Genomic DNA, 72,089 nt, shown 5'->3' with positions numbered 1-72,089 from the left:
TCTCTCTCTCACCATCTCTCCCTCTCTCGCCCTCACTCGCCCTCTCCCCCTCTCGTCCTCTCGCCATCACGCCCTCTCTCCCTCTCTCGCCCTCTCTCCTCACGCCTTCTCTCCCTCTCTCGCCCTCTCTCCCTCTCTCACCCTCTCTCCCTCTCCCGCCCTTTCCCTCTCTCTCTCTCGCCCTCTCTCATCCACTCTCCCCCTCTTTCTCCCTGTCTCCCTCTCTCGCCCTCTCTCCCTCTCTCTCTCTTGCCCTCTCTCCCTCTCTACTTCTCTCGCCCCCTCTCTCTCTCTCGCCCTCTCTCCCTCTTTCGCCCTCTCTCCCTCTTTCGCCCTCTTGCCTTCTCAGGCTCTCTCGCCCTCTCTCGCCCTCTATCCCCTCCCTCGCCCTCTAGCCCCGTTTCTCTCCCTCTCTCTCTCTCTCGCCCTCTCTCCCTCTCTCTCCCTCTCTTGTGGCCGCCTCTCTCCCTCTCTCTTCCTCTCTCCCTCTTTCACCCTCTCTCCCTCTCTCGCCATCTGTCTCTCGCCCTCACTCCCTCTTTCGCCCGCTCAGCCTCTCTCCCTCTCTCCTTCTCTCGCCCTCTCTCCCTTTCTCGCCCTCTCTCCCTCTCCCTCCCTATCTCCCTCTTTCCCTCTCTCCCTCTCTCGCCCTCTCTCCCTTTCTTGCCCTCTCTCCCTCTCTCCCTCTCTCTCCCTCTCTCCCTCTCTCGCCCTGTCTTCCTTTCTCGCCCTCTCTCCCTCTCTCTCCCTCTCTCCCACTCTCGCCCTCTCTCCCTTTCTCGCCATCTCTCCCTCTTCATGCCTCTCTCCCTCTCGCCCTCTCTCCCTGTCACGCCCTCTATCCCTTTCTCGCCCTCTCTCCCTCTCTCCCCCTCTCTCCCTCCCTTTCCCTCTCTCGCCCTCTCTCTTTCTCTCGCCCTCTATCCCTCTTTCGCCCTCTCGGCCTCTCTCGCCCTCTCTCCCTCGCTAGCCCTCTCACTCTCTCTCACCCTCTCTCCCTCTCTTGCCCTCCCCCTTCTCTCGCTCGCACTCTCTCCCTCTCTCGTCCGCCCACCCCTCCTCTCGCTCTCTCTCTCTCCTCACCTTCTTGCGTTTCTCTTTGACTGAATCTCTCTCCCCCCACCATCCCTCCCACTCTGTCTGATGCACTCTGTCTCCCTGGTTCTTCCCTTCCCCCTGAGGTGGTGAGAGAGGAAGTGTTTGCAGTGAGAGAGAGGGAGAGAAATGAGGAGAAAGAGTAGGGGAGAGGAAATGGGAGGCCAGGTTAGAGTGGGGGCACAGAGGGATTTAAACCCAGCTCCTGAGTTCAGGGCGCGGTGCCCTCCCCTTCCCTGAGGACCAGGACTTGGGGCTGAGTCTGTCTCTCTCCAGCTCAGCTTCTTCAACACAAAGACACACAAAAACATCGGTCACTCTGCTGCTCGGCACGCTTTAATCAACATTTTTATTCTTTACAAATGGAAGTGATGGATACAGTCAGTGGGATGGTACCTTTTCTCACTGGCCCCTGAGTTGTGAGAAGCATTGAAATGTTTCCCTGTATCCCCCCTGTGGGATAAGTATGGACAAACCAGCGCTACCCTCAGTCTGTTACCATAGCGACAGGCTGCTCCATCGCTGAAAAACTGAACTGAAATGAGAAAATCCCAGATGGATTGATTAATGCGGGAACTTGAGTGATGGATGGATTTGGGTGAAGGGATATTTCAGCACATTCTTCAGCTGCTGCCTGAACTTAGTCTGGGTCACTGCATAAATCGCGGTGTTTGTGCAGCAACTGAGGAGCTGCAGCATGAAGCCCAATTCCTGCACAAAGAAATGGAGATACACAGGACTATACACAATCCTCCTCATCCGGTTCCATATAGAATACAGCATGAACGTTGACCATAACAGGATGAAATTGGCCGAGATCACAAACAGCAAAATGATGGATTTTTTTCGGTTTCTCATTTCAGTGTCAGACTGAGCGTCTTCATTGGTGTGAGCGCGGAGTCTCCTGCGGGCTCTGCTGGTCACTAAAATGTATCTGACGGTGAGAACATTGAGCAGCAGAATCAGGAGAAATGGGACACACGGGGTTAGAATGTTGTGGAGGAACTCGATTGTGACCCAGACAATGGAGACTACAACAGTAATTGTTACATCACAAAACCAGGGGCCGTTCTCCAGCCAATACCGAGCCTTGAGCATAAAATACCAGAAAATGTTCTTTAAACAGCTCAGCACAGTCACTGCTCCCAGAACCACAGCCGCCGTTTTCTCACTGCAATATTTACTTTTCAGCTTCTGGCAACAAATGGCCACAAACCGATCAAAGGTGAAAGTGACAGTGAACCAGACAGAGCAGTCAGTGGCTGCATAAAGCAGGACAGCGTGGATATTACACACGGGGACGGAGTACACCAGGAAATAAAACTGTTCCCGATAAACAATGGGAATGTGTCTCAGTATCAGGTCGAGGATAATGACCAGGAGATCCGCAGTTGCCATGGCCCCCAGGTAACGTCTGACACATGGAGACAATCCACAATCTTTATAAAGCAGGACGTAGATGGTCACTACGTTAACTGTGAGGAAGGAAAACAAACCCATTATCCATCAGCCTGGAGGCAAAGGGACTCGTTTGATTGGGGACCCAGTGAGATTTTCAAATGTATCCCTGTATTCAGGGATTTATTAAAATAATTGGAGTTGGAATAACATTTAGGAAGGTCTGAATTACTGACAAAAATGTGACATAAATCACAAGAAACCCTCCCTCCCCAAACACACAGAGACACATCCATAAGGACAGATTGTTTCTAGAACATTCCCACACACTCGATCACTCGAGAGCAGACACAGGTCACTCCTTCCCAGTTCCTAATACGGAGGGTGGGAACGTTGCTGTCCTGAAGGATTCTCTCCCAGTTCCCTGAAGACAAACAGAGTTTGGGAATTTCTGTATTTTGGTCTAAATTGTAGTCGATCCTGTGTCGGGAAGAAATGTAAATGCAGGGAAAATGTATTCACCCCTTTAACTGCCTGAGGGGCCTTCGGAACAGTGTCTCCTTCTCCCTGGAAAGGGATCTCTTCCCTCGGGACCTTATCATTTGTTTAATTCTGACGTCCAGCCGTTCACAAACAATGTCGGGGACAGAACGTTCCGGGGAATGTCAGTTATAGAATATCGGGGACAGAACGTTCCGGGGAATGTCAGTTATAGAATGTCGGGGACAGAACGTTCCGGGCAATAGCAGTTATAGAATGTTGGAGACAGAAGATTCCGGGGAATGGCAGTTATAGAATCTCAGGGACAGAACGTTCCAGGGAATGGCAGTTATAAAATGTCGGGGACAGAAAGTTCTGGGGAATGGCAGTTATAGAATGTCAGGGACAGAACGTTCCGGGAAACCCCTTGACCTGTCCATCACCTTTCCCCTCTACCCACCTCACCAACATGATGTACTGTGCCTGGGCACTCTGTAACATTAATGGGGTCAGAGACGGAGGGTCCAATCACAGGAATGGGAGCTAAAGGCATTGCCAGATCAGCTGAAATGGTAAGATATACCACATTCTCAATCCACCTCACAGAACCAGCCCAGACACCATCACCCCAGAGGAGATATCTGTTCACCATGGAACACTGTGCAGACCAGGCCAATGTCCTGCTCAGTACAACCCAGCAATCTGTCCAGATTCATCCATTACACTGGTCAATATAATCCAGCAATCTGTCCAGAGTGGAACACTGCGCAGATCAGATCAGGGTATTGATCTATAAACCCAGACCATATATCTGTCCAGCGCGGTGAGAAGTGCAGACCACAGCAGTGCATTGATCTGTAAACCCGGACTAGATATCTGTCCAGCACGGGGAGCTGTGCAGACCACAGCAGGGCACTAATGTGTGAACCTGAAACTATGATTCACTGGGCTGAATCTAACAATAATTTATCTCAGTGACATTTTCAGTGAGTGTGACAGAGGGATTGTCTGTACGAGGCTGAGCGAGTTTCCTGGTGCTATCTTATCGTACTCACCTCATTTACTACCCAGCCTACGCCATGGTGTTCCTGTCATTCAAAACCAGGCCGATTCTCCCACCCATCATGGTTGGAGGTACTCACCATCGCCCGGATGCCCCTGGATATTCCGTGATCCCTGGCAGTGCTGCCATCTTTAAAAGGTCAATGGGCACACGGTTGAGCTTTCTCCGTTAGGAGCTGCCCTGCACAGTTTACCCCGAGAATGGCAGATAAGGGGCAATTACACCACAGTTTGTCGACAGGGGCACGGAGGTCCTGGTGGATGGGCTAGTTCAGAGGGGGACTATTCTCTTCCCAGAGGGGGCGACACCACCAGACCCACCGAGCATGGTCTGAGCTCACCACACAGCTCAGTGCAGTATCCGCGGTCTGAGGAAATGTCCAGCAATACAGGACAAGCATCAATAACCTTCCCCACTCTGTCAGGATAAGGGTCACTGTATTCTCTCTGTTCCCTCACACTCACGGTATATCTGTTATAGCACCAGCCCCTAGATTCCTGTTCCACCACTCTCACCGCTGCATGCAGCACCTTCTGTCTCTATCTCTGTCTCTGTCTCTCTCTCTCACTGTCTCTCTCTCTCTGTCTCTCCCTCTCTCTCTCCCTCCCCCTCCCTCCCTGTCTCCGTCCACTTTACCCCCCTACACTAATAACACTGCCTGGAATACAACACTGTGGACTCCGGACCCCTCAGCATGACTCCGTCCCCCACCTCCACCGGCACTAACAGCAGGGCCACCCACTCCCACCCACCCTCTCTCCCTCCCCTTCTCCCATTCCAGAAGAAACAGCATTGAAAAGGACAGAAAGGACCAAGCTGGGTGGTGCAGTGCCCGATATCCCTCCCACCCCGCCCCCGCCATGTGGGGAGGACTCTGGTATGAGCCGGAGAGGAGAGGGAGACCTCGTGTGGAGATTCTTCACACTGACCGAATAAGGAGCAATGTTCAGTGAAGGGCAATTCTCACTTTAAACCCATCGGCATCTCCGTTTCCCCCCGCCACAACTTAGAAGCTGTGGCCCTGATGCCATCTCCCTTTTGTGTCGAGCTGGTACAAATGGAATCTCCACGGCAGGAGGGTGGGCTCACAACATATCGTCACCACCACCTCCCAAGAAGGGAGCAAGGAGGCTCCCTCCAACGTCTCCCTCCTACGTCTCCCCCGTAACGAGCTCAGATACTGAAACTAATCTGTGATAATAACTGCTCTCCACACTTGTCCTGACATCTTCAACAAGCTGTGCTCATATTCACCCAGCGCTCTCTGTTCCAGCACCCCCTTGATAATGGCACAGCCTGTTTTAAACTGTCTTTCCATGTCCTTCCTACCAAATTGCATCACCTCACACTGCTCTGCATTGATCCCCATCTGCCCGAAAACTACAAAAATGTGTCACTGTCCTGTTTGAGTTCCACACTGTCCTCCATAGACTTCAGAGTTCTTCCAGGTTTGGTGCCATTTACAAACATTGAGATTTTCATAGCGTGACAGTCTCAAAGAAACAACTGAAATCCTGCCCCCCACACACGAGTGTGAGCAAGTGAAATACTGCTATATTCCCACGATGGAGTCGAAGAATGACATGCTGTCAACAGACCAACAAAAATCCTGACACATACCAGACACAGTGAGTGAAATACTGACAAACCATGGAGCAAGAGAAATCCGGATATGCTCTGCTTATCTTCAGTGACATCATCGTATTAATGTTATGAAGTTGAAAGTGTGCACTGTACCTTTAAGAGAGAGGGAATACTGTTCTAAACAGAGAGCTTCCAAGCTCCTGTGTATATGAGAGGATGGCAGATCCAGAGTGTCAAGGACAACTGAAAATATGTCACAATTGGCTGTGAAATAGATCCCCGAGTTGGTTGCTCTTTCAACAACAATTCGAATTTTACCAATTAGTTTCAATTATGCCCCAGGATACTAAAACCAAATCAAGTTTGTATTTATTGGTTTTAGATAAATGATCTGATGCTGTGGATATTAAGAATGCAGGCATTTTGAAAATTGCAAACAGAGCAAATGCCATCAACACAGATGCAAGAAGTTGGAAAACAATCTCTATAAAAGGTACCTTTTCATATGAAACATATTCACAGTAAAAAGAAATAAAATAACCCAGGGAGATCCACAGCTGAACGAAAACACCGAAAACAACAGCTATTGAGTGTTTTTGAAATTAAATGATGTAATTTTAACAAGTGTCTTATTGAAATAGTATATTGCTATAGAGTTGGAGTGGGGTAATAGCAAGTGAAGAGATTGGGGATCTCAGAGTTGTGAATAGTTGATGTAAAATGTTCACTTTCAGAGTTATAAAATAAATTGGTGTTTTTATTTAAACAGTGGAGTTTGGGTGTTCTCTGTCCCTCTTACTTCAACAGTTTACGAGACGAATTGAGCATTTCTTTATGTTTCATTTAAGTTAGCAGATGAGCTAGACGCCGTGCCCTAACCATCCCCGTGTGTGTATCTGTGTGGAGAAAGTGAGGTCTGCAGATGCTGGAGATTAGAGCTGAGAATGTGTTGCTGGAATAGCGCAGCAGGTCAGGCAGCATCCAGGGAACAGGAGAATCGACGTTTCGGGCATAAGCCCTTCTTCAGGAATGAGGAAAGTTTGTCCAGCAGGCTAAGATAAAAGGTAGGGAGGAGGAACTTGGGGGAGGGGCGTCGGAAATGCGATAGGTGGAAAGAGGTCAAGGTGAGGGTGATAGGTCAGACTGGGGTGGGGGCGGAGAGGTCAGGAAGAAGATTGCAGGTTAGGAAGGAGGTGCTGAGTTCGATGGATTTGACTGAGACAAGGTGGGGGGAGGGGAAATGAGGAAACTGGTGAAATCCGAGTTCATCCCTTGTGGTTGGAGGGTTCCTAGCCGGAAGATGAGGCGCTCTTCCTCCAACCGTCGTGTTGTTGTGGTCTGGCGATGGAGGAGTCCAAAGACCTGCATATCCTTGGTGGAGTGGGCGGGGGAGTTGAAGTGTTGAGCCACAGGGTGGTTGGGTTGGTTGGTCCGGGTGTCCCAGGGGTGTTCTCTGAAACGCTCCGCAAGTAGGCGTTATAGAGGAGGCCACATCGGGTGCAGTGGATGCAATTCACTTTGATATTACTGACCTTAATATTATTAAGCTGGAGAGGGTTCAGAAGAGATTAACCTGGATCTGGCTGGGAAAGGAGGGATTGAGCTATAAGGAGAAGCTGGATAGGCTGGAACATTTTTCACTGGAGAGTATGAGGTTAAGGGGTAACTTTACAGGGGTTTATAAAATAATGCAGGGTACAGATAAGCTGAAGGGCTGATGTCTTTTCCTTCGAGGTGGGGATCCTAAAACTGACCCTGATCCAGTCTAAGACCAATATCATCGGCCATATCACCGACCTAGTTACATTTAACATTTGTTGTGAGCAGTGGAGGAGTGGGACGAGAAAAGGAAACAGTGACCCAAAAAGCCGGGGAACGATAGACCGTTGAGCCTGATGCCAGTGGTGGGTAAGTTGTTGGAGGGGATTCTGAGGGACACGATTTACATACATTTGGGAAGGCAAGGGCTGATCGGGATAGACAACGTGGCTTTCTGCATGTGAAATCATGTCTCATTAATTTAGTTGAGCTTTATGAAAAAGATTGATGATGGCAGTTTGGTAGACATTGTCTATATGGACTTCAGCAAGGTGTTCATTTGAAGAACAAAGAACAAAGAAAATTTACAGCCGAGGAACAGGCCCTTCGCCCTCCAAGCCTGAGCTGATCTCCAAATGTCCTGTCTAAATCTGTCGGTCAATTCCTAAACATCCGTATCCCTCTGCTCCCCACTTACTCATGCATCTGTCCAGACGCATCTTAAATGAATCTGCCGTGCCTGCCTCGACCACCTCTGCTAGCAACGCGTTCCAATCGCCCACCACCATCTGTGCGAAGTACTTACCACGTGTATCCCCCTTAAACATTCCACCTCTCACTTTGAAAGCACCACTTCTCGTTATTGAATCCCTCACCCTGGGAAAACGCTTGTCTCTCTCCATCCAATCTATACCCTTCATAATTTTGTCAACCTCAATCAAGTCCCTTTTTTTCTAGTGAAAATAAACTTAACCTACCCAGCCTCTCTTCATAGACAGCATTTCATTCTAATTGGTAGACAGATTAGTAAGTTTCAGTCACATGGGATACAGGAGAAGCTAGTCACAATTGGCTTGAAGGAAGAGGGATATTTTTCAGACTGGAGGTTTGTGAGCAGCAGTATGCTGTAAGAATCAGTCCTGAGTTCACTGCATTTCATCATTTATGTAAAGGATTTCGATGTGAATATTGGGGCCATTGTTAGTAAGTTTACAGATGACATCAGAAAGGTGGTGTAGTAGATTATCTCAGAGAACAATTAGATGGGACAAAGCGGCAAGGCGTGACAGAAGAAGTTTAATTTAGATAAATACGAGGTTTTGCAGTTTGGGAAGGCAAATCAGGGCAGAAATTATACACTCAATGGTCAGGTCCTGGGGCGTGTTGTGAAACAAAGGGACATAGGGCTGCAGTTGCATTGTTCCTTGAAAGTGGAGTCGCAGGTAGACAGAGTGGGACAGAACACATTTGGCACATTTGCCATAATTGAGTATAGGAGTTGTGGTGGTATGTTGTGTCTGTACAGGATGTTGGTGAGGTCACTTTAAGAATACTGCGTACAACTTGGTTTTCTGCAGAAATGTCTTACACACAGATGTTCCAGGACTGGTAGTTTGAGCTTTAGGGAGAGGTTAATTAGGTTGAGGCGATTTCCCCTGGAGTGTCAGAGGTTGAGGGATGACATTATAGAGGTTTATAAAACAGCAGGGGCATGGATATTCTGAACAGCCTCTCTCTGCTCCCCAGGATACTGGAGTCCAGAACAAGAGGGCATAGGCTGAAGGCGGGAGGGCGAATGATTTAGAATGGACCTGAAGATAAATGTTTCACACAGAGAGTGGTGTGTGTACAAAAAGTGCTGTCAGAGGAAGTGCTGAAGGCGTTACAATCGCACATTTAAAAAGTATCTGAAAGAGGAGGGATATTGGCCAAATGCTGGCAAATGGGATTGGATCTGATCGGAGTGAACAGATTGGACGAACGGGTCTGTTTCCGTTCTGCATGATTCTCTGATTCTATAAGAGGGATGACGAATAATTCTGAAAGGACCTTTCAATTGGGAATTATCTTCACTGGAAGTTTATCGTGCCTCTATTTCCACATTGATTGAAAGCTGCACTCGTTAAATATTTGTCAGAGAAGTGAGTCATGCAAAATGGGATACAGACAGGAAAGTGGGGCTGAGACCACAACCTGATCAGCCACAATCTTAGTTCCTGGTGGAGAAGGTTCAAAGTGTCTAATGACCCACTCCTGCTCCTCAGTCCCATGTTTCTGGATTACATACAGCCCCTCAAACCTGCTAGACAGGAGCAGTTGGAGGACAATTACTCCTATAACCTGGTGCACAGATGCAGAGGAGACCATTCAGCCTCTCAAGACTGTCCCACACGCTTTGAAGTGATTTGCGAAATGTAATTGGAAAACCTAGGCTGGGTATGAAAGAGGCCCCTCATCTCTCTTCAGAGAGCTTCCCCTCTCTGCAACTTGTACTTCATTTGTTGGTCATGCTGTAGACCCAGATTCACTGTGAATAAAGCCCATATACATCACCTAGAGATGTCTCACAAAAGCATCTGTTCTTCCTGACTTCAATATTCAATAACACAACATTAATGAAATTGACACCCACTAACTTTCCAATAACAGAATGTGAGAACATCAGAAACAGAGGCATGCCGTTCATTCCCCAAGCCTGCCTTGCCCTTCACTAAGATCATGACTGATCTGCTCTTGGTCTCAAATCCTCTTTCATACCCAATTCTTCATAGCTCTCAACTCTCTGACAGGTCAATATCCATCTACCTCCTCTTCAAATACTTTCAGTCATCTAGCTCCCCAATACTCTTGAGAACTGATATCCTGACATTCAATACTACCTGTTGGAAGAAAACACTTACTGCGCCTTTACCATGGCCTATTGATATGAATAAATGAGGTTGACACAAGGGTTCAGGTATAAATGACTGGCCCTGATATCAAGGCTGTGGTTGCCTTCTATTGACATCAAGGAGCTGAACAAAACTGGACTTAATGGGAATCAGAGTAAACTCTCCAGTGTTTGGAATCAAACATGGCACAAAGAAAGATGTTCATCATCTCTGTCCTGGGTCAGCTCTGTGGGAGATCCTCAGGGTAGCTTCCGCTTCACAAACAGCTTCAGCTGCTTCATCAATGTCTCCCACCCTTACCCTCCCCACAAAAAGATCAGAAGTGGGGATAGTCACTGAAGATTCCACAATGTTCAGAACTTCTTGTCCCCGTCAGCTCCTGAACTGGTCTGTGTCCATGTGCCTCAAGACCCGGACTCCATTGAGGCTTGTGCTGTTAAAAGGTCCGTAACAGTAACGTAAAAGCACTGCCTGACACTGCACATAGCCACAATAAAATAAGAGTTCATTCAGCTCCTCACTCTAATTTCACAGAAAAAAAAGGAAGTCATTCAGCCCATTGATATTATTGGAGAAGAACAGGGACAGCCATTCAGTGCCTCCAGCCTATTACTCAGGAAGAGAGGGAGTCTAGTGTGATGGACCATACCAGAGCCCCTCGAAAATATTTGAAGGCGGTCGCCTTGACTCTAATGTTTTCTTATATTAAAGGAAATGTAAAGTGTCTGTTCCAGATGCAATGTGACTGGTCAAACTTCTCGGTGTGAAGCAAAACACTATCTACTTAAACAGGAAAGAGAAAATGAAACCAAAGAAAGAGGAATTTAGAATAACGTAATTCTATTGGACAAGTTAACAGAATAATAGATCTAGGAACTATTACTAATGAAGTGTTCCAATACAGGGAAATCCCATAAACACAGCCCTTGGCAAAAAGAAATATTTAGACACAGATTGTCACAAACATTTCTCCAATCCAGGAATTAAAAACAGCATCAAGAGAAATTTCAGAGAGGGTAAGCAACCAGGAAACATTCACTGAAGCTTCCAACTCTGTGGAGACCCCAATAGTTTCTGATGTTGCCGAGAAACCAAAACCCAGAGATCCTAATCTGTGAGAGCTGGCCACACCCATTCAGGCTGCATTAAAATAAACACAAGGCCTCCCTAGCTGTTACTCAAGTGGTCTTAACTAGAAAGCTTGGTAACGATCGTTCAATCTCTCTCTTTAAAAATATAACCTCTTAAAGCTGCAGCATTGTCAAATTGGTCAGTACAATGAGCTGTCAAACAGGAACCAGGGGTAACCAGTCAGGCCCTTGGCCCTGTTCAATCGGACGAGGTCGAAGCCAATCACTCCCTTGAGTCACTAACACAGGAAGAGCAGGAGTCCATTCCCACCTCAATGCACTTACACGGGGGCAGAATGAGGAAATTTTTGGTGATTCCTGATGAATGTCTAATGCCAAAAACGCCGATTCTCCTGGTCCTGACCCGCTGCCTGACCCGCTGTGCTTTTCCAGCAATTGATGCTCTACTCTGATCTCCAGCATCGGCAGTCTTAAATGTCTCCTAAATGATGCTCTAACATGATGAACAAGTGGAGCAGAAGCTGCACAGACAGACTGTTCCACGTTGTTCCTCTTGGCTCTGTTGCTTATGATACACATTCATGTGAGACTTTAACGTGGTTTTCTAATGGTGAGCAGGGAAGCCATATGTTTTGTGCGAAGTCTCAAGAAGGCATCTTTCATCTCCACGAAGACAGCCTGGTGTTTTCTATGTAGGGCGGAAGCTGGTGGGAATGGCTATCTGCTTCAGACGGAAGGTATTGTGGCTGCTGTTGGGGATTGTGAGCAACCTGACGTTCAGTACAGGGTTCACTCGCCGACTGCACAATAACATGGGCATAGTTAATTTAGGCATATAAACTATTAGGAAAGTCAAGTTAGACTTATGAATGGACTTTCTAAGTTCAACTAATGCTCATCTTGTTCATGTTGATCTTGTCTAGTGCACGTCCTGTTCAGTGTAACCTGTATGCCTTACTCTGTCCAAGTCTATTTCCACCCTATGATCTGTCTGGCCATGCTTACTATGATCTGCCTCCACTGCTCATAAACAAAGTGTTTCCCTGTACTGAGATACGCGTGACAATAAATCAAACCAATCAATCCTGGTTAAAGTATGAAATTTCTCTCCCTGTCAATGTCTGTTTTGGAGATAAGAGACCGCTGCCACTCCTCGTGTTTCAGCATCACCATTTCTTCGTCTCTTACAACTCTACAGATTAAACACTCAGTTTATTCACTCTATCCTCATGTTACCATCACCAGTGTCTGTGGTAAGGGAATCATTCCTTACAAAGGACATCAAATCTGTACAGAGTGCCCCAAATGCTCTCTCAGCAAGGCTCTACAACAGCCGGAAGATGGCTTTACTTATGGACTCGAATCATCTTACAATGAAGGATAGCATACCATTGACTGCACCCATTACGCACACAGGGTTTGATTCGGAGCAGTCGGCATAGACTTGTGATTGGGAAATCATGCTTCCCAAATTTCTTAGAGTGATTTGATGAAGTTACCAGGACGTTTGATGAGGGCAGAGTGATAGACGTAGTCTCTATGGGTTTTAGTAAGGCGTTTGATAAGGTTCCACATAGCAGGCTGCTTAGGAAGGTTACATCATGTGGAATGCTGGTGGAACTGGCCAATTGGATACACAGTTGGCTTGATGGTAGGAAGCAGAGGGTTGAGTGGAAGGATGTTTGTCAGACCGGAGGCTTGGTCCACTGCTGTTTGTTATCTATGATTTGGTTGAGAATGTACTAGGTATGATTAGTAAGTTTGCAGATGACACTAAAGTAAGTGGGAGCATGATCAATGAGGAAGTTTATCAGAAATTGCAGCAGGACTCTAATCAGGTGTGAAAAGGGCCGAGAAATGGCAAATGGAATTTAATATCGAAGTGTGAGATCTTGCATTTTGGAAACTCAATCAAGGTAGGAGTTTCATGGTGAATGGGAGGGTCTTAAAGGGTGCAGTGGGCAGAGAGACCTTGGTGTTCAGGTGCACGGTTCTCTAAGAGTGGAATCACAGGTAGACAGGGCAGTGAAGAAGGCTTTGGCACATTGGCCTTCATGAGGCAGGATATTGAGTATAGAAGTTGGGACCTTATGTTGCAGCTGCACAGGAATTTGGTAAGTCCGCACTTGGAGTATTGTGTTCAGTTTTGTCACCTTGTTATGGGGAGGATGTTATTAAATTAGAAAGAGTGCAGAAGAAATTTACAAAGGCGTTGCCAGGACCCAATGGTCTGAGTTATAGGGAGAGGTTGGACAAGCTAGGACCTTTTCTTTAGCGTGTCAGAGACTGAGACAGTCCTTATAGAGCTGTATAAAATCACGAGGGGTATGGATAGGGTTAATGCTCTCAGTCGTTTTCCAAGGTGTAGAGAATCGAGAATTAGAGGGGATCAGTTTAAGGCTAAAGGAAAAGGAATAAAAGGGAACCTGAGGGGCCACTTCTTTATACAGAGGGCTGGTACGTGGATGGGTTGCCAGCAGATGTGGTTGAGGGGGATACATTAACAACATTTCAAAAACATTTTGATAAATATGTGGATAGGAAAGGACTGGAAGCATATGGGCCAACTGCAGGGAAGTGGGGTTAGCGTGGATGGACATTTACAAGGTGGACTCGAACCCCTCTGTTAATTAAACCCAAACACCCAGAAAAGCTCGCCTCACCTTGTAATCTGTTAAAATATGAGCGACACAGATCTCCTGCATTCCACTATTTAAGCAAAAATTATCAAGTTAATTTCTTAACTTTAGTAGTGAACACCAAACAACAACTATTCACAAATACAAGCCCCTCTTTTCTTAGCTACCTACTATCTGACTCCAACTCTGTAAACATATGCTGTTCCAACAACCCACGTATGAAACATTAAAATCTCAAGACCATACAGTCTCTATCTTCCCCGCTGTGTTCACTCTTTCAGCTGCTGATCTCCCTGTGTCATTATTTTTATTGCAAGTAGGTTTACATGAACATGTGTCTTTGATGGAGAGTGTTTGAGATGGCCAGTTAGCACTCCTGCTCTACAGTAGTTGCTCTTGTTGGATGGCAGCAGCACTCCCTCCAGTGTTCAAAATGCTGGGTTCATATAGTCCCCATGACGTAATAATTTTCATAATTTGATTGCTGTCCAGGTGTCCAAACAATAATATTCAAATTCTGTTGGTTTCTGGTATCCTGAGCATTATTTAAACTCTTTGGTTGCATTTGAATGGCTGTCAAAACAGCAACCAAAGCTCAGGTATCCATTTCTCAGCTAATGGTGACATGTGGAACAGTGTGACCTTTAGCTGGCATCTGTGGCTTTAATTTCTATTCAACAAAACCCGATCTGTCTTAAAGTGCCCATACATGTTTTTGGCTTCATTTCATCTTCCCGCTTCAGAAAATAAAATGAACCAGCAGAATGAAAAGATGGCTACATTTCTTTTCCTCTCATTCTTAATCCCAATTATATGAAATACAAAAGTATTAATCTCAGTTATATCAATCATATTAATTCTGCACACCAATACAACACTGGTATAAGTCAAATCTTATCTACATTGCTTTCCTTTAAATCCGCGGAAACACATCTGCTATCACATTGTAGAAGCCACAGCATGTACATTTTGTAAGTTTAAAGTCGGTAAGGTAAGACTCCAATTAAATAGTCTCATATTCTGGTCTTTAAATATTCCAAAAAATGCGAGAGATTTGTCACTGTCCACAACCATCTCCGACAATTTGTGTGTCATATACACATTAAAATATTGTCAGGCCAGTGTGAAACTTAATCATTCTTGTTCAATAATGGAGATTTTGTATTTTTTTCTGGTGGATATTGAGTTTTTTCGACAAGTAGCCAATTAGTCATTCAATTCCATCATCCTCTTTCTGTATCAATACATCTCCGACCCCTATATCCCGAGCATCAAACACAATTTTCAAAGAGTTTCAAAATATTTGGTGTATCTAAAACTGATGCGGTGATTAATCCTGCTTTAAAATTCTCAAATGCCTCCTGGCATTGTTCTGTCCATCACAATTCTTTTTCCTTCTTTAATAAATCCATCAGTGGTGCCAATACGCTGCTGAAGTTTGCAACAAACTACCGATAGAATCCACTCAGTTCCAAAAATCGAAGCACCTCTTTCTTCGAGAATGGTCGTGGAAATTCCTCAAAGCCCTCCGTCTTTGTGTTCCATGGGATCAACCTTCCATGTCCAATGTAATGTCCCAAAAACGTTACCTCTGCCTTCACGAATTCTGTTTCCTTTAAGTTGATTACCAAGTTTGCTTCTTGTAATCGTTCAACATGCTCTGCCAACTGTAACATGCGAGCTTTCAATCACTTGCGAAAGATCACTACATCATACAGATAAGCTGCACCATTTGTTCATATGGCTACAAGTCTGTTTCTGAGTCTTAAATGTGGCTGGTGCATTATTCATCCATATGAAATACTCGGTAAAGTTTTTTGTCATCTCTGGTATCTTTACTAGATAGTTTAACCGACTCCACATTTTTTTTTATTTGAAAGGGGCCACTAAACCTGGCTTTGAAGAGATTTCCTACCACTGGTGGCAATACTAATACGTCATCCCCACGGGAAATCTTCAAAGTTTCAGTGTTTTTATCTGCCACCTGCTTCACTCTATGCTGTGCTCTTCAGATACTGTTTAGCAAACTCACCTACTCCATCTACTCTCTACTTCACCTCACGTACATAATCCAGGTGTGAGATTTCCGACTTCGGTCCTGTCAATTTATATTTAATTAATTTCAAAGGACCTCTCACCTCATGTACGAATATTAACTCAAAGGAAGTAAAGTGAGTAGATTTATTTGGCGCATCCCTAATGGCAAACAATTTAATGGGGCACCTTTATCCCAATCATTTGGCCAAGCCTGACAGTACGCTGTTAACATAGTCTTCAGCGTCTGATGCTAACTTTCCAAGGCTCCCTGGGATTCAGGATGGGACAGCACTTGATTTGAAGTGCTGTATGCCTAAGCCATCTATGACTTCCTTAAACAGCTGAGTGGTAAAATGAGACCCTTGGTCTGACTGAATCTCTCTGGGCAGTCCACAGTGAGTAAAGAAAGCTACCAACTCCTCCACCTCCCTTTTTGCCTTGACACTCCGATAATGGAATTGCCTCTGGAAATCTGGGAGACACATCCATTATGGACAGCAAATATTGGTTTCCACTTTTACTTTAGAAAGGGGAACTACACAATTAATCATAACCCACGTGCAAGGTTCTTCGAATGCAGGAATTGGCAAGAAAGGTGCTGGTTTTATTACTGCCTGTTACTTACCTGCCATTTCGTATGTATGTCACGTACAACAAAAATTAACAGCGTCCTTGCGCATTCCAGGCCACTAGAAATGCTTCTGCACCTTAGCCTGAGTCTTCTGTACACCTAAGTGACCACCTGCAGTTAGTTTATGAGCTACCCGTATCACTGTACATTACTGCAAACACAATCTGGTGCACTTCGGCTCGTTTCCCTTCTGCAGTTACCTATCGGGGTCTCCATTTTAATTTTATGATTCTATCTTTAAGTTAATAACGTTCAACAATATATTCTGATTCCTTTTCTGTGCCTGTTCAGATTTTTCCTGCACCATTACATCAAAAAGGGTATCAGTTCCTTGAGCATCAACCCATTTGTCTTTTTCGTTCGTTCTTCCTTCCTGCTGTAACTTATGACAGTGGGATCTTGTTACTACACAGTCTGGAAAAATTCCTGGTTAATTTTCTTTTAACTCACCAATTCTCCAGTCTTCCTTTGGCTGCTCCACCACAAGGCGTGCCTATCCAACCTCGCCTCCTGCTAAATCGTTCCCAAGAACAAACTGTATTCCTGGAACTGACACTGTTACTCACTGTCACTGTTACTTCTCTAATCTTGATTTGGCATTCCATCCTGATGTTACACAAGGGAATGCTTAATTTCTGTCCCTATTCCACAAAATAACACGCTCTTGATTAACATGCCAGAAAGAGTGAAAATAAACTTTCATCTCTTATTATTAGAGGGTGAGAGAAAGTGAGGGCTACAGATGCTGGAGATGAGAGTTGAAAAGTGTGGAAAAGCACAGCACGTCGGCAGCATCCGAGGGGCAGGAGCGTTGACGTTTCAGGCATAAATGCTCACATCAGGAAAGTGGGAGGTAAGGGAGGGGGAAGGAGGTTGAGAAATAAATGGGAGGGTGGGGGTGGAGCTGGGTGGAAGAGAGCTTGGAAGGCGATAGGTAGATGCAAGCGGGGTGTGATGGTGGTAGGTCGGAGAGGAGGGTGATAGGACTCCTATAGGTGGTAGAACAGCTGGAAAACTCAAACTGTATAGCATCAACATTGACTTCACCAAATTCCAAATCTCCCCTGCACCAACCTCTCCCAGATCCAACCGTTCAACCCAGCACTGCCCTCTTGGACTGCCCTAACTAGCCATCTTCCTTTCCACCTATCGACTCCACCCTACCCTCCAACATATCACAATCACTCCCACCTACATCTTCTTATTGCCTTCCCAGTGACCCTCCCACCAGCTCAGCTATTACCCTCGTATTTATCTTTCAGCCCCCTTGTCCCCCCCACCATGTTCCTGACAATGGGTTTCTGCCTGATTGTCCTGCTGTTTGGATGCTGCCTGATCTGTTGTGCTTTTCCGGTGCCTCACTTCTCAACTATTAGAGACTGACCAGATCCCGTATCTCACAAAATTGTAACTTCTTGTCCTTCTCCCCCTGTTCTTTCTGACTAAACTTTATCTACAGAGGTGAATTCTTTAGAGAGATCAGGCACTGCCTCCATATCCAGCCCTTGCCTGGGCTGTGCAATTTCCTGCAGCTCATCGGCTCCACTTGGGGTATCCTTTACCAGTTTCACTAATGCCACTGGGCTTAGCCTCTTCTACTGCATCTTTCCCCAAAGTGTCTTCCTTTAACGCCCAGCACGGTGTCTCCCAGTTTACTGCAGTGCAAACAACTTTTTCCGTATGCCCTTCTTAAAACACCAGCACTGTAATTTTATGTGTTCCACTCCCTTCTTGTGAGAGCACCTGAGGCCTTTCACCACCTTTCAACCCCCTTGGGCTTCTTTCTTCATCTGTGGTAAACTATTGTGAGCTACTGATCGCTTTGTAATGTGTGATCGTCCCTTCTCCCAATTTTTATCCCTCAGAGGATGCAATTCTTGCCAGAAGCTAAATTTCATCACATGCCACAATGCATATTCACCTGCCATTTCTGCCGCACTTCTCATTCTTGAACTTTCTATTCATTCACATGAATTCTTACTATCACTGGAAGTAAGTCTTTTAATTTCTCCAGCAGATTAATCTCCCTTCAAGTCTCACAGGTCTTGTCCATTTTTAAGGCAAGCACCCACCTGTCAAAATGACTATGGTTAATTCTTTCAAATTCAATATAAGTCTGACCTGGTTCCGTCTCTATTTCTGAACTTCTGTCTATATGCTTCTAGTACCAATTCATAACCAATCAAAATAGCCAATTTGACATCTTGATAATCTCTTGATCCCACATCTGACAGCGCTGCACATACCTCACCAGCTGTGCCCACCAGCTTAGTCTGAACTAGCATTACCCACAAGTTCACTGGACACATCATCTGCCGAGCCATTTTTACAAATGAAATAAAAAAGGTTTTGACATTTTTCTCACCAAAATATGGCAAGTTACTAACCTAGTTGTATACATCCCTACGTTCTCCCTTCATCTCCATCCTGTTAATTTAACTTTCTTGTCTAATTCCGAATTTATGAATTTCAAATCTCCTCTCTCTTTCTTTTTCCTCTCTTTCTCTTTCGTCCCTCTCTTTTTCCGTGCCTTTATTTATCTTCTAACTCCAGTTGCCACATTTTCAATTTAAGTTTTTATAACTCTACTGCAGTTGCCTATTCGTCTGATACATCAAAGTGCTTAACCAACTCCATTAAAATTTCAACTTCTCTTTTCTCCCTGGTTAAACACAATTCCAACCTATTTGCTAATTCTAAAAAATGTCCTCCTTCTGTCTTTCTAAACTTCCTTGGAAAATTTGGGAACCTCTTTAGTAATGTTAAAAGCCATTTCCCTCACTTTTCACTTAACCAACCACAAGTAACAAAATTAAACGAATTTTCCCACTGGTTTTATTTGAAGATCAAAGTCACTAATTGCAATGAGTTGGAATTTGCTGGGACCTGTTGTATCTCAAATCTGTTCAAGTCGGTCCAAGTGCCACACGGCACCGACCCAAACTGTTATGACATCAATGTAAACCCCCTCTGTTAATTAAAGCCACACACCTAGAAAAGCTCACCTCACATCATAATCTGTCAAAACGTGAGCGACAGAGAACTCCTAAATTCCACTAATAAACAAAAAATAACAACTTATATCTGTGCAGGTTAGCTCGCTGAGCTTGAAGGTATGTTTTCAGAAGTTTCGTCACCATGACTAGGTGACATCATCAGAAAGAGTATCTGCTGAAGTGCTGGTGGTATGTCCCGCCTCTCTATTTATAGGTCTTGGTTTCTTAATGTGGGTGATGTCATTTCCGGTTATTTTAACAAGAAAATGTCGACAGGATCTAAATTGATGCGTTTTTTGATGGACTTCTGGTTAGAATACCATTCCTCTAAGAAAGTCCTTGCGTGTCTTAGTGTGTGTGTGTGTTTTGTCCCAGTCAGAGTGGTGCCCTTCTTTGTCTGTATGTATGGAACATAGTGATAGTGCGTCAAGTCTTTTGGTGGCTAGTTGGTATTCATGTATCCTCGTAACACGAGAACAGGACAGTTTCAATGGTGGAAAAAGGATTTTATATACACTGTTTAATCAATGTGTATGTGCAGATAAGTCGCATTTTTCATATGTGCGTAACACATTGTAAACAGAGATACAGTTAACGAAAAATGATGCATATGATGTATAAAATTGATAAAACATTAAAACATGATTTGATCCTCTCAACGTTCCCTTCTTTTCTGGGATTCCCAACTCTAATCTATCATTCTTACCAGGATGTGTGCTCCAAATTCTTGATTCTGGTGTCCCAACTTATTTCAGTTAATCCCCTTTCTACCGGGACGCCAATATGTTGGTCTGCTGGGTTCTTTCCAAAGCTAGTGTCTCATATTGTTGGAGATAAATATTCTGGCATCAGACTCAGCATTTGAACATATTACTCTGGTGTACATGCACTGAACAAAGGACCACAGCACACAGGCATTGCCAAAACATTGGGGGATGAACATCTACTTCTTTCGATCATGTAGTTTTCTCATTTTCCACATCTCCATATTTATATCCTCTCTCTCGTTCTCCCTTTGTATCTACTTAATAAATCCACCAATTATTCTTCGTGTACCATCTCCTAAAAATCCTTTTTTCAGTTTATATCTAACGCTCTCTTCAAGATGTAATGTGGTTATAATTAAGCAATCTAACTACAAAGGCGTAGCTGGCCAGAGTTAATTGGAAGGGGAGCTGAGCAGGAAAGACCATAGAGCAGAAATGGGAGGAGTCTCGGGATAATTCGGAAGATAATACCAGGAATGCAACCCCAAGAACTTGAAACATACTCATGGGAGAACAAGGCAGCCATGAGTGATAAGGTATCAAACCAAAAGAGAAAATATACAATGTGGTGAAGATAATTGGGAATCCTGAGAATTCATTGGCTCTGTAACTACTTAACGCTGGCATCACTGACACGACAGAGCTCTTAATCATGGTCAGGGAAAGAAACAGAGGAAAAACATTCACTTCAAACACAGAAGATGGTATTTCTCAAGGAAAAACATTTGCATTAAGATCAGTTAAATGCTTTTGCGGAATGTGTCAGATTGGAAGCATGACCCGGGGAGACATACACTCAGCAGAATGAGAGTATGAAAATGGAAGTATTTCCACATCAGAAACCAGGTTAGGTCACTGAGTGCAGGGCTGATGGGTGAATGGGTCTCAGTGAGAATTGGGGAACAGACAGCAGAATTGCATTGCTCGAAACTGCGTATTCATGTAGTGCTGTAGACCACAGCAGCAAGAGAAGCAGACCTGCATTCAATCACAACCTGTAACTTTTTGCCAGGATGACACCTCAGTCTGACATTACCATCAACACCATCTATGGCTCAGTGACGAGTGTGGGTGAACATGTCAGAGTCAGAATCACATGAACTTTAACCTGATGCTAACTCATTAAAGCTACAAGACTTGACCAACAGATTTGATCGAAGCACTGCAGTCCTGTCACATTCAGTCATAAATGATGATGGACGATTAAACAAATGACTGGAGGAGAGGGCTCCACAAATATTCCCATCCTAAATAATGGAACAGACCTGCACATTAGTGCAAAAGAGAAGGATGTTTTATCTGCACCATCTTCTGCCAGAAGTGTTGAATCGATGATACACATCACCCTCATCATGATGCCCACAGAATCACAGATGCCAGTCTTCAACCAATTCGATTCGGTCCACGTAACATGAAGAAACAGCTGAATACAGTAGATATGACAAAGGTAATGGTCCATGACCCCATTCCTGCAATAGGATTGAAAACTTGTGCTGCACAACAAACCGTGTCCCTGGGGAAGCTGTTTCATTCCGGCTCCAACTCTGACATCTCCCTGGCACAGTGGAAAATTACTCAGCTAAGTCCCGTCCCCTAAAACGGGAATAATTACAATCTGACCAATTACCACCTCCTCAGTCCCATCATGACAGTCAAATTGGTAGGAGTTCTTTTTGACAGAGCTGTCAAGCAGCACAGAAATAACCTGTTCAGTGTGGTTTTTGTCAGGTCCCCATATGGAGATGGTGCTGTTGTGGAAATGTTACTGGATTACTAATCCAGACCAGGCTAATTCTCTGGCAGCGGGTGGAAGTTAAAGACAATTAATAAAATAACGAGATCTAAAATCTGGGGTCAGTAACAGTGACCTTGAACCCAATATGGATTAGATTAGATTAGATTAGAATACAGTGTGGAAACAGGCCCTTCGGCCCAACAAGTTAACACCGACCCGCCGAAGCGAAACCCACCCATAACCCTACATTTACCCCTTACCTAACACTACGGGCAATTTAGCATGGCCAATTCACCTGACCCTGCACATCTTTGGACTGTGGGAGGAAACCGGAGCACCCGGAGGAGAATGTGCAAACTCCACACAGTCAGTCGCCTGAGGCGGGAATTGAACCCGGGTCTCTGGCGCTGTGAGGCAGCAGTGCTAACCACTGTGCCACCGTGCCGCCCACGGTGACACAGTGGCAGATTGTAAACAGAATTTCCTTCTCCAATGTACTTTTAGGAAGTGAATCTCCCATGATTTCCTGGGCTGGCCTAAAACTGACTCTAAAGATGCTGACATGTGATTAACATTTCAATGGTCTCTGAAATTGCCAAGCAAGGTCCCTCATTTGTATCAAACTACTCCGAGGACTGAAAGGATGAAACCGGACAGAACACCCGGCCTCAGCATCAATGTCGGAAAAGGGAATGGGAACACAGTCCTGTCGACTCTGCAGAGACCTCATTTCTAACATCTGAGAGCTTGTGACAGCATTTACAGAGCTTTCCCACAGACTGCACAGAAACATCGGGAATGGAAAACACATTTAGCCTCCCCATTCTAGTTCATGGAAAAAAACTCCTCAATGCACTTACCCCACACGATATACATGTCCGTTAATGTGAGTAACCTTGGGAAGCTATAAAATAGGCGGTGCAGTAGTACGTTTGGTCCATCGAGTTTGCTACCCAATTAAATGTAATGATGGCTGGCCCTTCATTTCCATACCGTATTCCTGCTCTCCCACCATCCCTTTACTGTCTCGAAATCCTTATTTATAATCAGTGTCTCGGTTTCCAGGTGCGAGCGAATTCTCCAGGTTCCCCAGTCAGTGAGAGCATTTATTATCATCTCAATGCAGAGTGACTGCCTGTACCTAATACTGTGACCCTTTGTTTTAGAAGTCCCGGCCAGGGGAATTATCGTTCCTGCTTCCAATCTCTCTCACCCTGTCAAGAGTTTTGTATATTTCACTGAGATCTCCATTCATTTTCCTAAAGCCCATGGAATACTGGCCCAGTCACCCCAAACTCTGCTCCCACAACAAGCCCGTCATCCCAGAGATCAGTCTGGTCATCCTTCACTGCTCTCCATCAATGTCAGGTTTGTCCTTTATTAGGTAAGGAGACCAAAACTGCACACAATACTGCACAATGTTCAAGATGATATCTCACCAAGGCCCTGTACAGCAGCAGTAAGAAACCTTTTTCTCCTGGACACACATCCCTCTGAAATGAAGATCAACACACCATTTATCTTCCTCACTGCTTTCTGTTTCTGCAATATTACTTTCAGTGACTGGTGTACAAGGAGATGCATATCCTTTTCAGTGTTGCAGCTCCCCACTTGGTGGGTCTTTGTCCACTGGGCAGCGTGCCAATGCCATGCCCAGTATTGGCTTCTGGTTGCAGAACTCACTGAGCTGCATGGGCCTCAGAAGTTTATGCAGAAGGAAACAACAAAAAGGAACATACGTCCCTTTGTAGATCAACATGTTTCAACCAATCCCTTTCAAATGGTAGGCGGCCAATTTATCATTTCCATCAAAGGGCACACCGTCACCTCTATCCACATTGTTCTCCATCTGTCACGTATTTACCCATTCACTCCACTTGTCTTAGTCTTCTCGGTTCTTTTTTACATCCTCCTCACCCACTCACAATCCCACATCCGTTAGTGCTGTCAGCAGGCTGGGATATATTGTATCTGATTCCAGCAACCAAATGTTTAAAGGGCACTGTGAGCAGCTGGGCCACAAGCACCGACCCCTGCAACACCTCAACAACCGTCCTCTGTTAATTTATATTTATTTAATTCGTGAATCTCGGAGTCAAAGGCTGGCCCGTCATTTATTGCCCATCCCTAGTTGCCCTTGAGAAGGTAGTGGTGAGCTGCCTTGTTGAATACTGCAATCCACCTGCTGTGGTTGACCTCCAATGCCATGAGGAAGGGAATCCCAGGATTCTGACCCAGTTACTGTGAAGGAGCGGTGATAAATTTCCAAGTCAGGATTGTGATTGGCTTGGAGGGAACCTGAAAATGATGGTATTCCCATACATCTGCAGCCATTGTCCTTCTAGATAGACATGGTCGTGAGTTGGGAAGGTGGTCTCTTAGGATCTTTGGTAAATCATTTCATTGCAGCATGTAGATAGTAAAACACTGCTGCTGCTGCTGAGCTTTGATGGTGGAGCATTGTGGATGAAGAGACAGTCAAACTGGCTGCTTTGTCCTGGATGGTATAAGGCTTCTTGAGTGTTGTTGGGGTTGCACTCATCCAGGCAAATTGGGAGTCTCCTATTACACTTCTGCCTTATGCATTGCAGACGATGGACAGACCTTTGGAAGTCAGGATGTGAGTTACTCGCCGCAGTATTCCTAGCTTCGGACCTGCTCTTATAGTTGCTGTGTTCATGTGGAGAGACCAGTGAGTTTCTGAGCAATGATTACCCACCAGGAATCTGATATTTGGGGAATCAATGATAGTAACACTATTGAATGCCAAGGGGCAGGTTAGATTGTATTTTATTGGTGATGGTCCTGGTCTGGTATTCGTGTGGGCTGAATATGACTTGCCACTTGTCAGCCTGGATACTCTCCAGATCTTGTCGCGTTTGAACATGGACTGCCTCAGTGTCTGAGGAGCCACAAATGTTGCAGAACATTGTACAATCATTGGCGAACATCCCCACTTCTGACCTTAAAATGGAAGGAAGGTCATTGATGAAGCAGCCCTGAAGAAGTTTTCGGTTAATGATCGAGAGACTCCTACAGATTTGGAGCTGAGTTGACTGACCTTCATCAACCATGACCATCTTCCTCCGTGTTAAGCATGATTCTAACCAGCAGGGAGTTTCCCTCTGATACCTATTGATTCCAGTGTTGCTAAGGCCCCTGATACCACACAGGGTCGAATGCAGCCTTGATTTAAAGGGCTGTCACTCTCACCCTACCTCTGGAATTCAGCTCTTTTGTCCATGTTTGAACCACGGTAATGAAGTCAGGATCTGAGTGGCCCTGGTGGAGCCCAAACTGGGCGTCATTGACCAGGGTATTGCTGAGCAGGTTGCTGCTTGAAAGCACTGAGATCTTCCACCACTTTACTGATGATCGAGAGTAGACTGATGAAGTAGTGTTTGGCCGGGTTGAATTTGTTCTGCTTTTTATATACAGGAGATACTTGGGGTAATTTTCCACACAATGAGGAAAAGCCATTGTTGTAACTGTATTGAAACAGTTTGGCTCTGGGAATGGCAAGTTATGGAGCACAAGTTTTCAGTACTATTGCCAGAATGTTGTCAGATTGTGGACCCTATGCAGTATCCAGTGTCTCCAACCGTTTCTGGCTATCGCGTGGACTGAATCAAATTGGTTGATGACTGGTAACTGAATTGCTGAGGACCACTGGAGGAGGCTGAAATGGATCATCCACTCAGCACTTCTGACTGAAGATTGTTGCGCACGCATCAGCCTTATCTTATACACTGAAATGCTGGGCTCTTCCATCATGGAGGAAGGGGTTATCTGTGGAATCTCTTCCTCCAGTGAATTGTTTAATTGTCCCCAACGTTTCTCGACTAGATGTGGAAGGACTGCAGAGCTTAGATCTGATCCTTTGCTTGTGGGATCACTTAGCTCTGTCTATCACTTACTGCTTAGGCTGTTTGGCGCACAAGTAGTCCTTTTTTGGTGGCTTCACCAGGCTGACACCTCATTGCCAGGTGTGCCTGGTGCTGCTCCTGCCATCCTGCACATTCCACTGAACCAATGGTGATCCTCTGGATTGATGGCAATTGTTGCAAGTGGGATATACCAGGTTGTGTGGTGTACAATTCTGCTCCTATAGATGAACCACAGCACCTTATGGACACCCAGATTTGAGCTGCTAGATCTGTTCGAAGTCTGTCCCATTAAGCACCGTGATGGTACCACCCACAATGGTGGAGGTCATTCACAATGTGAAGGTATAATTTTGCCTCCACAATGACTATGCGGTGGTCTTTCTTACCGATACTGTCATGGACAGATACTTCTGCAACTGGCAGATTAGTAAGCCTGTGGTCAAGTATATATTTTCCTCTTGTTGGTTCCTTCACCACCTGTCGCAGAACCACTCTCGCAGTTATATCCTTTAGGACCCGGTCAGCTCGATTAGTAATGCTGTAGCTGAGATACTATTGGTGGTTAACATTGAAATCCACCGCCCAGAGTACATCTTGCGTACGTGCTACCCTCAGTGCTTCCTCCAAGTGTTGATCAGCATGGAGGAGTACTGATTCATCAGTTGAGAGAGGCTGGTACATGGTAATCAGCAGGAGGTTTCCTTTCCCATGTGCAAACTAATGCCATGAGACTTCATGGGATACAGAGTCACTGTTGAGGACTCCAAGAGCAATTCCCTTCCAACTGTAACCCAATGTGCTGCCACTTCTGCTGTGTCTGTCCTGCTGATGAGACAGGAGATATCCGGGGATGGTAATGGGGAGTCTGGGACATAGTCATACTCACAGAATCATACCTTATATACAATGTCAGACTGTTGCTTGACGAGTCTGTTTATTTCTATTCACTGTTTCCTGCCAGCTGTCCCATTTGGAAACATGGCCATATATTAGCCCCAATCCACTCAGATTTGATTTAGCAAATTGGGCTTGAAGATTTACCAACATTTTTCTAAAAATCAACATGTTTTACATCCATTGCTTCTCTTTCATTTGCCAGCCAGGCTGTTTCTCAAACATAATTCCCATTTCATAAATCTATGTTAGTGTTGTCTATGACCATTACTTTCAGCCACAATAATTTCTGCGAAACCATTTACTTACTATGTTCTATGTTCCATGTACTCTATCATTTTCCCACATCAGACTTGGTTTTCCAAGTAGTGGCTTGGAAGTAGTGGCTTCATAGTTCTGCCATTTCCCTGTTCCCCATTCTCCATTCTCTGGTTTCAAACTGTAAAGAAACTGCACTTGTTTTCTCATATTTCTCACATTGACATAATTTAACAAGCTAATACAGTTCACTCTTATAACCCTTATGAATATAACTCTTCAGAAACCCATCACTTCCTGCCTTAAATTGCTCAATAATTGACCTTCCACACTATACACTCACAGGAGCATAGGCTCTGTGCCAACAGAAATACAGCACGATCTATATTAGTCCCACTTTCCCACAGCAAGCCCATTGTCTGGAATGTTATGACACTTCCAAGTTCTCGTCCAAGTACTTTTTAACGATTGTGAGGTTACTCGTGATAATTCCCCTCTCAGGAATTAATCCCAGAACACCACACCTCGAGGTGAAAAAATGTTTAATTCATCTCTGAACCTCAAACTCTTCACTTTAAAAGTGTGCTCATTTGTTCTTGACCCTCTCACTAAAAGGAACAGCTGCTGTCCACCCCCCCTGTCCGTGTCGCTTATAATCTTATCCTTCTGAATCACGGACCCCTCAGCCTTCTCTGCTTCAAAATAAACAACCCGAGCTTATCCAGCCTCTCTCCATAGCTGATATGCTCCAGTCCAGGGAACATCCTGCTGAATCACCTCTGCACCCCTCCAGTACAATCACATCCTTCCTGGAATGTGGCTCCCAGAGCTCCATACAGTATTCCATTTTGGCCGAACCAAAGCCCTGTATTGCTCTTATAATCTATGCCCTGATTAGGAAACGCTACACCCAAGATCCAGTTCTTAACTAGTCCAATAACCTGTCCAGCAAAATGTGAGGAATGCAGATGCTGGAGATCAGAGCTTAAAAAATGTGTTGCTGGAAAAGCGAAGCAGGTCAGGCAGCATCAAAGGAACAGGAGAATCAACGTTTCGGTCATCAGCCCTTCTTCAGTAATCTGCCCGAAACGTCGAATCTCCTGCTCCTTTGATGCTGCCTGACCTGCTGCGCTTTTCCAGGAACACATTTTTAAGCATTAACCTGTCCAGTCACATTCAGGGATGTGTGGAGAAGCACAATCTGAGCTTCCTAGTGTGCTGCCATTCATTGAGTCCTCCCCTGCCTGGTTCCATCTCCCAAAGTGCATCACCTCATATTTATCAGGGTTACATTCCATCTGCCATTGATCTGCCCATCTGACCATTTCATCTGCATCTTCCTGTAACTTAAAACCTTCCTCCTCACTGCGAACCAACTGGTCAATCTTTATGTCAAATGTACACTTACTTATCACGCCATCCCCACTCTCCACCGAGCCCCCTCCACATTCACATCTATATTTTTTATGAATAAAACAAACAATAAGGGACACAGCACTGATCGCTGTGGTACACCAGGGGACTATGGTCTCCAGTCGCTCAAACAACCTTCTTCCACCACCCTTTGCCTCCTGCCACTAAGACAATTTTCCTTGTAACTTTTCAAGTTATCCTTTATATTGTGAGATTTTACATTATTTTTCAGTTTCCCAGCTGAAATTTGTCAAAGGCCTTCCTACAAAACTAAACAATCGACCTCCTCAAACTAATTCAATCAAATCCATTGGATGTGACTTCCTCCTGATAATGTCATGATGATTATCCCTGATTAAACCTTGCGACTCTGATTGGAGTTCAATTTTCTCCTTCCCTATTTTCTCCAGTAGTTTCCTTAACAGTGATCGAATACTCGCTCGTCTATTGTAACCTGGTCTATCTGTCCCACCCTTACTGTGAAGTGGAATCATATTAACAGTTCTCCAGTTCTCTGGCACCTCCCCTATGGTCAGATTCTAATTAAAATATTCAGTCGGGGTCTTTCCTCTCTTGACCCCAACAGCCGCCTGTGATACAACTCATTCACACATGGAGATTGGTCCAAATTTATACAGAACAAAGCCTCAAATCCCTGCTTGTATTTCACATCAATCTGTTCAAGAGTTTTCCAGTCCATCTTCTTGAGTTCTGTACCTGCATCCTCCTTCTCCCAAGTAAAATAGATGTGAAGGTCTCATGTAACAATCCATCAATGTTCTGCAGCTTGACACACAGATTGCCCCTTTGGTTTCTAATGGAAACTAACTGTTTGCTGATTATTCTGTTCTACTTGTCCGTGTAGAATATCGTGGGATTCTCCCAGATCTCGCCTACTTGTAATTCTTCATTTCCCTGTTATTCAGTCCTTTCAATGTTTCTAAGATTCCCTACAATCACCTCTCATGTTTTGAAACTCGAGGTTACAGGCTGAGTTTCCCCATCAGACAAGCTTGCCAAGTCAGGGATTAATGTGTAGAATACCTTTTGCAGTTCCTCTGTCGTCAGTATAATCTTTCTTAGATTGGGATTCCGAACGATACACAATACTCTTAGTTTAGTCTCATCAACACTCGATGAAACTGGTGCACGACATCCTCTATATTCCAATTACATTCACATTAATGTAAACCTAATTTTTACTTTCCCATTTGCATATGTTCTTCCCATTACCTCTCGCTTTAACTTTTTTTATAAGCTTACTGTGTGAGTTCTTTAAAAAAAGCTCATGAATATCCAACTATACGTAATCCATTAGTTCTTCATTATGTCTCCAAGAATCATCTTCAAACCATTCCAAACAATGTTTGCCACTTCTGGTTTTCCTTTCATCGATACATTCTCACTCTCCCCAGTTATGTTATTACCTTCTAAATATCTAGTAGCATGTTCTTTGTAATCGAGTCCAGCAGATACCCGACTGCGGATGACAAGATAACTGGTCTGTAGTTCACCACTCTCCAAATCCATCCTTTCTTCAAATATTGGATAATATTTATAACCTTTGCCTTATCCAGATTGGCTAAATGCCTTTCGGGAATGTGTCAGAAAATAAAGGGAAAATCCGCGATGCAATCAACATGTCTATTGCTGCTTCCTCTGAAATTCTTATATGAAGTACATCTAGTCTGTCAGATTTATAAATACTCCATCCAGCTTTCTTTTCAAAGATGACATCAACATTGATAAGAATGATCTTAGACTTTACTTACACAAGTCCCATGGTCACTTGGAATTTCTGGACATCCTTCCATGAAGATAGGGACAAACAAATTGCTTCTTTTCCCTGCGATTTCTCTGTTATCTCTGGAAGAGGCAATGAATTATCCTGAACGCGCACCAACTGTTTCACATTTGACCTTGTTTTTATTTTTTTTCATATATTGATAGACGCTTTTTATCAGTCTTGATGTTTTTCTTTCATTTGCATGCTTTTTCTCTTTATGTTTTTCTTCTCAGTTTCTTGGTCATCCTTTGCTGGGTCTTACATTTCTCTGGATCTACTGGCTTATAGCAGCACTTGGCATTTTACTAAGTTGCCTGCGTTCATCTAATAGGTAGATGAAGGTGGGGTTGAAAGTGATAGTCGGAGAGGAGGGTGGACCAGATTGATAGGAAGGTTCAAAAGCCTGGTGCTGACTTGGAAGGTTGGAGTGGGATAAGGTGGTATTAGGGGAAATGGGGAAACGGGGAAATCCACTATGATCCCCTGTGGTTGGATGGTCCCAAGGCAGAAGATGGTCCCAAGGCAGCTTCTTCCTCCAAGCTCCTGATGGCTCAGGTTTGGCGATGGAACAGGCCCAGGACCCTCATGTCTTTGGCAGAGTGGGAAGGGAAGTTAAAGTGCTCAGCCACAAGGCGATGGAGTTGTTCAATGTGGCTGTCCCAGAGATGTTCTCCGAAATGATCCACAAGTTGACCTCCTGCCTCACCAATTGGGAGAAGACCACATTGGGTTTAATGGATGCAGTAGCTGAGGCGTTCTGTCTCCCTTCGTCACCTATCACTTTCAACCCCACCTTCATCTACCTACCGCAATCCCTGCTAACCTCCCTCCTGCCGCACCCACTTCTCATTTATCTCTCAGCCCCCTTGGCACATAAGCTTCATTCCTGATGAAGGGCTTATGCCTGAAACATCGATTTATCTGCACTAAGTATGCTGCCTGACTGTGCTTTTCCAGCACCACATTCTTCGACTCTGATCTCCAGCATCTGTAGTCCCCACTTTCTGCTCACACCTTCATGTCTGGCATGACTCAGATTTATAACGGTTACTTCAAATAAAACAAAAACTGTCGTGTACTCAAACAGCATAAAAGAAATACATTGTGGTCACTGTTCCCAAAAGGTCCTTCACAGCAAAAGTTTCAATTAGCTCTTCTGATCACTCAACACCAATTCCTAAATAACCTGATCTCGAGCTCAGTGCTGGACATAATGTTCATGTAAACCATCTGTCACGTGGTCATGAAATCCATTTTTCCCAGCATCCCCATTCAATTGGGTTAACACAGTTTAGATATAATTTAAACAGTACATTATTACTGAAGTACCCACAAATGTGTATATCTCATTTCCTGTTTTGTAACATGCCCAACATTTGTATTGCAGCTTTCACTTTGATATATAACTCCCATCAATGTTTGCTCCTCCTTGCTGTTTTTGCGCTCCGCCTTACGAGATTCTGTGGAATCTGAGCGATGTGGGCTCTGGGGAGATTAATGGGAGAGATCATCTCGCCACATCATTTATGATCTTCTCCAACTTTAAGTTCTCCAGATCTCCCGTTATGCTGATGGAGTAGAGAAGGACAATGACCTTCCAACAATGCTCTGCATTCCCCCAGAGAGCTGAGACAGATATAACCTGGGTGGGAACTTTACAGCAGACTGGTAAAGTGTTGCTGCTGCTCTACAGGGAGATCACATCTGCAGTAGTGTGTACAGATTTAGCCTCTTCTCCGAAGAAAGGATGTTGTTATATTGGAAGCAGCTCAGAGATGGTTCCCTCAACTAATTCCTGCAATGAAGGTGCTAGCTTATAACGAAAGGATGATCAGGTTGACCCAGTAGCCATTGGAATTTACAAAAATTAAAGAAGATCTTATTTGAACACAGATGACAGAAGGAGTTAACAAGCGAAGTGAATTACACAGATAGTGGATGAATCCATTCCGTTCTCCAGCCTGTTACAAAGGAACAACAGGAGGATATTCAGGTCTTCGAACCTGTTAAACAAAAACAGGACGCCGCCATTCAGTCCCTGGAGCCTAATATATATTTACAGAAGGAGGCCAATCAGCTACTCGAGCCTATAACAGTAGGCCATGCTGCACCACTATCCTGTTAAACAGCAACAGGATCAGTCCATTCAGCCTCCTCAAGTCTGTAACATAGGAACTGGAAGAGGTCACACAGTGACTGGAGATTGTTACACTGGGATAACAGGAGGCCATTCAGACCCACCGCGCCAATTGCAAGGGAATTGGATAAGGATAAAAACTATCTGAGACTTCTTTCATGAGAAAGGAAGAGGTAATTCAGACACGTGTCTGTTGTATGGGAACAAGAGAAGATCAATCAATCCCTCGGTCCCGTCTCCGGGATACATGAGGAGACCGTTCAGTATTTCCATTGTTATGGAGAAGTATGAGAAGACCCATCAGCCCCTCAAAATGTTACATAGCAACAGGAAGATTCCATAATCTCCCAATCGTCTAAAGCATCAACAGGAGGAGGTCATTATGGTCATGGGAACCCTAGAAAGACATCAGCCCACCGAGTTTGTACACCAACAGGATGATGAGTCCATTCAGCCACACATGGCTCTTACTCAGCAATTGGAGCAGATCTCTTAAAGCCTTGTGCCCATTAAACAGGAATTCAAAGAAAACGTGAAGGTTTTCGAAAGGGAAGAACTTGTAATAATGGTATTCATTAGGGGCTAAAGTGTAACAATAAACTATTGTAATTTAAGGCAAATTGTTAGTGGGTGAACATTTTGGTGATGGTGACCACAATTCAGTGACTTTCACCTTGGTTATGGAGAGAGATAGGTGCGCACAACAAGGTAGATTTTATAATTGGGGGAAGGGAAATTACGATGCTGTAAGGCAGGATTTGAGGAGCATACGTTGGGAGCATAGGCTGTCAGGGAAGGATGTGGTGGAAATGTGGAACTTTTTCAAAGAGCAGATACGACGTGTCCATGATATGTATGTACCTATCAGGCAGGAAAGAAATGGTCGTGTGAGGGAGCCTTGGTTGACGAGAGAGGTTGAATGTCTGGTAAAGAGGAAGAAGGAGGCTTACATAAGGTTGAGGAAACAGGATTCAGACAGAGCAGTGGAGGGATACAGGATAGCCAGAAGGGACCTGAAGAAAGGGATTAGGAGAGCTAAGAGAGGGCATGAAAAATCGTTGGCGGATAGGATCAAGGATAACCCCAAGGCATTTTATGCGTATGTGAGAAACCTGAGAATGACGAGAACGAGGGTAGGTCCGATCAAGGACAGTAGTGGGAGACTGTGTATTGAGTCGGAATAGATAGGAGAGGTCTTGAACAAGTACTTCTCTTCAGTATTTACGAACGAGAGGGACCGTATTGTAGAAGAGGAGAGTGTGAAATGGACTGGTAAGCTAGAAGAGATACCTGTTAGGAAGGAAGATGTGTTGGACATTTTGAACAACTTGAGGATAGACAAGTCCCCCGGGCCTGACGGGATATATCCTAGGATTATGTGGGAAGCAAGAGAGGAAATTGCAGTACCGTTGGCAATGATCTTCTCGTCTTCACTGGCAACGGGGGTGGTACCAGGGGACTGGAGAGTAGCGAATGTTGTGCCCCTGTTCAAAAAAGGGAATAGGGATAACCCCGGGAATTACAGGCCTGTTAGTCTTACTTCTGTGGTAGGCAAAGTAATGGAAAGGGTACTGAGGGATAGGATTTATGAGTATCTGGAAAGACACTGCTTGATTAGGGACAGCCAGCACGGATTTGTGAAGGGTAGGTCTTGCCTTACAAGTCTGATTGAATTCTTCGAGGAGGTGACCAAGCATGTGGATGAGGGAAGAGCAGTGGATGTAGTGTACATGGATTTTAGTAAGGCATTTGATAAGGTTCCCCATGGTAGGCTTATGCGGAAAGTCAGGAGGCATGGGATAGAGGGAAATTTGGCCAATTGGATAGAAAACTGGCTAACCGGTCGAAGGCAGAGAGTGGTGGTAGATGGTAAATATTCAGCCTGGAGCCCAGTTACAAGTGGAGTTCCGCAGGGATCAGTTCTGGGTCCTCTGCTGTTTGTAATTTTTATTAATGACTTAGATGAGGGAGTCGAAGGGTGGGTCAGTAAATTTGCAGATGATACGAAGATAGGTGGAGTTGTGGACAGTGAGGAGGGCTGTTGTCGGCTGCAGAGGGACTTAGATATGATGCAGAGCTGGGCTGAGGAGTGGCAGATGGAGTTCAACCCTGCCAAGTGTGAGGTTGTCCATTTTGGAAGAACAAATAAGAATGCGGAATACAGGGTTAATGGTAGGGTTCTTAGTCAGGTGGAGGAACAGAGGGATCTTGGGGTCTATGTACATAGATCTTTGAAGGTTGCCACTCAGGTGGATAGAGTTTGTAAGAAGGCCTATGGAGTATTATCGTTCATTAGCAGAGGGATTGAATTCAAGAGTCGTGAAGTGATGTTGCAGCTGTACAGGACTTTGGTTAGGCCACAGTTGGAGTACTGTGTGCAGTCCTGGTCGCCTCACTTTAGGAAAGATGTGGAAGCTTTGGAGAGGGTGCAGAGAAGATTTACCAGGATGTTGCCTGGAATGGAGAGGAAGTCGTACGAGGATAGGTTGAGAGTTCTCGGCCTTTTCTCGTTGGAACGGCGAAGGATGAGGGGTAACTTGATAGAGGTTTATAAGATGATCAGAGGAATATATAGAGTAGACAGTCAGAAACTTTTTCCCCGGGTACAACAGAGTGTTACAAGGGGACATAAATTTAAGGTGAAGGGTGGAAGGTATAGGGGAGATGTCAGGGGTGGGTTCTTTACCCAGAGAGTGGTGGGGGCATGGAATGCGCTGCCCGTGGGAGTGGTAGAGTCGGAATCATTGGCGACCTTTAAGTGGCATTTGGATAGGTACATGGATGGGTACTTAATCTTGGTTAGAAGTTCGGCACAACATCGTGGGCCGAAGGGCCTGTTCTGTGCTGTATTGTTCTATGTTCTATGTTCTATGTTAGAGTCCATTGTTCAGGACATTTGTAAACTCAAACCACAATTCGTCAGAGTCAACATGGTTTTACGAAGGCTAAGTCGTGTTTGAATTGTTTGCTTGAGTTATTTGAAGATGTCACAAACAAGGCGGATCGTGGGAATCCTGGAGATGGATCATATCTGGTCTTCCTGAAGGCATCGGATATGTTGCTTCTCCAAAGAGTAAATGGTAAGATCAGACAACATGGGTTTAGGAGTAATCTGTTCGCTTGAATGGAGGATGGGTTAACCAACAAAATGTAGTCAGAAGGAATAAATGTGTCATTTTCTTTTGGCAAATGCAATTTGTGGGGTGCCATTGATTTCAGTACTCATGCCGCAAACATTTGCAATCGTTGGTATTACTGTACCCAGTTGACGGGATACGAAATACAATGCCACATTTTCAGTTGACACTAACATCGGTGGGAAATTACTTCGGAATGACGATGCAAGAGATTTTAAAACATATGGATAGGTTGGTTGAATGGGTCAACATTTGGCAAGGAAAGTTAAAGTGAATAAATATGGGGATATTCAAGTTGGCCAGTATAATAGAAAGACAAATTATTATCTAAATGGAGATACAGTTCAAAGTCTTTAGGTGCAGAGGGATCTGGGTATCTGCTTGCATATCACAGAAAACATGCCTGCGGGTACTGCAAGTAATGAGAAATGCAAGCATAATTTCATTGTTTATTTATAAAAGGATAGAGTAGAAAGGTAGGGAGTGTTGGTATAGCTATGCAAGGTATTAGTGACGCTGCAACTGGAATACAGTTTGGGTGTCCTGCAGAATGCGGTATTTCCATTGGAGGCAATTCAGAAGAGCTTCATTAGATTGATTCCATATTTGAAGTGTTTGTCTTATGAAGAGTAATTGAGCACTTTAGGCCTATACTCTCGAGTTTATAAGAATGAAAGGAGATCTCATTGAGGTCTGTAAAATGCTAAAAGTAATTGTAAGTGTAGATGTGGAGTGGATTTTCTTTCATATGGCGCAATCTACAACAAGAGATTAGAGTTTTAGGATGGAGAGATGGCAGGAAGGTGGAACAGATGCTGCGTTGACATCAGCCTCATCGAGGGGTCGGATTCCTCACAGATGCTCCTTATTCTTATTCAACTCTTTAACTGTGTTGCCCAGGAATAGGGGAGGACTGGGTAGGACAGGAAGCAGGCACTCAGGATAAATCAGTTAGAGAGAACATAACCAGCATGGTCACACAGTGACCAGCGCTGGGTTCTCAACTACTTACAGTCTATATTAGTGATCAGGAGAATAGAACAGATATACAGATGCTGCGTTTGGTGATGTCCATAAGACCATAAGAACATAAGACATAGGAGTGGAAGTAAGGCCATTTAATCATGGCTGATGGGCATTTCAACTCCACTTACCCGCATTGTCCCCATGGCCCTTAATTCCTTGTGACATCAAGAATTTATCAATCTCTGCCTTGAAGACGTTTAGCGTCCCGGCCTCCACTGCACTCCGCGGCAATGAATTCCACAGGCCCACCACTCTCTCGCTGAAGAAATGTCTCTGCATTCCTGTTCTGAATTGACCCCCTCCAATTCTAAGGCTGTGCCCACGTGTCCTAGTCTCCTCGCCTAACGGAAACAACTTCCTAGCGTCCACCCTTTCCAAGTCATGTATTATCTTGTAAGTTTCTATTAGATTTTCCCTTAACCTTCTGAACTCCAATGAATACAATCCCAGGATCCTCAGCAGTTCCTCGTATGTTAGACCTACCATTACAGGGATCATCCGTGTGAATCTCCGCTGGACACGCTTCAGTGCCAGTATGTCCTTCCTGAGGTGTGGGGCCCACAACCGGGCACAGCACTCCAAATGGGGCCTAACCAGAACTTTATAAAGGCTCAGTAGCACATCGCTGCTTTTATATTCCAACCTTCTTGAGATAAATGACAACATTGCATTCGCTTTCTTAATCACGGACTCAACTTGCATGTTTATCTTTAGGAAATCCTCGACTAGCACTACCAGATCCCTTTGTACTTCGGCTTTATAAATGTTATCACCGTTTAGAAAGTAGTCCATGCTTGTCTTCTTTTTTCCAAAGTGCAAAACCTCGCATTTGCTCGCAGTGAATTCCATCAGCCATTTCGTGGACCACTCTCCCAAACTGTCTAGATCCTTCTACAGCCTCCCCACTTCCTCAGTACTACCTGCCTGTCCACCTAACTTCGTATCACCGGCAAACCTCGCTATAATGCCTCCAGTACCTTCATCCAGATCATTAATATATAACCTGAACAGCTGCTGCCCCAACACTGAACCCTGCGGGACACCGCTTGTCACTGGCTGCCATTCTGAAATAGAACCTTTTATCCCAACTCTCTGCCTTCTGTCAGACAGCCAATCCTCAATCCATGCCAGTAGCTCACCTCGAACACCATGGACCATCACCTTACTCAGCAGCCTTCCGTGTGGCACCTTATCAAAGGCCTTTTGGAAGTCTAGATAGACCACATCCACAGGGTTTCCCTGGTCTAACATACTTTTCACCTCTTCAAAGAATTCCTATGTCGCTGTGATAAGCAAGAGATTAAATTATCAAGAGAGGGTGGAGAGTCTGCAAATAGATTCAGAGAGGTAAAGACAATAGATAATAATTTGGCAGGTGGAATTTAACATGATACAACCTGTCATTCCATTTACAGCAATAATGGAAGACAGTATGTTACTGAAATGGAGAGGGATTACAGGACTTAATGATACTGTGTACTGGGGGGTTCACTCAGAGCCGTTCAGACATGGGAGGTTTTGCTCCATCCCTGACCGTTAGCTCCCAGACACTCCAAGTGACCCCATTGCTCTCCGTACACATGGAATACTTTGATGTGGTTGATTCGTGGTGGGGATGGTGTTTTGAAAAGTGCATCAAGGGGACGGCCTTTATCCAAGATATATTCATTTCTTTCTACGTGGAGACCCAATGACGATGGGAATGGCTGACTGCTTCTGAATGAAGAGGCCGTGACTGATTCCAGGACAGTGAGTATTCACCAACATGATGTACTGTGCAAGGGTATACTGTAACATTAATAGAGAGAGAGAGTTCCTTCAGTTCCTCTACCTCTCCCCATTGACATGGGTATTCTGCAGATGCAATATTCACCATCAGGAATCCCACTAGACTGGATACACCCGGCAGCTCCCTGCTGAGGGAGAAACAATCTAGTTACCTCATCCACCAAATACATCCTCCATCACTGAATGGTGACATTGATGTTGAGATACTGGGAAAGGATGGATATGTCACCTAGTCCTGCCTGGAAAGTTCTGGATCATAGAAGCTGAATGTAACAGGGACCCTAACAGCCACTGGCAGCAGCATCCTCCCCCTGGTGTGAAGCTGCAGGTCGTGTTCAATGAGGTGACACCGCTCTGTGACTAGCTCCTTGTTCAGTCAGGGTCCCCTCACACTCTGCTCCTGGGTTAAGTGAAGCTTGGGAAGCTGTTTCTGGAAAACCCAATGTGGATTCAGCAGATCCTTTTCCCCACTCACACTCATTGCGTGGTTTCAGAGCTTCCCCACTCTTTAGCGTCTGCTCCATTTGGTGTTCATGTTACACACCCAGAAAGTCTAACTACAGTTCCCATTCTCCATCCAGAATTGGGTCACCAAATCTCCAGGTCTCCTTGAATGTCTGAGGCAGCTAGCAGCACATCCGCCAGCAAACCATCGCCAGCCCCTTCACTAAATTTTCCATTACAGGCGTCAGTCACAAACCCATCGGCTACAAGTGTTGTGAACCAGACCAGATCCCCCCAAAAATGTTTTAAGAAGGCCGTTTAGACCCAAACCTTTCCTTATTTTGAATATAGATGGGAAGTTTGTCTTACAGATATGTTGTGACTGGCCAAACCACGCGACATTAAGCAAAATATAATCTATTCAAATGGTTAAATTAAAATACAATCAAAGAAAAGAACATTTTGGGATAGCTTATATGTTGGAACACTTACGCAAACAATTGATACCGTACCTTTTGGTATAGACCGCTTGGCACAAAGATATATTCAAATACAGATCCTTCCAGCAGCTTTCTAATCCAGGAGGAAACAACATCAACAGAGATCTCAGAGAGAAAAGCAGCTGGGGATCATGTATTGAAACTTCCAAACCTTTTGGGATTCCCAGCAGCTTCTGAATGCTGCAGCTAAAAACAAAACGAGAAAACCTGGTCTGGGAGAGCGGGTCACTGCCCTTCCATTGTTATCACCGTTTTAATGAAACCTAAAGTCTTTATTAGTTATTCACTTAAACTGTTTTTAGACAGCAGTTCTGCACCTCTGCCTTTAAAACCTCCCTCCAAAAAAAAACCCAAGAGAAAATAATCTTTTTACAGATAGTATTCTCACAACTCCATCTTTAATAAAATAATCCATCAATATACAAAGGTGGACTAATTTTAGACCTCCTAATCTTCCTCTATTAATAGACTGCAATGCATATACATTACACTGACTGTGAGAATACAAATGTTCACAGCTAATATCGATTTCAGGCATTTTACTCCTGCCACAGAATGCCTTTGTCTTTCTTCATCCAAGTCTCCACAACGTGTCAAAACGTAGTTTTTTCTCGCCTTGTCAACTGTATAATTTCAAACTGAATGTCAACAATAATAAGCTCAATCGAAACAGACTGGTAATTTTCTCCCTAAACTTCTCCAAAAACCTTAAGGGGTCACGATCAATGATAAAGATTTGTCTCACATATGTTACTCACAATTTAAATGCTGAAATGTTGTAACGCCAACACTAAGCCCAAGACCTCCTTCCCCATTGTACAACAAATCTGTTGATGTTTGCATTGGACACTCCAACCACACGTTACATAATGGAGCACTTCTCATCTCACCAATACTCCCTCTGAATGACATAGCTCCTCATGTCTCAGCAAAAAAGAGTTACATGCTTCTGTACCTCTGAATGTTCTAACCTATTTACCTGCTACTCCCGGCCTATGCCAGTAAACCTTACTCTCACAGGTATATGTTTTAAGAAGATCTCGCACATTCTTCTCAATCCCTCACAGAAACCAAACTTTGATTTCTGAACTCAATTATCATCATCAGCCATTTCAGCTTCTAATCTTGCCATTGTTTCTCTCTACTCTTCCACACGAGTTCTCACGACTGCAGGAAGTGAATTGTTGAAGAGTGTCATAGGGTTGCTCTGTTTTTAATACCAATACCCACCTTTCAAAATTACTTTGTTTGATCCTTTCAAACTCAATGTGCGTTTAACCAGCGACCCTTTTTTTTCTGAAATGCTGTCTGTCGGCTTCTGGCCCAAGGTCATATGCACTTCAAATGGCTTTCCTCACCACTCCATACTGGCCAGTTATCTCCTCGGATAGGGATGCAAATACCTACCAGCTTTGTTTGGATAAACTAAATCCACATGGTCATGGGTCACTGCATTTGTTTAGCCACTTTCTCAAATGAAATTCAAAAGGCTTCCCATTCTTCTCATCAAATTTAGATAATGTCTGGATGCATTTAAACAGAACTCCATCAGGCCATTGGTTAGAATAGGGTTGTTCAACCTCACTATCCTCCTCATCCCGCCGACCGTCTACCTTCATCTCCGCCTTTTGTGTCAACTTTCCTCTCTAATTGTTAACTGTTTAAGTTGAAACTCTCTGCTTTTCTTCTGTCCTTTCCTCTCTTTCTTCTTCATTCCCTTTTCTTTTATTTCTACTTTTCAGCAAAATTCAAACTGTTTCAATTCCTTCTCATGTTCAAAGTGCCTCATTTGAAATTGAATTCTAGTCATTTCCAAAGAGTGTGATGGCGGTTCCACCAAATGTAATTGCCGAGCTATAGCTGTAATTGTCTCTCGTTTTCTCACAGCCAAACACAACCCCAACTCCAGCTTGTCTGCCAATTCCTACAGCTTTGCCTTCATTACCTTTTGTAAAACCCCCAACTTCACTTCTTCCACACCCAGAGAACTCTTAGTGACTGAAAGAATCTTAACACACAAAACACTGCTAAAACCAACCGAATTCAACACCCAGAACAAAAGCCACTAACAACTATCATATGCGCCCTTTGAACCCAATAGCCTCCTGGTTCAGACTCCCTAGTGTATGAATGGGCTTATTCTGGATGCTCTGGTTTCCTCCCACAACCCAAAGATGTGCATGTCAGATGCATTGGTCATACTAAATTGTTTGTAGTTTTCAGGGATGTGTGGGTTAGGTGCCTTAGTCGGGGTAAATGTGTCATAATAGGGTAGAGGAATGGGTCTGGGTCGGTTACTCCTCGGAGGGTCGGTGTAGACTTGTTGGGTCGTATACCCTGTTTGCACACTGTCGGGATTGTAATTCTAAACCCAATTTGGTGTTATCGATTTAGAACAAAACAAAAGTCTCCAGTTTACTATAGACCAATTTCGACTGTCTCAAACTATTTTAAGAGGGTAGCTTGGATGCCAACCTTTTCTTAATTTAAAGGTAGATGTGAGTTGGGAGTTCCAGATGTGATGGTACTCGTCAAACTACTCACCATTAAGCAAAACACAAGATATTAAACACTCTAATGAAAATCCATACAAAATGAAAATGAATTTAGAATAACTTAACTATTGGAAACTTTAACTGAATGATGGATACAGTACCTTCTACAAATGAACTGTTCCAATTTATTAACATCACCTAAACACAGGATGGCACCGTGGGCGGCATGGTGGCACAGTGGTTAGCACTGATGCCTCACAGCGCCAGAGACCTGGGTTCAATTCCCACCTCAGGCAACTGACTGTGTGGAGTTTGCACATTCTCCTCGTGTCCACACGGGTGCTCCGGTTTCCTCCCACAATCCCAAAATGTGCAGGTTAGGTGAATTGGCCATGCTAAATTGTCCGTAGTGTTAGGTGAAGGGGTAAATATAGGGGAATGGGTCTGGATGGGTTGCTCTTCGGCGGGTCGGGTGGACTTGTTGGGCAGAAGGGCGTGTTTCCACACTGTAGGTAATCCAATCGAATCTGAACACTCACCCCCCCCTCCCCTTGGGAAAAAGGAGCATTCAGACATACATTCTTGCAAAAAGTTCTCCAATCCAGGAGTAAACAGTATCAAGTGAAGTTTCAGAGAGAATAGCATCGAGGGATAATTTACTATAATTTACTAAAACTTCCAACCCTTCTGGGATCCCAAGCACTTAGTAACTGTTACATCTACAAGAACAAAAAACTGAAAAGCCTGTCTGTGCGAGCTGGCCATTGTTGCTACTATTTATTAAAAACACTAAGAGGCTCATAAGTTGTTTACTTGAGCCGTTTTCAGTAGGCATTTTGGCCTTTAAGATCTCTAACTAAAAAAAAGGAGAAAATAACCTTTTTTTAAAAAAAAGTGACAGCATTGTCATACAATTTAGGTGCCTGGTTCTTTACCCAAGGGGCTTCCTCGTGTTACTGATAGTAAGGTCACCTGAGAGGGACAAATTCAGGTACAGACCAAGTTACAAGGATGTGTAACAACAGCTTGACACATCCCATTTCATTATTTCTGAGCTATACAATTCTAGCACGCGATACACTAGGGAGCCAAAACCCAAGGAGAAAGTGAGGACTGCAGATGCTGGAGATCAGAGCTGAAAATGTGTTGCTGGAAAAGCGCAGCAGGTCAGGCAGCACCCAAGGGGCAGGAGAATCGACGTTTCGGGCATGAGCCCTTCTTCAGGAATCTGCTGGAGATCAGAGCTGAAAATGTGTTGCTGGAAAAGCGTAGCAGGTCAGGCAGCATCCAAGGAGCAGGGGAGTCCACGTATCGGGCATGAGCCCTTCTTCAGCCAAAACCCAAGGCCAGGGAAAAATACAAAGGGACAGAGAGATTCACAGTAAAGACAGAAACAGACAGTTAATTAACTGAAAAGATGTTGTGGAAATGTGGGGGGAAAAGACAGGGCAGTGGGACTAACTGCAAAAGTGAGATCTTCGAGAGTAAAATTACAAGAATGAGAACATTAAACAAAGGCAATGTCAGATCAGCTGAAATGGTTTCTTACATCAAATTCTGAACCTGCTTCACAGAACACCACAAACAACATAAACTGGGACAAGATGACAGCCCACCATGGAGGGCTGTGCTGGCCATGCTAGTGTATTGCTCAGTAAACTACACCATCTGCCCAGCATGAGAGTATTGCAAACGTTACTATCATATGCTAAGTATACTCGCAACAGATTACTGCCTACAATGGGAAGGTTTGCTGTGTGTGTGTGTGTGTGTGTTTGTGTATGTGTGTGTGTGTATGTGTTCATTAGAGACTGAAAGAGAGAGTGTGTGCGTGCGCGATTGGCGTGGTTGAATGTGAAACTCATTGCTTGAGAAGGAACGCACATGGAGGAAACTATTTTAATTATGAACAACTAGCAGGCTTTTTGTTAATCAACAGAGAGAACGAGAGACGTTTCATGGACAGATGAGATAAAGTGTTTGAGACTGTTAAAATAAAGGCATTGTCAGACACAATAGCAATATACATCGGCGTGCACATGAATGACAGATGGATGGGGGTTTGGTGTGAGTTCGAATCAGATTTGCTTCGGCAAGATTGAAGCCAGGAGTATCAGCAGCAGATTATTGACTTCATTAAGACTGTACTTCAAAGTTCAAGATTCAAACAGCAGATGCAATAAACAAGTGAGATATATCCTGGAGTAGTGAGTATTTCAAGTCAGAAATGGTCAGGGAATGGTGTCAAGATTCAGTTCATGGTCAAAGGGATTTCCCACAGTTGTGACTTGTGTACTTCAGCCGCAGATATTGGCCAGGGATGGGATGGCAACAGTGGAAGGAAGTGGAATTTGGAACCAGAACAGTAGACAGTGACTTCCATGCTCTTAATATTTAAATAACAAAGGCAATGATACAATGCATTGTGGTTCTCCGCTGGAACTGAGTAGGTCAACATAGAGACCCGTGAATAACACTGCCAGAGCAGAGAGGGAGGCAGTAACCGAACACGTTCATTGATGTAGTTAATAGTGGTCTGGAGAGTGAATATTTGGATTCAGAGTTTCAACAGGAACAATAATAGTGGCAAGATGTGTAGACTATATGAAATAACAATAATACAGTCATAACTGGTTTTTAGAAAACAACATCTGGACAGTGACGCTTACCAGGAACACCAACGATAGCCAGGAAGGGATAATAAAAGTATTGAATAATGAGAAGAGCGTAATAGATCGGCGATGATAATGACAACCATTCAAATGCAGAAAGATACCAAACATAATCGGATAAACACTTGTCCATTGTTGGAACATTCCAGTCTAATGTTCTCAGATTCTGATCGATTGTTGGAACATACCAGTCTAATGCTGTCAGATTCTGATCTCTCCTCCCCCTTTCTCTGGAATGCTGATCTCTGTCAGTGCTGTCGGTGATGCTCCGCTCATGTTATGGGATAACACAATTAACAGCGCCCATTTATCATTAAAAGATGAAAACCCTCCACTGGGATAATTAGAATCAATGGAGGCTGGCATTAATCACAGTCACTGAACAAATAGCCTCAGTTAACCAGTTCCATACATCACTTTTCATATCACTGTACTGGGTTTGGATGGAATGGATGAGGGTTGCTGAGGGTTGCACCATAAACCTTTCAATCTTTCTAATCTTTTTTGCCTTGTATATGAGAGTATTAACAGAACACTGCAGGGGTCTATATATGTTCCAGTCTGTTTATGAAGGGAAGCAGTTATAAATTAACAGGTCGGCTGCATATAAAAAAGTCAGTTGGGCAAGTTTATAGATACCTGAATACAAAGTATGGTACTTATTGACCAGTGTGAGGCTACTCTTGGTTTTAATGTCCTGCTATCAAATCCTTTCATAACCTTAAGACAGAGCATTGAGACTGCTGCTCGGGAACAGGCCGAAGCAATTCTGTCCCTATGGGCCTCTTATAGAGGGATAAGAGAAGACCATTCAGCCCATATTAGCCTGTTGCTACTTGAAAGGTGGAAAGGTGGAATATTGGCACATTTTGTGAAAAGAATCATTCGGAACAAAGTGCTGTGTCCTTGCAGCTGTATGAGGTGTTACTGAGAGGGTACCTGGAGTACATTGTGTTGTTTGTGTTTTTGTAACTGAGAAGGAATGGGCCTCCATCAGATACAATTTACTGGCTGCTCATAATCTACGGGTCGCTGTGTCATTCAATGTCTCAGGTCTGTTACACAGGGACAGGAGGAGGCCATGAAGCCTCTCGAGTGTGTTATAGAAGAACAGGAGGAGCCCATTAAGCCTCTTCAGTCTATTACAGAGGAAAATGAGGAAGTCATTCAGCCACTCCAGTCTATTACAGAGAGACAGGAGGAGGCCATTCAGCCTCTCAAGCCTGTTCCAGAGGGTCAGGAAGTGTCTATTTAACTTTTCAAGCCTGTTACGCATAAATATTAGTTTTACACTAGTTGTGAAATAGGAAAGACCTGATGTAAACATTAAAGTTCTAACTTTGACTAAGGCCAATTTTGAAAGTGTTAGATGAGCCCTGTGAAAGGCTGACTGGGATAAACCTATTCACAGGTAAAGGGTTGGTTGGAAAATTCAAGGCCATCAAAACATATTTTCAGAGAGTCCAGAGCCAATGTGTTCCTATTAGTGAGATGGGCAAGGCTGGTGGGTGCAGGGAGTGCTGGATGGCGTGATATATTGATTTTATGGTCAAGTTAAGGAAGGAAGCATATGTCAGGTAAACAGCTGAGATCAAGTGAATCCCCGGAGGAGTATAATGGCAGTAAGTGTATAGTCAATCGGGAAATCGGGTCAGAAAAATGTGGACATGAGATGGCTTTAGAAATAGGGTTAACGAGGCATTGAAGAAATTCTGCAAATCCTTTAATGGCAAAAGATTAACTAGGGAGAGAATAGGGCCTCTTAAAGATCAATAAGCCTATCTATGTGTGGAACCACACGAGATGGGAGGGATTAGAAACAAGTATTTCTCCTCAGTATGTAATGGGGAAGGGGTTAGAAGAGCCAGAGAATTAAGAAACATATAGTGATATCTTAAAAAGTATCAATATTACAAAGCGATGTAGGACATTTCAAAATATATAAAGATGAGCAACTTCCAGAGACCTGATCAGTTGTATCCCAAACGTATGTGGGAAGCTAGGAAAGAGATTGCTCATCATTTTGCTGATATATTTGTCTCATTGGTTTCCGCAGGTGATATGTCATAAGACTGGAGGGCTGCTAACATAGTGTCATTATTTAAGAAAGTAAGGAAAAAACAGATAACTATAGATCGGTGAGCCTGACGTCAATGGTGACTAAATTGTTGGAGGGGGTTTTGAGGGAAAGGATGTATATGCATTTGGAAAGACAAGGACTGAAGAGGGCTTTATACATTTTAGATCACGACTCACTGACTCAGTGGAATGCTTTGAGGAAGTGATGAAGATGATTGATGAAGACAGGAGAGTGGATGTTGTCTTTATGGAATTCAGAAAGAAAACCAAAATGTTCCACATGGTAGACTGGTTAGCAAGGTCAGACTGCTTGGGATCCGGGGAGAGCTCGCCATTTAGATTCAACATTTTCTTTAATATTGGAGACAGGGCGTGACAGTGGATGTTTGTTCATTGAACTGTGACTAGTGGTGGGCCGCAAACATCAATAGTGAGTCCACTGCCTTTTGTTAATTATACAAATCATTTGCGCTTGAGTATGTGAAGTATGGTCGGTAAGTTTGTAGATAATTCCAAATTTGTTGGTGTAGTCGACAGTGAAGAATGATCTCTCAGAATATAATGGGACCTTGATTAGGTGAGCCGAGGGGTGGCAGATGGAGTTAAATTTAGATAAATGTGAGGTGTTGCATTTTGGCAAGACAAATCAGGGCAAGAAGTGAAGGTAGGTTCCTGTCGAACGTTGCCACTCAAAGAGAACTCCATTGAAATTATAGAATCCCTACAGTGAGGAAACAGGCTATTCGCCCATCGAGGCCACCCCTCTAAACAGTACCCTCCTGGACAAACCCCTATCCTATCCCTCTGAGCCTGCGTTTCCCATGGCTAATCCACCTCTCCCACACATCCTTGGGTACTTGGGGCAATTTAGCATGGCCAATCTACACTTGCCTGTATATCTTTGTACTGTGGCAGGAAAACGTAGCACCCGGAAGAAACGCACGCAGACACGGGGAGAATGTGCAAACTCCACACAGGCACTCATTCAAGGATGGAATTAAACCCAGATCGCTGTGCTCTGAAGTAGCAATGCAAGCCACTGAGGTACTGTGTCACCTCGTGGTGCAGGTTGTCCGTTCCTTGAAAGTGCCGTCACAGGTAGACAGCGTAGTGAAGAAGACACTTCGTGACCTTCCCTTTATTGATGCGTGCTTTGAGTCTATGCGCTTGCATGACATGTTGCATCTGTATAGGACATTGGTTTGGCCACTTTTGTAATATTGCCTTTAATTCTGGTCTCCCTGCTGTCGGAAAGATGTTGTCAAACTTGACAGGGTACAGAAGAAATTTAAAAGAATGTTGCAGGTGTTGGAGGGTTTGAGCTACAGGGAGTGTTTGAATAGGCTGGGACTATTTTCAAGTGTTGAGGATGGGGTGACCTTAAAGAGGTTTATAAAAATCATGACGGGCATAGATAAGGTAAACAGTCAATGTCTTTACCCCAGGATAGGCGAGTCGAAAATTACAGGACAAAGGTTTAAGGTGAGAGGGAAAAGATTTATAAAGGGAAATGAGGTACACCACTTTCAAAGAGAGACTGCTGTGTTTATGGACTGAGCACCCAAAAGAGGTGGTGGAGGCAGACACAGTTACACCATTTAAAAGGCATTTGAATGGGTACGTGCATGGGAAGGGTTTAGAGGGATATGGGCCAAGTGCTGGGAAGGGGCACCAGATTAATTTAGGATATTTGGTCAGAATGGACGACTGGATCGAAGGGTCTTTTTCCGTGCTGTACATTACTGAGACTCTGTTGACTCTTGAGTGTATAATACAGGAACAGGAAGAGGCTATTCAGGTTCTGAATTCTGTCAGTCAGTTTGTTTGCTCAATTACTGAGAGTCAAATACAAAAATACATCATTCAGATTTTGATGGCATTTTACAGAAACAGAGAAAGGCTTTTAGTCAAGAGAAGCTGTAAGGAATGTGAAGAGGCCATTCAGTCCCTCAAGTCCAGTGCAGAGTAGCAGCCGGTGAGCAGAGAGCGATTGGAGCCTGTTAGTCAGTAGCAAGAGGAGGACATCTATTTTCACAAACTTGGGCTCAGGAGGCATCACTCAGTTGCTCAAGACTGGGAACAGGAACAGGAGGCAGTCACTCAACTGCTCGAGACGGGACACAGGAACAGGAGGCAGTCACTCAACAGCTCGAGGCTGGGACACAGGAACAGGAGGCAGTCAGTCAACTCCTCGAGACTGGGACACAGGAACATGAGGCAGTCACTCAACTGCTCGAGACTGGGACGCAGGAACAGGAGGCAGTCAGTCAACTCCTCGAGACTGGGACACAGGAACAGGAGGCAGTCACTCAAGTCCTCGAGACTGGGACGCAGGAACAGGAAGCAGTAACTCAACTGCTCGAGACTGGGACGCAGGGACAGGAGGCAGTCACTCAACTGCTCGAGACTGGGACTCAGGGAGAGGAGGCCATCACTCAACTGCTCGACTCTGGGAAACAGGGACAGGAGAGTGTCATTCAACTTCTCGAGTCTGGGACACAGGAACAGGACACAGTCACTCAACTGCTCGAGACTGGGACACAAGATCAGGAGGCAGTAACTCAACTGCTCGAGACTGGGACGCAGGAACAGGAGGCAGTCACTAAACCGCTTGAGACTGGCACTGAGAAATCTGGAGGCTTGTGAGGCCCCAGGATCCTGTTACACAGGGACAGCAGGAGGTGACTCACTCCCCACCAGCTTTTGGGCACTGGGAGAGGAGGGGAGTTTGCCTGTTGCAAACAGAAATAGATGAATAAGTTGCATTCATGGGTCCACACAATCCTGCCCCACCATTCACTCAGAGCACGGCTGATCTAATAGTGATTCCCTCATGCCATTTTACGGAGACACCCTCTCTGCAGTCTCTGCTCCATTTGTTGGTCATGTTGCAGGCCCAGATGCTGTAACAACAGTCACCATCACTCATCCAGAGGCTCGGGTCTAATCAGATGAGTCAGGATTTGAAGGGTCCAATCACAAGAATGAAAAAACAAAATAAAGGCACTGCCAGATGTTTAGTTCTCTCACATTCGCAATCCAACTCACATAACCAGCCCATCCATTGTACATTCAGTATGGAGCACTGTGTAGATCCAGCTAGCGTACTGCTGAATGCAACCCAGCAATCTCCAGAGTGGAACTCTGTGCAGCCCACACCAATGCCTGATCCATAATCCTTTGCTAACTGTCCAGCATAGGGAGCTGTGCAGACCGCACTGGTTCATCCATATATAAACCCAGGCTGTTGCATTGTTCGGTAACACTGTGTTAGATCACTGTCCGGTGTGGGGGAAACTTGCAACCAATGCTGGCAGTGACAGGATGTGCAGATCCCATCCATGTACAGCTTTATATCTCCATTGCGCCTTGACAAGGGGTGCTGTGGGTGTGAAAATCACTGGAAGGGAGAGATGTAAATTGAAACAGTTTCAATACCAATAGTTCCGAGTCAAGCGCATACCACTCCAGTATTTAAAGATGAAATAACTGAGATAATTTAGAATGAGGTTTTGTGGATGGTGCAAAGAAGTAAGAGAGGATTGGTGATGTTATAGTGGTTGCACAATAAGCCTCCAAATAATCAATGGGAATTAGAGAAACAAATATGCAGGGAGGCTGGGGAGACTTGCAGGAGCAATAGGATTGTCATATTAGGTGATTTTAATTATACTAACATAGACTGCGACTTCCAGAGGGTTCAGGACTTAGATGGAAAGAAATTAGTTAAGTCTGTTCAGGAACGTTTCCACAAGTAGCATATTGAGGGTCCTACTCGGGAAGGGACAGACTCGACCTACTGTTGGGACATAGGGCAGGATAGGTGACGGAGGTAAAGTGGGTGAGCATTTTAGGACGGGTGACTAGAATTGTATTAATTTTAAAATAGTTCTGGGAGGGACAGAATTGGTTCATAGATTCAAGTTCTAAATTGGGGCGAAGCGAATTTTGTTGGAATTAGACAGGGACCTGCAAGCGTTGATTGGAGTAGCTTGTTTCCACGCAAAAGGATCTCTGGTAAGTGGGAGGCCTTTAAAAGTGAGATAGCTCGAGTTTAAAATCTATGTGTTTCGGTGAGGGTGAAGGGAAAGTGAGGCAGGAAGAGAGAACCCTGGATGACAAGAGATAATCAGGCTCTGGCAGCTGGAATCAATGGAATCTCTCGAGAGAAAAAGGGACACAAGAGTTTACTGAAGAAGGAAATCAGCAGGGCAAAAAGGGAGTATGAGATAGCCTTGGCTGAGAAAATTAGGATGAACCCAAAGATGTGCTGTCAGTATAGTAAAGAAAAAGAACGACTAGAGAGAAAATAGGCGCCTTAAAATCCAAAGTAAGCATTCATGTGTAAAACCTCAACAGATGGGCGAGGTCCTCAATTTCCCCTCTGTGTTTACCATGAAGAAAGACATGAAGATCTGTGACCTTTAGGGGGGTTAGTTTTCATATCTTGGTTCCGTTCATATCACAGTAGAGGTGCTGTTGGATATATTAGAATGCATAAAGTTAGATAAATCTCTTACTCCTAACCAGATATATCCAAGAGCATTGCAAGAGGCGAGAGAAGACAGGTCAGGGGCCAAGGTCCCGGAAGTCGGGGCAGTAGCAAATGTTGTGCCCTCATTCAAGAAGGGCTGCAAAGAAAAACCTGGGAAATATACACCAGTAAGCTTCACATCTGTTTTCAGTAAACCACTTGAGAAGGTTCTGAGAGATAAGATATGCCTGCATTTGGAAAGACAGAGTTTGACTTGGAGCAGTCAGCATAACTTTGTGCATGGCACATCATGCCTTACAAATTTCGTTCGAGTTTTTTGAGGAAGCGACCAGGAAGGTTGACGAGAGCAGGGTGGTGGACATAGTCTATATGGATTTCAGTAAAGCCTTTGATAAGGTTCCAGGTAGGCCGCTCAAGAAGGTTAGATTGCATGGACTCCAAGGTAATCTGGCAAATTGGCGACACAGTTGGCTTGGCGTTAGGAAGCAAATGGCTCTGGTGGAGGTATACTTGTCGGACTGGAGGCCTGTGACTAGTGGAGTGCCTCGGGTCGGTGCTGGGCCCATTGCTGTTTGTTATCTATATCAATGATTTGGACGAGAGTGCACAATGCAAGGTTCAAAAGTTTGCAGATGACACTAAAATAGGAGGGATCCAATGAGGAACATTACCAGAAATTGCAGCATTACATTGATCGGCAGCGGAAGTTGCCTGAGGAATAGCATGTGGAGTTTAACATAGATAAGGGTGACATCTTGCATTTTGGAAAGTCAAATCCAGGTCGGAGTTTAATGTTGAATGAGAGGACCTTAAGGAGTGTAGTGGAACAAAGGATATTAGAGATCAGGTGCACGGTTGTCTGAAATTTGAATCACAGATACACAGGACAGTGAAGGAGGCTGTTGGCACACAGGCCTTCATCAGGGCATTGAGTATAGGAGTTGGGACGTTATGTTGCAATTATGCAGGATGCTGGGAAGGCTGCAGTTGGAGTATTGGGTTAGGTTTTGTTCTCCTTGCTCTAGAAAAGATATTATTGAATTAGAAAGAGTGTAGAAGAAATTTCAGAGATGTTTCCTGGGCTAAAGGGTTTAAGTTATATGGAGAAGTTGGACAGGTTACAACTTATTTCTTTACAGCCTAGGAAACTGAAGGGTGTTCTTATATTAGTGTAGATAATTTGTGAGAAGATATGTAGCTCGAGTGTTCGTTGTTGTGGTTCTGTTCGCCAAGCTGGGGATTTGTGTTTCAGACGTTACAGCGGACAGCTGGAACTGACAACTGGAAGCGGCAGATACAAACCATTATAAATGCTAGAGGAAACATCACAGAAGCCCTTCACAGGAGGCCCCCAAGCACTGAGGATGTCACCGAGACAGGGGACGAAACGTCTGCAAATTCCCAGCTCGGCGAACAGAACCACAACAAGAAGTAGATCTTATCAAATTATGAGAGACGTGCATAGGGGGGAATAGTTCATTGTTTTTCGCAAGGTTGGGGAATCGAGGGCTAGAGGAAATCCGTCAGTGCTTCGAGAGGAATAAAATAAAAATTAACCCGTAGGGGCAACTTTTTTACACAGAGTATGGTACACATATTGACTGAGCTGCCAGGGGAAGTGGTTGAGGTGGGTACAATAACAACATTGAAAAGGAATTTGAACAAGTACACAGATAGGAAAATATTAAAGGATACAAAGCAAGGGCAGAGAAATTGGATGAGTGCGGATGGACATTTTGTTCGGCATGGAACAGCTGGATGAAGGGCCTGTTTCCGTCTATAGAACCGTATGACTGTAAATACGTGTGTTTTGGGATAGAGACAGGGAGGGGGAGACTGAGAAAAAATGTCATGGAAATATATGTTCACTGTTTCCAGAATGCTGAAATGAAGACATTTTGATAGTATCATGCAACACCAGTCATTATTATGAAGAAGTATGAGTGAATGGTATATTAGTACGAGTTCAGGCGATGGAGAGTTTTGAATGAGCATTTGTCCTGCAGCTTTGTAACTGGGAGGGAGGACTGCAGAGTCTTCGACACATTGAGCTGTATAAAACAGTAATTTGTTTCAGTTTCATTTTCGTTGAGTGTGACAGAGGGATTGTCTGTACGAAGCTGAGCTAGTTTCCTGGTGCTATCTTAACGAACTCACCTCATTAGCTATCCACCCCACCTCTCATTCAATACCAGCCCTCTCATTCAATACCAGCCCGATTCTCCCACCCATCATGATTGACCAGACGGCACTCCGGCACTTTTACCCAAGTTTTCTCCAAGTGCCTGTTCGACGACATCTCCCATGGGGACGAACACTCCTAACAATATATTCCATCTGCTTTATACTTTCATCCGACGGTCAGCATGCTTTACACAAACCAAACAAAAAGTCTACACTTATTTTATGGTTTTCGATATCGAATCACACTTAGTAATTCTGGTTATTTCACTTGACTCACCTTAATGATTTTAAACCAAAGACAGCTTCTAAACACGTCTTGTTATAAAATTCAATTTCGAGCAGAGAACGTTTTTACCCTCAGCCGTTATGTTGACCGTTATCTGAATTGTACCCTTTTCATTGTTATGAATGTTTCTCTTGCCCTTTGCCTGTGACTGTTTCTGTCTGTAACAGTTGCACTGTCTCCCACTCAATTGGCTGGACGGCAGGTTTGTGATGTAGAGGGAGGCCAACAGCGCAGATTCAGTTCTTCACAGTGACAGAGGTTCCCATGGTGGGGACACTCTCTCAACCTCATCCCATCACCCGAAGTATGGTGATCGTCAGGATAAACCACCATGAGTGGTCTCTCTAATGAGAGTACTTTGGGACTGTATTCTATCAATGTTAGCTTTAAAATTTAAAAAAATGAAAAAGAGATTTTTAATATTATAATAACCCAATAACAACACAACTCAAATAACTGAACAAAATTACACTCATGTGCATGTACATACAAAACAAGTTAAAAACACTAAACGGACAGAAGAAAATACAAAGATAAACAATGAAAAATGAATAATACAGCACACCAAAACAAAACGATAGCTCTTGTTCTTCAAGGGCATTAACTGATACACATTTTTATGTTCATAATTCTTCCTCGCTGGATATTAGATAAATTAGACAATATCGTCATGGCTGTATATAAGCCCTTCTTCGTCATGGCAGATAAGCCTGTATTGCGGTAATCCAAAAAGGTCTGCCATGTCTTATATAAATCTCTGTATTTTGGTGCACCATACTGGTGAGAAAGTCCAAAGGGATATTCTCCATGAAGAACGTACGACACCCAACAGATCCGGAGTTTTCAAACATCCAACACAACAGAATATTTTTCCTAGCACAGAAATAAGGATAGAATTTTTATCCTCATGTGCATCTGCGTAAGGAACCCTGAGCAGGCCCAGGAAAAGTAAAGCCCTAAGACCATTTCAGTCCCCAAGACCAATTCTATCACACCTAACACAGTGCTCCAATATATATGAAACCTGCAGCAGGACAACAAGCTATGAGTAAGAGTGCCTATAGTCATCCTGCATTTAGGACATGCTGAAGATAATCCCACTTTGAATTTTCAGAGACAATCTGGGGTCAGATAGATCCTATGAAGAATTTTCAACTGCATGGAATGGATACTATTACAGATCAAAATCCTTCGAGCATTTTCACAAATATCCTCCCATGTCTCCGAAGTGTTCTGAACCCCCAACTCTCTCTCGCAGACATCACAAAGCTGCACACAGTCTCGCCTGGGGGACACTGTCCAACTAATGATGAAGGGTACTGACAGAGAGTGTATTCTGAGCACTAAGCACCCGCTTTTCTCTATCGGATCTGTAAGAGTCTGTTAAAAGTGTGTTTTTTTTTAAATCAAATCCCTGATCTGGAAATAAAAACAGAAGAGGACTCTACTAGGTAGTTCATACTTACAAGTTATTTGATCAAATGATGTCAATCTTTCTCCCTCAAATAAAACGTCGTGGCTCAGTAGATAGCACTGCAGCCTCACAGCATCAGGATCCAAAGATGTGCAGGTTAGATGAATTGGCTATTGATAAATCACCCATAGTGTTCAGGGATTTGTAGGTTGGGGCATTAGTCAGGGTAAATATTGAATGGTAGGGGAATGGGTCTGGGTGGGTTACTCTTTAAAGTGTTGAAGCGGACTTGCTGGGCCCAAGGGCTTGTATCCACACTGTAGGAATTCTACCAATTCTAAATCACTCAAGCAGGGACACCCCTGGCTGCCCCCAGTTTAAACATAAAATCCCATTATCCCCGGTTGACAACCCGGTATACCAATCATACGGGTAAGAAACATGGTTTTGGCTGCATTGTCCTCGAACTGACGCATTGTCATTCATGCTTTAACTTTATTGATAATTATTCGGTTATGACAAGACTCCATAAATGTTGTTACTTTGTCTAAGAACAGCAGACTAATAAGAGTTCATTTTGTTTGAGAGGGTTCAATATCTAACCGTATTGACGCCAGGTCCTCAGCGGCACAGACACTAACATAGGATAATGAAAAGCTTAATTGATAGCTTTTTATCTGGGACATCTACTCCCCACAATCTGTGGGGTAGTTGCAATTTGGTTAGCTTGATAAAGAGTCGCTTATGGTGCCAAATAAAAAGAGCTAAACCAGCTATTAAGTCTCCTAAATATCTGTCTGGGAAACATCAAAGGAAGCATTCACACGGTATAGCAAATAAGGAAGGACATTCCGACCTAGCCAGGACGTTGGAAGTGCCTCCCATCTTTGAAGGCCTTGTATAATTTTATCAAACAAATGGACATAGTTCACGTTAAATAAATGATCAAAAATGGGTGTAATCAATACACCGAATCGAGAAACCCCCCACACCCTGACCATTTAAAAGGAAACCAGGATTTGCCTTCACTATCAAGTATTACCCTAAGACCTCCCATAGGCGTGGCCACAAACTTTGTAAAATTAACTTTATAGCCTGAAAAGGCGACAAGCGAATTAATGCATTACATCACGTGAGCTGCCGAAATTGTGGGATTTGACAAAATCATAAGACCCTCACCTGCATACAACATAATCTTATGTGACTTCTATCCCACTTCTGGGGCAGGTATGTTGGGGTAATATTAACAATTGTGTCAGATGCCACCGTATCTAAGATTGTTGCAGGAATGGGCAAGAGACCAACCCTCGTGTGGCATTTGTGTGAGTTAAAGAAGAAAATAAAATCCCTACTTGTGAGGTAGATTTGCCTCCAGACATCCACCAGCTCTAGTTCTGCACACAAATCCACTAATTGCTTACATTATAACGAGGGTATTGGGGGACCTTTGAACATTCTGTCCACCGTGGGGCCATAAGACAGTTGAAGTCTCCTTCTACAATAATGTGCCACAATGCAAGATAACTTACTTTGGAAATGCATCTACCAGGATTTTAAGAGGGTGCGGCGGGGTAGGGGGGGGGGGGAGCAAGAAAAATTCAAAATACTATATTATTTCCCATAGTTCAAGACTTTGGGGATGATGATCCATCCGTGAGTACCTAATACAATCTAGCCATTTAAATGGACGATTCTTCCTAACTAGTATGGCTTCTCCCCTACTCCTAATATTAAAGGACGAGAAATAAACTCGACCAAACCCGCCCTGCTGTAACGTCAAATGTTCCTTGTCATCAAGGTACATCTCCTGAAATAGGAAAACATCCACTCTCTCTGTTTTAAGACGAGAAAGTACATTTTTCCACTTGACTGGCAGATGGCTCCCCTTAATGTTCCAGGTACACCATTGAAGCACATCATTAGCCACATCACACTGTAGCAACATTTCAACTCAAGTTTCACATCGAATTACACATCGCTGATAGTTAATGAAAAAAAAACTCATATGGCCTAAAATATTTACAAATTAAAACTACTACAACGAATAATCTCTCAAAACTTTCCAAAGCTAAACACATAATGAAAAGAACGAAATAAAATCCAAAGTTCCAATGACACTCGAAAGCGGAATTTACCTCCCCCGCACCCCCCATTCCCCGCCAACTGGGGACGCTTACATGACTTAAAACTTCATCTTCTGCCCGCTACCAATATGGAATCTAAGGCAATTAACAACAAAAATCGGGCTTGAACTGCCCTTCGGTCGGGACTTAGACATCACAACTACCTCTGTAACAGCCTCCGGCTTGAGCTTCACCCCAGACACAAGCAAAGAAAGAAATAAAAAGTAGTAATACTAATGAAGAAGTTAAAAATGAGGACTCTACCCATTCCCGGCTATAATTTAACACTGGTTAATACCAGAAAAATCCAGCAAAATTTCTTTAAGGAGAAACATGACTATCTAAATATCCAGCTTACTTTAAAATGTCCACAAAGTTTTCGCTTTCTCTGGAGACTCAGACGAGTTCGTGGATCCATTGAAAGTAATACAGATCACCGCTGGGTACCGTAAGGAATACTGAATCCAGAGTTCCCTTATTCTTTTTTTGATCTCATCAAAAGATTTTCATTCCTGAATCACCGCCGCTGAAAAGTCCTGAAAGAACATAATCCTGGAGCTCTCGTGAATTAAAACCATCAGATCTTTCCCCTGGGTTCTGAAAGCGTCTTTGCTTGTCCCCATAACTATATAATCGCGCAAGGACAGGATTAAGGCGTTAGTCTGAGTCTGACTTCCACGTCGTAACCCGATGAACTGTCTCAGTCTTCACCTGTCCCTCCTCAGTTTCGAAGTGAAGGAATCGCTGCAGCCAGTTCTTGAAAAAACTCACCGGCTGACCACCTTCTGTCCGCTCCAGCAAACCGAAGATGTGAATATTCTTCATCTTACCCCTGTTCTCGAGGTCGTCATCTTGCTCAGTTAAGGTGCAGACCTGTTTTTCAAGGGCGAGGATCCTCTCCCGAGAGGAATCGATCACGGGCGCTGTCGCTGCAGTTCGCCGCTTGGCATCGTCTGTTCTGTTTCCAAGGCTGTCAAGTTGCTGCTCATGTTTTGGAGCGCTGCTGAGAGCGGCTCTAGCCACGGCTGAACTGTTCTTCAATCATGGCTTCAACCATTTCACATAACTTGGTGAGCTCAGTGACCAAGGCCTGGTGAGTAACTGGGTCCATGGAACGAGCAGAGGGGGTTGCAGCTATAGCCTCAGGCAGGCTCGATGCTTCTGACGGGTGCACCACTTGTTGGGACTTACTCTATCCTTTCTTCATGATTTGTCATTTCTCTTTGACAAATCGGGATTAGTAAAGATTCTATCACTCTTTTAGTGTTGAATTTTAAGTAAATGGCTGGGATGGGGTGGGTTAGAGAACCACTTTGCCCGTGTGTTGATGCAGAGCTCAGCAAAACAGACCTTCTGGATCGCCGCCATCTTGTATTCCCCCTTAACATTTTACCGATATTATCATGATATTCCTGCAGGTTCTGAAGCCGTGTTATTTGATACCACTATCTACATTTTCCCCCGACACTGCACATTGCTGCCCATTCCTCGATAATCCTTGACTCTGTTGTTATCTTCAATCTGTGCCTCAAAAATATTCAATATCTCTGCTTACAATGCTCTTTGGGGAAGAGTGCTCCAATGACTCACAGCATTTTGAGAAAACAATTATAAACATTATGATCTGAGTGTGAGATAAGTTTTGTTTGTGTCTCCTTTTCTAAGGAAGGATATAATTACGTTGGAAGCAGTTCGGAGATATTTCATTTGACGTATTCCTGGGGTGAAGGGGTTATATTATGAAAGTTTTAACAGGTAACTCTTGGAATGAGAATGAAACATACAAGAGAAGCGTGGATTAGGTATGTACCCACTGGGTGTTCGTATAGTCCAAATTTGTTCTCATTGTCATAGAACCCCTACAGTTCAAAGTTTGTGCGAAGATTTGTAGCTCGGGTGCTCGTTGTTGTGGTTCTGTTCGCCGAGCTGGAAGTTTTTGTTGCAAACGTTTCGTCCCCTGGCTAGGCGACATCATCAGTGCTTGGGAGCCTCCTGCGAAGCGCTTCTTTGATGTTTCCTCCGGTGTTTATAGTGGTCTGTCCCTGCCGCTTCCGGTTGTCAGTTTCAGCTGTCCGCTGTAGTGGTTGGTATATTGGGTCCAGGTCGATGTGTTTGTTGATGGAATTGAATTGTAGATATTGTAACTCAAACTGGGTTATCATTTGATGCTGTAGTCCACAGCAACAGCAGAAACAGAATTGTATTCAACGACAATCTGTAGCATTTTCCCGACGATAATTCATCAGTCTACCATTACCATCAAGCCGATCCATGGTTCAGTGATGAGTGTGGGTGAACATGCCAGGGTCGGAATCACGTGGACCTAAACCTGTTGACAACCCATTAAAGCTACCACACTTAACTGGTTAAATTCCGACCAGCAGAACTGTTGTCTGATGGAGAGGACTCCACAAATTATTTATTTAACGTGAAGCTCTGTCGTCCTGCCAAATCCAAACATAAATGTCGATGGACTATGAAACAATTTAATAAGAGGAGAGGACTCCACAAATATCCTCTTCCTAAATATCGGAACAGCTCTGTATGTCAGTGAAAAAAGTCAAGGATATGATGTCTGCACTATCCTCAGCCAGACGTGTTGAGTGGATGATCCACCTCACACTCATCATGATTCGCACAGAATCGCAGATGCCAATCTTCAAGCAATTCGATTTGCTGTACGGTCATGAGGAAACAACTGAATACTATAGATACGACAAAGGCAATGGGCCCTGACGCTATTCCTGCAATAGGACTGAAGACTTGTGCTGCACAAGAAGCCGGGTCCCTGCGGAGACTGTTTCATTCCAGTTCCAACTCTGACACCTCCATACTAATGTGGAAAATTACTTAGCTATGTCTAGTCCCTGAATAGGAGAATAATTACAATCTGACCATTTACCAAACCCTTAGTCCCATCGCGACAGTCAAATTGGTGGGAAATATTTTTGACTGAGCTGTCAAGTCGCGCTGAAATAATCAGGCCAGTGTGGTTTCCGATAGGTCTCTATGTGGAGATGGTGCTGTAGTGAACATATCATTGGATTACGAATCCAGACCAGGCCAATGCTCTGGCAGCTGGTGGAAGTTAAACATAATAAAATATCGAGACTTAAAATCTGGTGTCAGTAACAGTGATCTTGTGTCCAATGTTGATTGTAGACATCGATCTCCTTCACCAATGTACTTTCAGGATGTGAATCTCCCGTGTTTTCTGGTCTAGCCTAAAAGTGACTCGAGACGCACAGACATGGTCTTTGAATCAGCCAAGTGAGACACTCAATTGTATCAAACTAGTCTGAGGTCGAAAAGGATAAAACCTGACAGAACACGCGGCATCAACCTCGTTATCAGAAAAGGGAATGGGGAAACACCGTCCTGTTGACCCTGCATATACATCCTTCAAACATCTGAGAGCTTGTGACAACATTTGCAGAACTTCCCCACAGACTGCACAGAAACATCGGGAGAGGAGGAGGTCATGCAGCACATTGAGCTTTCCCCATGCTAATTCATGGCCGAACATCTCCTCAATTCAGTTTTCCCCACACAATGTTCATCTCCCCAAATATGTTTAAACATTATGAAATATAGTGCCTTTGGCCAATCAATAGATAAGGAGTTCTCTGATAATGCTTTGTTTATTAAGTACGATTTGACTGCAATGCGATTCGTGAACCGTTTTCTATAAAGTGAACTATCATCCCTGCTTCCAATCTGTCACACCCTGTCAGAGTTTTATATATCTCACTGAGATCTCCATTCATTTTCCTAAAACCCATGGAATACAGGCCGAGTCACCTCAAACTCTGCTCCCACAACAAACCTGTCATCCCAGAGATCAGCCTGGTCATCCTTCACTGCACTCCCCCAATGTCAGGTTTGCCCTTTATTAGGTAAGGACATCAAAACTGCACACAACAAAGCACAATGTTCGAGATAGCGTTCCACCAAGGCCCTGTACAGTTGCAGTAAATGACCCTTACTCCTGTATTCTAAATCCCCCTGAAATGAAGGTGAATAAACCATTTAGCTTCCTACCTGCTTTCTGCTCCTGCAATATTGCTTTCAGTGACTGGTGTACAGGGAAATCTAGATTTTTTTCAATGTTGCAGCTGCCCACTTGCTGGGTCTATGTACACTGTAGACAGCGTGCCAATGCCATTCCCAGTATTGACTTCCGTGTTCAGAACTCACTGCCCTACATGGACTTGGAAGGCTGCGCAGAAATAAACAAAAATGCACTTAAGTTCATTTATAGTTCAACACTTTTCAATCAATCCCTTTTCAAATGATAGGCTGCCATTCAATTGATCCCATCAATGTACACAACCTCTCATCTCTGCCATTGCTCTCCATCTGCCAGGTATTTGCCCAGTAACTCCACATATCTCAATCACTTTGGAGCCTTTTTTACATCCTTCTCATTCACTCACAAGCTGACATCGTTTAGTGCTGTCAGCAGACTTGGGAATATTGCAATTGAGCCCCTCATCCAAAGGTATGACGTGTATTGGGAATAGTTGGATGCCAAATCTCGATCCTTGTTATATCCTCCAAGCCTTCCATTCAAAAAACATGGTTTTGTTCTTACTCACTGTTTCCTATCAGGTCTCCCATTCTAAAACCACGGCCATATATTAGCCCCAGTCCCATAGGATTCGAATTTGCACACAATGGGCTTTATCAAAAAAAATTCTGAGATTCTAATCGTATTGCGTTAATACCTTCTTCATAATTTTGCTAAAAGCCACTGTCTCAAATATGATATTTATTTTATAAACCTCTGTTGACTTTGTCTATGCCCATTAATTTCAGTCCAATATTTTCTCTAAAGCTTTTTAGTTGCTAATATCATTCTATTCCTTCTTTTTCACGAGACTAAAGTTCCCTAGTATTGCGAGGAATTTTTATTTTTGTTTTTTTTTCTTCTGTGAAGGCATAACTGAAGTATTTGCTCCATTGATCTGCTATTTCCCTGTCCTCAATTATCTGGTATCAGACTGTAAGAAAGTTGCACCTTTTTCTCTTAATTTTGCCATTGACGTATTTTCAGAAGATATTACAAGTTCACTCATATACACTTTGATAAGATATTCTTCAGAAACCCATCCATTCCTATCTTAAGCTACTGAATGATTGACCTTCCACAGCCATACAATCACAGAAGCACAGACTCTGTACTATCAGAAATACAACACGATCTTTCTTAGCCCCACTTTACAACACAAAACTGTCGCTGTGAATCTTATGGCATTTCAAGTGCACAACCATATATTTTCTAATTGTTTTGAGATTACCATGACAATTCCCCTCTCAGGAAGTGCATCCCAGACCCCAACACACTTTCGGTGAACAACAGTCCTCAAATCCTCACTAAGCCTCAAACCCGTCACTCTAAACGTGTGACCCTTTGAATAAACGGACCAGCTGTTGTCTATCCGCCCCGTCCATGTCCCTCGTAATCTTATCCTCCAGATTCACGTCCCCCTTAGCATTCTCTGTTCCAAACTAAGCAACTAGAGCTTATCAAGCCTCTCTCTATAGCTGATATGCTCCATCCAAGGGAACATCCTCGTGAATCTACTCTGCACCCCCTCCAGTGCAATCACATCCTTCCTGTAATGTAGCTCCAGAACTACACACAGTATTCCATCTTGGCTAACGAAAGTTCTGCATAGCTCTTATAATCTATGTTTCGATGTGTGAAGGCTGTGTTTACACTCCCGTACGCTTTCTCAAATTGCGTGTTACCCTGTCCAGCCACATTCAGGGATGTGTGGAGAAGCACCCTCTGAGCTTCCTGGTATGCTGCCATTCATTGAGTCCTCCCCTGCCTGGTTCTTTCTTCCAAAGTGCATGACCTCATATTTATCAGGGTTACATTCCATCTGCCATTAATGTGACCATTTGACCATTCCATCTGTATCTTCCTATAACATAAGGCCTTCCTCCTTACTGCCAACTACCCGGCCAATCTTTGTATCAAACACAAACTTACTTATGAAACCCCCCACCCCTTATCCATATTCACAGCTGCATCCTTTATTCTAAGATTTAAAATCAGGAAACATCAGCTTACAGTCCAACAGGTTTATTCGGAGGCACGAGCTTTCGAAGCGCTGCTTCTTCACCAGGTGGTTGTGTGCTTTGATTAAGCGCTTCGAAAGCTCGTGCCACCGAATAAACCTTTTGGAGAAATACCTGGTGTGATGCAATTTTTAGCTTTGTCCACCCCAGTCCAACACCAACACCTCCGAATGACAAATATTAAGAGAAACAGCACTGATCCCCGTGGTACACCATTGGACACTAGGCTCCAATCGCACAAACAGCCTGCTACCACCACCGTCTGTCTCCTACCACTAAAGTTGATTTGGTTGCAACTTGGCAAGTAACTAATGAGTCCTATCTGTTCCCTGGTTATTCTGTTCCGCTGGAAACACTTGTAGAATATCTGAAGATTCTCACTAATCTTGCCTGCCAGTAGGTTTCCATGCCCCTGTGTTAGTTAGCCCCCTCCAAGTGAACAATTTCCTCCTTATTGCAGTCTTCACGGGCCTATCTTAGATCCTGTCATTATTTGCCTTGAATGTTGAATAGACAGTGAGGGAAGCGTTCTGCTAATTTCCAACTTGTCATATATTTTGTGAATTTTCTAAATTTCACTGTGACCCACCTCTCATTCTTTGAAACTCTAGAGAACACAGGCCGAGTTTCCTCATCAGGCAATCTCACCCTCTGACGGATTAATCTGGAGAATGTCCATTGCACTTCCTCTCAGGTCAGTATATTCTTTCTGAGATTCGGTCACCAAAACTGTACACAATACTCCAGCTACAGTTCCATCAACATGCTGTGAAACTGCTTCAACATGTCTTTACATCACTGTTCTGACTCTCTTAAATGAAGTCGAACCAATCTTTAACTTTCCACTCACGTATATTCCTCTAAATACCCTTCGCATTCATTGCATTTACGAACTCACTGAGATCTTATAGAAATCCTTCCGAAAATTCAATATATGCCACTTCTTCTGGTTCCCCAGTATCTATGAAACAACTTCAAACAATTCCAAAGTTTATCAAGTATGATTTCTCTATCAGACATGCATGCCGATTCTCTCCATTGTTGCTGTTAATTTCCAAATCGCAAAAATGTGATCCTGTGTAATAGATTCCAACAGTTTCCCTGCAAATGTAAAATTAACTGGTCTGCAGTTCTCCACACTCTGTCTTTTTTCCCTTAGTAGCTGTTAGGATCCCTTCCATTCATCGATCGTGCTTGGATCACATTTATCCACAATAGTTTCCGGTCTCTGCAGAATGTACAGGAAAATAAAACACAGTCATCGACAGTGCACGAAATATTACTATTGGTGATTTATTTCCGACGTTTTGATAGGAAGTACATCTGTTTCGTCAGACTTAGCAATGCTCAATCTAGCTCCATGTTCAAGTACTACCTTGTTACTGATATGAATTGACTTTATGTCTTTAGCTCCTGGAATCCGATATGATCACTTGTTATTACTGGGTGATTTTCTGGATCTTCCTCCATGACGACAGATGCAAAGTAACTGATTGTTTTCTTGGCCATTTTCCTGTTCTCCAAAATGACCTTTCGTCTCCCGATTACAAATTTCCACATTTGACCTTGCTTTTATTTTGTTTCCTTTGCAATATAGATCGCAGATTGATGCAGTCTTTGTGTTCCTGTTTGTTAGCATGTATGTTCTCTTTTTGATTTCCTTTTCAGTTTCATGGCCTTCCTTTTTTGGATCGTTAATTTCTGAGAATTCTCAGGTTTCCACAATAGCTAGAATTCTTCTGAAGTCACTTCCTATGATTAAAATATTTTCTAATTTGTTAAGTTAAAAATCATTGAGTCACTTTCTCACTCTTTGGTATTTTATAACTGAAATAAATAGACGTATGTTTCAGACTTTGCAGTATTTCTAAAAACCCCTGGTCCTGACCAGTTATATTCAAGAATACCGCAGGAGGATAGGAGGATAGAAAAGAAATTGCGAGAGCACTGCTTGCCTTTTTACTATCATCACTGGCCAATGAGTGAGGTCCTGGACGACTGGAGCATCGCGAATGCTGAGCCCGTATTCAAGAAATGCTACAAAGATAAACCTGGGAACTAATGACCAGTAATCCTAAAATCTAGTGGGTAGGTTACTTTAGAAGATTCGGAGAGATTGGATATACATGCATTTGGAAAGACAGAGTGTGGTTCGGAGTAACATTAGAATTGTGCTGGAAAAGCAGAGCAGGTCAGGCAGCATCCGAGGAGCAGGAAAATCGATGTTTCGGGCAAAAGCCCTTCATCAAATTCAGCAGGGGAGTTCATGCAAGGGAGATCATGACTCACAATTTTGTTGGAGTTCTTTGATAAAGTGACCAGCAACGTTGAGGAGATCCGGGTGGTATACGTAGTCTAGATGGATTCCAGTAAGGACTTCAATAAGGTTCCACATGGTACGCCGCTCTGGAAGGTTAGATCGCATGGAATTGAGGGGGAGCTGGTAAATTAAGTACAACATTGCCTTGATGGTAGGAAGCAGAGATTAATACTGGAAACATGCTGGTCAGACTGGAGGCCTGTGAATAGTGGAATGCCTCATGGGTTGGTGCTGGGACCACTACATATTACACTTATCTATGATTTACATGAGAATATACAGGCATGATTTGTAATTTTGAAGACGGCACTAAAACAGACGGCATCATGGAGAGTGAGGAAGGTTATCAGAAATTTCAGAAATTACAGCAGGACCTTGATCAGCTGGGGAAGTGGCTGAGAAATGGCACATGGATTTTAATATAGATCAGTGTAATTTCTTGCATTTTAGAACGTCAAATCAAGTTTGGAGTTTCATGGTGATGGTTGGGTCCTAAGGACTGTAGTGGAACAGAGGGATCTTGGAATTCAGGTGCATTCTGAAAGTTGTTTCAGAGGGAGACAGTGAAGAAAGCTTTTGGCACACTGACCTTAATCGGTTTATTTCACTGAGTATCGAAATTAGGGAGTTATGTTGCAGTTGTACAGGATGCTGCTGAGGACATATTGGTAGCGTTATGTTCAGTTTTGTTCATTTTCCTACAGGAAGGATGTTATTAAACTGGAAAGAGTGCAGAAAACATTTACAAGGATGTTGCCAAGGTCTGAATGGTCTGAGTTATAGAAAGAGGTTGGACAAGCTAGGACTTTTTACTTTTGAGTGCATGAGACTGAGGAAAGATCACATTGAAGTTTATAAGATCATGTCAGACATGGATAGATTGAATGCACCCAGTCTTTTTTTCCCAGGGTAATCACAGACCAGAGGACATCAATGTAAGGTCTGGGGGAAAGAATAAAAGGGAAGATGAGGAACAACGTTTTAACACAGGGGCTGGTATGCATATGGAATGAGAAGTGGTTGAGGCGGATACATTAACAACATTTAAAAGGCATTTGAATAAATACATGGATAGGAAAGGATTAGAAAGATACCGGCAATGGCAGGGAAATGGGTTTAGCGTGGATGTGCATTTTGGTCGGAATGGACAAGTTTGGGCTGAAGGGCCTGTCTCCATGCTGTCGGACTCTATGACTCCAACAACCACTGCTTGTCTCCCACTGAATGTTATATTGTACTTTGCAAATTAACTGAAGATATCTTGACACTCTAGCATCCAGTCTTCCATGATGTTTGACTAGAATATTCAAGCATTCTATATTGTATGCAGACACCTTGTAAAATACACCTCATTAATGCCAGTATTCCTTAAAAGCTGCTTCGGACCATGGTTAATATTGGACCAAGGACCAATTCGTCCGTCTGACCACATAACATCAAGTCCGAAATAATCTGGTCCCTCGTTTGCTTCACAACATATTCTTCAAACTACTTCATATACACTTAGGGAACATATTTTTCACAGCTTCAGCAGTCACTTAGTTAACGCAGTTTAGATACAACTTGAGACCATTCAATAAGACTGCGGTATCCATAATACTTGCCTATCTAATTTCCAGAGCATATGATGCTCAGATTTTCTGCTACCGTTTTGGTTTCGATATATAACACACCAATATTTGCTTCTCCTTGCTGTCTGTAAACTTTACCTAAACTGATTCTGTGGAAGCTGATGGACAGGTCTGTGTCATTATTAGTGATAGAACTGGACAGGACATTCAGGGAAGCTCACCTCGACGCTGAGATGATCTGAAGAAATGTCGCACAATACTGGACAAGCTACAATATCCTCCTCGCTCTGTTAGGATAAGAGTGACCATATACTCTCTGCTCCCTCACACTCACTGTATATCTGTTATAACACCTAACCACGAACAAGGTTCACGCTCTGTCTCCAAATAAGGCTCAGGCACAACCACTCTCATTATTGAATTCAGCGACTAATAATACCATGTGGATTCAAAACTGTCGACTGACTCATTCCAGACACCTCACATCTCCCCCCACCTACTCCAGCACAAACAGCCGGGTCACCCATTCCCATTATACCTCCACCCCGTTCTCCCATTCCAGGAGAACCAGCCTGGAATAGTATAGAAAGGGCCAAGCCAGGTAGTGGAGTGACCTATATCCGTAACCTCACTCCCCTACCCCCGCCATGTGGGGCGGACTCTTAAAGAGCTGGAGAGGACCAGGACGCCTCGTGTGGAGAATCCGAAACATCCACGTCCTACTGACCAGTTAAGGAGCAATGTTCAGTGAAAGACAATTCTCAGTTTAAACCCACTGCCAGTTCCAACAACAGTCCTTTCACTTCCAAAATAAAACCACAGGTACCTCACTGCACAGCGACGCAGGCACAGGAATACACAGACGAACACACACAATATTTACAAGGAGATAGGTATACTTACACGTATAAACACACAAATACAGTCACATACAAATCGACATAAATACAGATAGAAACACAGGCTAAAACACAGACAGATGTAGACACACAAACACACAGATAACAAGCACGTGGACACACGCACACACACAGGCACACACACACACATGCAGACACAAACAGATGCACAGACACACACACACAGACATACGCACAAACACTTACATACAGATACACTAAGGCACAGACACTAGTGTCATTAAGACACAAATCAATATGTTTTTGATTTGTAAGGAGATCAACGATTCTAGGGAGAAGGCAGAAGAATGAGGTCGAGTTACATATAAGAAATTATTGAATGGAATTTCCGACTCGATAGGCTCAATCTGCACACTTCCTTAATGCTCCTGCGGTATTATGCTGTCAGGCATTCTCTTCCTGAGACAGTAGCAGAGGCTGGGTGCGATATATGTTTGATTGGAAAGTGTCAGTGGGAATGTGGGATTGGTTTGGAGTCCGGAATGGATTATGTTCCTAATTATTCCTAATTATTCTGTCCTTATGTCTGAAAAGAGGTGGTGATTTGATATTCAGTTAACACAGTTTTAAAATAACATTCCCATAATGAAATAAGGACGTCCCTTTCACTTTAGTATTGTGCTACCTGTGGTGTCCTCATCCTGAGGGAGCAGGGAAGACTCGGTTATTGAAGATATTCAAGGCTGAGCTCGACTGATCTTTACTGGACAGAAGGGTCAGTGTTTATTGGGAACAGACAGGAGAAATGGATGGTCAGACACAGCCATGAACATTCTGAATATTGCAGCCGAATGGGCAACTTCTGCCCCTATCCCATGTGTTGTTCCCTCAATCCACTCCTCGAGGCTGTTACAGAGATATACAGCTGTCCCTACCCGATGTGTTGTTCCCTCAATACACCCCTCGATGCTGTTACAGGGTTGGGGACCACTCCATTCAGTCAGACAGGATTGTTACAACGACACAGGAGGAGACCATTCCGCCCCTCTAAGGAATTACACAGGCATATAGAATGAAGTAATTCAGCTCGTTCAGTACACTACACAGTCCAGGAGGAGGCCATTCAACCCACCTGAGCCGCCACACAGGAACAGGGAAGCTGTCGCTAACAGGAAATAGAGAATAGAGATAAATGTTTATTTTCAGGCTGCAAAGCTGTAACTGATGGAGTGCCTCAGAGGTCACTGTGGGGTCATCAATGATCATCAATCTGTATCAAAGATCTAGAGGAAGGGGAGGGAATGGCTTGGAGCTCAATTAGCTCATACACCAAGTTGGTCATTCAATGTGTCGTCAAATGGAGGTTGTGAGGCTGCAATGTGATACAGACAGGGAAGGTTAGTGAGCAAACCTTCAGCAGAAATAACATGAGGTAAGTTGTCTATTTTGGCGTGAAAGTTGAAACAATGGGAAACAATTTAAAGGGAGAGAGATTGCCGAACCCTGTGATACAGGCGGTTTCCATGTTCTTGCGACATGAATCATACGAAATCAGACGCAGCAAGTGACTTGGAAGGTAAGTGGAATGATGCTGTTTTTGGCAAAAGGTATCGGTTTAATTGCAGGAATGTTTTACTGCATCTGTACAGGGCATTGCTGAGAACACACCTGATGCACTTTATGCAGGTTTGATCCCCTAAACTAAAATAAAAAGATAAAATTATTTTCGAAGATTTTCAAAGAGGTTTCCTTTTACTCATTCCTGGAATGTCGGCCTTTTGTTATGGGGTAATTATCAGTTTTGATCTTAGCTGAGAAATAGTATTGAACCATGCATGACCTTGAGAAGTGTATCAGCTGGATGCATATTATCTCCTGTCAGGGAGACTAAAGCTAGAGAATAAACTTTAAGAAAAAGATGCATTGATATTAACACACATACTATGAAGACACCTACCAATAGTTACAAATTACACAGACACACGTAAGCGTGTCTTCAAATCAGAAATTTGGGACATTGTTTTGCGATTGGAGGGAATTGTGTACAACAAGAGCAATGACGCACCTGCATATAATCCATAATCAGGTTTTCCAGAGAATGTTCCAGGAGATCGCACATGGTTCAGTTTGGTGTTCAGTTGACAAAATTGTATGTTCCAACACAGAGAGGGAGAAACATGTTCCCTCTCTAAGAAGCAGCAGCTGATTGATTTCTCTCTCTTACTTTGTTCCGCCAGATAGCAAAGTGTGAGACCATAAAATCCTTGCGTCATCTTTACCACTTGTGAAGGATTCCTGGTGAGGATTCTTTGGAATCTCTCCACTGCCTGAAACGAAGGGAATTCAGCCAAATCCCACTGTTCCAGAAAGAAATCCCATTACCAGTAGCTTGTGTCAGCAGAATAACATCAAAGGCAGAATAACATTTGGGGCAATCTATCATTTTACCATTTGTTATTAGTTCAAATTTCTGTGTCTCACATTTTTCTAGAAAAAGGCCGAGTCTGAGACCTAAATCATTAGCCACCTCACTAAACTGGCTGCATTTAAGATGGGTGTAACCAGTGGAGAAGTGGGCCTGGAAAAGGCCATAGTAGCCCTCCAACATTTGAAAAATTCTCAAAGGGCTGTTTTCGTGGAAATTCCCTTCCCCAGAGGATAGTGGTGCCTGGATGCTTGCATTTATTCAAAGTTGTTTTTGGTTTGTCGTAAAATGGTATACAGACAGAAACATGCTGCTGTGACCAAAAGCACATGGAGCGGTGACAAAATATCTAATGGCCCACTTCTGCGGCTCAGTTCTGTGTTGCTATGTTCTATTCAAGCCCTCACAGCTCTGGCAAGGAGCAGATGGAGGCCGCGTGCTTCATCAACGTATTTTCCCATCATAAGATCTAAAGTCGGTATGATGACTGAAGATCACAGCATGTTCAGAACATTTTGTCCCCATCAGCTCCTGAACCATTCTGCGTCCATATGCAGCAAAACCCGGACAGCATTCCAGTTTGTGCTGTTAACGTGTCGGTAACATTTATGTAACAGCATGGCCAGACACTGCACATTTCCACAGTTAAAAGAGGAGCTCATTCAGCATCTCAAGCTGGTTGCACACGGGTATGAGCTAGCATTCAGGAACAGGAAGAGTGACAGCACTTTCAATACTCCTGCCTGTTATGCAGGAAGAAGAGTAGTCTGTTCAGTGCATCGAGCGCATTCCCCTCACTCCACACCCAATCCCCATGTCGTATCAGAGAGACAGAGGGCCAGACTTTGAATAAACTCTCCCCACATTAATACAGTACATTTGGTGTGTCGTCCTGCACTGAAAGTCTCGTTATCCGCAATCCCTACAGCAGCCGCAATACCTTCATGCTAAAACAGTTAACTATTCCCACCAGATTCTGATCTCCATGGTGTGTCTTCTCGGCGATGGAAAATGCCTCTTTGAGACTTAGCACAAATCATTTGGCTTCCCTCCTCATTTCCAGCAAACTATGTTAAGGCAGCACCAGATTAAACAGGGGCAGGCAGAGACCAATCAGACCCTTAAACCTGTTACATGAGACCAAGAGGAGGCTATTCATCCCCACGAGACAGTTATACAAGAACAAGAGGTGATCATTGATATTCCAACATGACAAACCAATGAAACCGAGACTGCACTGATAGAGGACTCCATGATGTTAATCATGGTTCCATTGTTTGTAGAACGTGTGCTGCTTTGACATAGTTTACTGGAAATGGGGAGGGAAGCCAAATGATTTGTGCTAAGTTTCAAAGAGGCATTTGTCATCGCCGAGAAGACACACCCATGTTCTCCATGGAGATCAGAATCTGGTGGGAATAGTTAACTGTTTTAGCATGAATGTATTGCGGTTGCAGTAGGGATTGCGGATAACGAGACTTTCAGTGCAGGACTACACACAAAATGTACTGTATTAATGTGGGGAGAGTTTGTTCAAAGTCTGGCCCTCTGTCTCTCTCATGCGACATGGGGATTGGGTGTGGAGTGAGGAGAATATTCTCAGAGGCTCTTAAACTATCGACAATCATGCAACCCGAGTAAAAAAGAAACCATGGAATTTTTCATCGTATCAGTGATTAATTAGAACATCGTGAGTGACTGTCCCTCCCCATCAAATTTCAATGCAATCGCCTCTCATTCTCTCACAACGCCAGAGGTTAATCTTCACAGTCTCCTCATGGTACCATAATACCAGGGATTAGTCTGGTGAAACCCTTTGCACTCTCTCTGTGGCAAGGCGATCATTCCTTATAAAGGAG

This window comes from Chiloscyllium plagiosum, unplaced genomic scaffold, assembly GCF_037043375.1.
Source record: "Chiloscyllium plagiosum isolate Xiang-an unplaced genomic scaffold, Cpla_swu_hap1 HiC_scaffold_33, whole genome shotgun sequence".
Taxonomy (NCBI): Eukaryota; Metazoa; Chordata; class Chondrichthyes; order Orectolobiformes; family Hemiscylliidae; genus Chiloscyllium; species Chiloscyllium plagiosum.
This window is presented reverse-complemented; position numbering follows the sequence as displayed.